The following is a 66,585-nucleotide window of genomic DNA, read 5'->3' on the forward strand; positions in this document are numbered from 1 at the left end:
GTTCCTGGGTGAGCGTATACCCATGACAAAGGCATTAAGAAAAACTATATAAAAATATAATTCTTGGTACTGATGGTCTCCTTTGCTGTTACATGTCATTCATGATCAACAGAGGAAAAATCTGACTTTTTCAAAAATATTCCAAAGTTCCTGGTAGCACATTTAAAGTTTAACACTAAAAGTATCCTGCGTTACACTGTTTAAATTGCTGCAGTAACAGAGCTGCATCTAACAAAAGTATAAGGGAAGAAATAAAGAGGAGGAAAAGGGAGACAGAGAGAGGTAGAAGGAAGTGTAATGGCTTACAGAGAGACATTCAGAATACACAGGGAAGTCCAAACTACAGAGCAGAGTAAAGGGGGTAGAGCACAGGGCTGAGACACCAGCTCCATGTAGCCTACACAGCATCACTAAATACAACCAACTATGGGAGTTGATTTGTCATGTCTAACTGCACGAGTGACACATTCCACAGGTCAATACATTCACAATATAGTTTCACCGTTCATTCAGCGTAGACTTTTGAAAAGTTGAAATAATGAATCCACAAATATAAAAAAAAAATTAAAATATATATTATGTAGCCTACATAATGATATGTAATTGTATGTAGTTTGATTATACCGTTGTATTATTATTAGGCTAATATAAAAACTACATTTTAATATAAATAAAACTGTAATCAGACAGTGTGTGTCTTGCCTTATGCCTTTTGTCCTCATGCTGAAAACCAGTGGTAACACTTTACAATAAGGTACCCACAATTGTAGTAACTACTACAACATTATGCATTACCTACCAAACAGTTTTTTTTCTTGTAGGCTAGTAACTACTACATAAAATAAAATATGTAGGCCTAGTAGGTAATGTACATCTAGTTCTAGTTACTATTGTGGGTACCTTCTTGTAAAGTGTTCAGGGGATCAATGTGTCTTTTCTTCCCTTCTTGTAACAGGGTGTTATTGCAGCTGTCAAACAATGCAGACAGCCTTTCCCATAATCCTCTTTGCTCTGCTTCTCTATTTGTTGTTTGCAAAAAAAACAAAACAATAGGGAGAGGAGTTGAGCCTTGTTGAAACCATGGTAACAGCACAAGTACACCCAAGGTGACATTATAATTCTGCCAAAATAATAAAGATGTAATATCGGGAGCAGGACCAGTGGCAACCTGTTACCGTAGCAACTAGAACAAGATCATTAATCATACCAGAGGCTGTGACAATGAACCGATCAATGCTGGTCCATTTTCTTTTTACTATGAACTATGTTATGGCCATAAAGGGATCTCAACTCAGCTATCTTCAAGTAGGCTAGATTGGCTTTTTGGTCAGATCTGATTGGTTGGTTAGAGGCAGTGATCATAGGCACTAGAAGAGATGAGACATGTTTGATTGTGCTTAAAACAAGGAAGCAAACCCAAATGGGAATCAGTGAGTTTAAAGGAAAGTCTCAAAAATCTCTACTCAACCAGCCCTTGAGCAAGGCACTAGTGGGAACCGGGAAGACAGGCGAGGTTGTGCTGGGTAGCTGCAAATGGGAATAGAAGTAACACAGCAAGGTGGTTCAGAAAAAAACACACACTGTGATCATTGTTATTATGCTACATGGGCAAAGGTATACATTGTAAATACACATATGTGATTGTTAATATTGCATTAATATGCTATCAGCCCCAAGGAAGTCTGACAAAAAAGCAAAGCCATTTCTTTTTTTGACCTGCACTGGTGTTATTGTCATGTTTTAAACAGGAAAAGGCATGAGCTTGGCAACATGGTGCCTGGAACATAGTATTGTATGCCACAACTTATTTAACTTCACTTGAACTTAGGAACCTTTTCCAAATTATAAGCAAACAAATCTACAACTCACATAAAATAATAATATGCCAAACACAAGTCCCTGCAAAAAGTTAAGTTTAGAAGTTACTAGGGTTGTGCACATTCTAGTTATTACCAGGTTTGCAAAAGAACAGCATATATACAGCCTCTGGTGGTGACTGGTGCAACATTGAATAGAACATGTTGAACATCTAGTTTGAAGGATCAGAGTAAAAACCACCATTGATTAGGCATACTTATCTGATCATATGACAATGTGTCATATCGTTAGCCTCATAGCATAATTGCCTAAATCATATTTACTCTACTCTACTTTTACTCTACATCTACTCTACATTTACTTTTCGTTAGCCTAATAGCATTTTTTTTTTTATCCCGGTAAAGGGTTTTTACTGGGAGTTTTTTCTCAGCCGAGCTAAGGGTGTAAGGGCAGGGTGTCATATTGTATGAAATGTAAAGCCCACTGAGACAAATGTATTTGTGATTTTGGGCTATACAAATAAAACTGATTTGATAATTGCCTAAGTCATATTTTAAGGGTTATAGAGTAGGGTAAAGTAGATGTAGAATAGAGTAGATGCTATGCTATGAGGCTAACGATTAACTTTTTTTTAGGTGGGAAAACACAAAAGAACAATTATCATATCTTAACTGTCCTTCAGCAGTAAGGGTTAACAGCATGGACAGTTAATACATCCAATTTTAGAGTGATAATTCCAGTGGACCATTGCTGAACAGACATATTAAACTCAGTGAGTTGTTAGTTTGCATGTTTTGACATGGTCCACGCTATGGAGGTTAGCAAAAACAAAAGTACAGTATGTAAAGGAGAGACAACCCCATTTTGTTCAACAGTGTGACATCACTATTTGACCTTACGCACAGCTGCTCTCTTACCCTTCAATCTTCTGCTCGAACATGACTGATTTGACCCATAACAGAAGATGTAGATGTTAAAAGCAGTGACACTGGAACATAAAGCAACATGTATCACCACAGGATCCAAGGTTTCATTTCAGTTTATTCCGTTACGTCGTCCCAATCACAAAGGTTGATTTGTACATTCATTACCATTATGAACAGTATAAAACCTCCTGGACATGCACATCTTTATGTGTGAGTGTACAGTATGTTATAATTGATTAATGCTATATTTACAAATTCAATAAAACAGCTAAACATAATACAAATATATTACATGCAGTATACATTTATGAACAAAAATCAAAAAAAGCGCTTTTCTTCCACAATGAATCACTTAGAAGATGTCATCCATCATTGGCCAGCAATGTCCCACATTCAAAACAGGCTTACTTAGTCTTTATATACACACACTTCATAGGCCACAACTCTACATTTTGTTTTTACTGATAATAATCCAACAATACATTTCAAGTAAGTCCAGCTATCACAACTGTACTCTCCCTCACCACAGAGTCCTTAAGGAATCCACCGGACCAACAACACAACCAACCAATCCTATGTTGGAAACCACTGAATTAACCAAAAAGGACTTTTCCAACATTTAATATTACTTTACAAACTTCTATTTGTGCGCAATATAATTTATAACATAATGCTGCATGGGGCAGTGGAGGAACCAACATAGAAAAAAAGGGGGACAAAGAGAGTATTGAATAATTGGACAGGACACTAATTCAAGAAGAAAAAGAAAAAAAAAATGGTGAGTGTTAAGGTTTTGGATGCTATGTACCTTTTTCACCTGAGATTAGAATCGAGTGAGACGTAGTGGCACTTATAAAGGCTTAAAGCACGGATTAATGCTGACATGGAAGTAACACCGTGACACATACATAATTGACATATGTACAGGGCTGGGTATCCTTTGAAGTTTTTGATACTGGCTACTTATCAGACTTAGTAAAAAATATCAAAACTGTATATTTTCAATACAACTCTATGTCTGTATTACTGAGGTTTGATACCCAGCCCTACATAGAACACACATTTGTGTTATGTGTATTAAAAGAAAACCAGAACTATACCATAAACTAGAGTTGATTATTAAAATATTCCAATGCAGTCGGCCACATAGTACAGTGTAAGGCAACTACAAGCGGGAAAATAATAGTGCTTCTTTCAAAAAGGAATAGGCTATTTCCTGCAGTTCAGTTGAGGTTGTCAAAAAGTCAACATTGTCATTGCAAAACAATCCTCACCTTTGATTTCAGCCTCAGTGTTAATGCTATGGACAGATTGTAACATGCACTACCATCTAGTGAATACCATGTGCAGGGAACTTAAAGAATTGCTTTGTTTTGGATCTTCTATTCTATTATTTAGAATAAAGCTTTACTATTGAATGATATAACCATGGACCTATTATAAGGATATAACATGCATCAGCAAGCATGTATCTGCTAAGCACTGACGCAACACTGGCTAGAAGTTAAAGGGTTCTAACACCCTTAAACATGGTCCTACACCACTGCATGGTGACCAGTGCAGAAAAAGGATGAAAAATATTCAGACAGACAGACTGTAATTCTGACTGGACACCAGCTCCCAAGCTATAGAGAAAGTACCGGTTCACTAATGCACACACACAAGTTTATACCATTAAAGTCACCACTCTATTGAATAATTTAGTAACAATTGTTCCCACTTGGTCTAAAATGGAAATAAACAGCAAACATTACGATATGAGCACAAAACCTCAACAGGTACCATTTAAAAAAAAAAAAAAAAGTACTAATAATGTGCAAGTCTGCATGGAAGCCTCCACTCTTCTCTACGGAGTGGAGAAAAAGGCAAGTCTGTTTGTTTCCTGATAGGTTTTTTTCTTTCATCATCTGAGCAACAATGTTTAAATCTGTAGAGCAAGACCTCAGATTAGATGACAGGGCATGACATGACAAGTGTGAAATTGGACTGTCAGTGTAGATGGATGCGTCCATAGACTAACTGAATATCAGGGCATACATAACTCATGATGCTTTGACACTGTATATCTACACTTCTACCACAGGGTTCAGGAGAACACATTGTAACTGTTAGTTAGCATGTAGTGGCTTTTAGCTTCACACGGTTGTGTGTGATTTGCTAGCTGAGCGTTACGGATTTTTTTTTGAGTGTGCAAGGCAAGGAGTGTGAACTTTTCCATGTCGCAAACAGACAGCAACTACCCCCTTCATATAGCATATGGCTTTTTTTGGTGAATATATCATAGAATAATAATAACTCATTGTGCAGGGAAGCTGCTGTAAATAGATGCCTCGGTTCCTCCCAACTCCGCTTCCTCTATGAACTAAATAAGTGTTTTTATCATTCTCAGTGGGCTCTACCTCTCAAAGTCAAGGCTTCAAAGAGAAATCTCTACATCAGTGTTCATTCTAAAGTGGATTATCCACTAAAGAGAACTCGTCCATGTTAGCTTTGTGGAGATAAAAGGATTCTAAACTACTACATTCAGCAGGATATATTTGAATGAACAAAGTATTGGTGATTGGTTTCTCCTACAGACCAATACAAAATAATGCATCGTGTGAGACCAAACCTTCCTTTGTTTCAACATATTTGATCTGCATTGCTGCTCTTTCTAAAAGGACTAAAGGAATAATATAGCAATGCATGAGCAGGTTTCGTTCATATCATTTCTGTCCAGTGTGAAAATGTCTTACTGTTGCATCATTGCAATTGAACGTGCCAAATGTATTGAAGCTTCTCTGACGGGAACGTTTTCATCTGTGAATCAGAGGTGTGTCACAAGCGTACGCTGTGGTACAACAACCCATATCCACATGGATAATGGTTAAGCTCAGTCTCTCAGCTTAGAACTCTGTTTGCAGAGACACAAATTGAATGCCAGAGTTAAATCCATCTATATTGGGACTATACCAGACATGTGCAATCCATCAGTCTGTCTCAGTGGCTACCCACGGGTAAGTGTGTGTGTATGGGTGTGGGTGTGTGTGTGTGTGTGTGTGTGTGTCCGTCAGCACCAGGGTTCGCGTTGGGCTCTGCCTCTTGCCAGGCTGTCTGCCCTCTGCCAGGCACTACTCATCAGAGCCAGGGCCTCACTACAGCGCTTCTGTACCGACGGGTCCAACATTTCTCTGTGGGGAAGGTCCACCTGTACAGGGAGGGACATTCATGAGTGGAAGACATTGCTGGATGTAATATGCTATAATAATTAAATGCTTATATTTTGGGACAGGATATTTTGCAATATTACTTATTCTTTCCCCTTAAAAGGTAAGCGATTTATTTATGTTAATATAATTGTTAAATTGCTCTTTATTCATACAGTGGTCACTTATATAGTGTGCGCGTTTCATAAAGCCGATCTCTCAGTCAACCGCTCTGCATGTAATCGTCAAATAAACTTTTCGGGGATCCCACTACCGATAACCAATCAGAAGAGAAAACGCTACAAACCGGCACCCGTCTCACTGCCGGTGCACGCACAGAGAGCGACAGATGGGTGAATGTTTATGCGCCTACAATGGTGGAGGAGGTAAAAATCCTTCCCAATGTCTGTTTTGATGGTTTTTATCATGTTTTATCACACTTATGGATCTGAGATGATGCTAGATAACTTGCTGCTTGAAGACCGCAGTGCATTAATGTGGTGATGTGGGGACGAGGGAGGGGACTGCTAACTGCCGGAAGTAAGCTAAACTGACCATTTCGCTTACTGAACCTTACAACCAGTGATGACTTCTTCCCACCTGGAAAATGTCCTTCCATGTGTTGTCCAGCACCTCCAGCAGTCGATCCCTCTCTTCACAGCCACTGAAGTACAGGACCCACGGAGGGAGGAACTGGCTCCGGTCTGCTGCAAACTCCTATGGAGGGAGAGAGTGGGGACAAGCACAGAATGAATGCTTCAATTAAAAAGATAAGACTCAAGAAAATAATACCAGAATGATATACTGGTAAATATGGTGCACGCACAAGTCAAACACAGTTTCGTATAAGCAAAACTAAAGACGCTACCCTCATCTTGGTTGTGGAATGGGGGAACCATATTTCAGAAGATGTAACTAATTGATGACTCAGTAACGTCACATGTTCTTCTGATCTTATTTGAGATTTTGCATCAACACCCATTTTTACCAAAATATGTTTCACATCAAAAACAGAAATATATTGTGGTGAAAGGCATTTCATGACAACATTTACATTTAGCAAGTGTTGAACTCATCAACAGACTTTTCTACTTTATGGAGAGACCTAACTCCTTGAACTGAATGCTACTTATACACAAGTTAAATTAGTATAACCTACTGTATTTGGTACGCACAGAAACAGTGCATTGTGTAAGTGTGTCTCGTGAGCTAATGAGGGCCCGGTCACAGTAGACTGGAAATACTTACATTTGCAAAACCAATTTTAAAGGTTAATGGGCATGGGTGTTACACATAGGTCATTTAAGTCCATATAAAAAGCAGATATTGAAGTATTTCCCAGAGCAAATAAAGCACACTCACAATGACACAGTACTCCTTGTGGGCCTCCTTGGTGACAGCCGTGATGTCAGAGATATCGGCGCTGCCTAGCGAGCGGAAGAAGCTGGTCTGACAGTCCTGATGGCAGGTCAGCAGCTTCCTGTCTGTCACCACCAGACAACAGGGGATACACGGGGCGGGGGCTAGACCCTGAGGGATGACCTGCAGGTAGGGGGGGGGGGGGGGGGGGGGGCACAGTTCCCATCATGAATGTAAGCTCATGTAAACAGGGCTTACATTCATCCAGATTGACATTTTGAAGAGCCACTCCAGCCAGCACACTGCAGGCTAGGGGTGTGAACGTTTACAAAAATGTCTAACCGTGTACACGACGGAATTTTTTTCGTGTACACGGTTAACCGTGACGTCATTGTCTTCGCGCGCGCGTGTGTGTGTGTGCACGCACGCACACACACACACACACACACGCGCGCGCGCGTTCGTTCGCCTGTAAACACACAGTTGAAATGAACTACACTCATTTACACACCTCTTATAATAGGTCCATGGCACCGAGTCGAGTGAGTCGAGCACCGGCACGGCGACTCCCCGTGTGTGTGTGTGTGTGTGTGTGTGCGCCGATACACACACTCACCGAGGGACAGACCGATTCGGCAGACTAGCTTTTATCATCCCCAATTAGTTTAGGCCTACTAGTGATGTAAAATCAAAAAATGTGTGTCTCCAGAACATATTTAAAAACCTTGAAAAAAAGAAAATTTTAAATTTGAAGATTTTTTTTTTTAACGGTTTTCGTTTATCGATTTTTCCTAAACGGTTATGATTTACTAAACGGTTACACGTTTACACGTGTACACGTGCACACCCCTACTGCAGGCCTAAAGAGATGGGGAAGTTGGTTCATCGTCATTTTGTTATTGGAAGCTGTGGAAGTAAGCCAAACCCACATGACTGATGAAAGAATTCTCCCACTTAAGATTCAAATGAAACGCAACAATGCGTGGGATACGACAATGAGTGCATTGTGTTGTACAAGCAGCAATGCTCCGTTTGTTTTAAAGCTATATTGTGTAACTTTTCCCTATAAACAAATGTCAGTTACTGTACATTCAAGCCATGGCCAAATGAATAGACAGAAACGTAATAAAGCCTATCAGCTCCACAAAACTCTCTCTGTATTTCTCAGTATGGCAGCATTTACAAAGTGGTGTCAGCCCTAACACAGGCTTGGGGCCGCTTAAAAAATCCCACAAAAGGGCCCAAGAAATGTTTCAGTTGTTGATTCTACTGCTAAGAAAAAAACCTGGATGTACAGCAGAAGGTATAAAATCAATGTGCGATCTCCGAAGGCTTACTTCATGTAGAATCCCTGACAGTGTTGTTGTAATTTCTCTGAATTCCTTATGGGGGGGGGGCACAGAAGTTATGCACTCTAGCTTTAACTCAGCATGTTTTAATTATTATTGTTTGAGGTCAAAGTACATCAATACTTTTTTTAATTTATACTGCATGAATTTGAACACACATATACAAGGAATTTATATTTATATTCATGTATATTTATATACATTTGTATTGACTATAGAGCTGTTAAGCGGAAGTGGCGGAATTACGGGGCATGGGACCTCTCGGCTGAAAAACAATGAATGGGAGTCTATGGAAAGTAATCTACTATTTTCTGGTCATTAAATGCCTTGGATTACATATATGTTTTGTATGGGTCTAAATGATAATTTTTCATGTGAAGAGTTTGACGGTATGTTGTATGATTATTCGTCTAACGGCTTTTGAAAAAATGTTACGAGAACAACTACAAGTTTTGTCGCCTCTGTGACGTCACCTCAACACATTCCCTCCACTTCTCGACTGACAGTGCTAATGCTAATGCTAATGGCTGGCGTGGACAACGCCAACAATCTCCCCACTCGAGAAATTGAAACTCTCCACATGTCCACTTGTGTAGTGGTTTTCGCCACGCTGAAGACTTTTGTCTTGTCATTGAAAGAAGGCGGTAAAGTGCATTAAAGACACAGCCATGTTTCTGAGCTAAGCGGGTGCGAGTGGTGGTGACGTATATCATAAGTGTCAAGAGCAGCGAAGAGCTGTAGTCCACAAAAGCGCTCTGCACAAAACCTGACCGTATCCAGCTTCTACTCGCTAAATTGTTCCATTCTTTGCACGAAAAAATACCATCTAAATCCATACAAAACATATGTGTAATCGAAGGCATTTCATGACTGGGACCAGAAAATAATACATTTCTTTCCATTGACTACCGTTGTAATTTTTCGAGCCGAGAGGTCCCATGTCCCGGAAGTAAGCCACTTCCGCTTAACAGCTCTATAGAAAGCTTGTGTGGGCTTATGAACAGACAGACTGTGTGACACAATGCATCTATTGAAACACTGAGTTACATCCAATCATGATGTCAAACAAAGCTTTGCCTGACACATGGAGCACTGCCTCAGTACACACACTCCTTACCCCTTTGGAGACAGACTGGCAGAGCAGTGTCATCCACTCAGCCATGTCCTGCTCTGTGGTTGCACTGAGCTCCAGTGGAGGGCGCTCTGTCAGGATGACCTGGAAGGCATGGAGCCGCTCTGTGCTGTTGGAGCGCCGGCAGCCTCCACAGTGCTCTCCTCTGTGGACAAAGGAAACAGAGGCTAGCATAATCTTTTTCATAGTTTACTGCTTATAGGTGTTTGTTCACTTAAAGCCTCTGGAAACCTAGTCAAAAGGTGGGTGTCTCAATAAGCTTTTACACAAATCTGATTAAAAATAAATGTTCATAAATATTATAAAAATTAAGTTAATTTTTTTTTTTAACTGTCTAGAGTAGACTGTTTGACAGGACTGTGTGGGCGTGGCCGTATCAAACGCTCTCCATGGCAACAGTCTTTGTTTTTTATAGAATATTCTATCAAAGAACTGCTGTGATTGGTTCAAAATAAGGTTTGGTTTCTCTGATGACAAGTCAAAATGTGTGCTGTGTAGCAAGGTCCATCTTTGATCCAGTTGACTCGTACCCCATAGTAACTGACAGCAGTGGAACTCCGTCTGTCCTTTCAGAGTACAGGTAAAGAATCCCATTGCTGCAAGAAGAAAGCACAACTATTACTATCACATTCATGTATTCTTAATATCATAATCAACACAGTAAGGTTTTACTGTTGCCCTATGTTTTATATTAGAGATTGTGCACTCAGGCTGTGTTGTCAGTTAGGCTGCTTGGACAGAGCTCAGGCTGTCACTATGTTTGGTGACAGAGGATGGTGATTTTTATTTTTCATTCTGAGTGGTAAGTAGTGGATCGGGGATTACTATAAATGTGATCAATAGTTCTTCTCACTCAACACAATATAGTTTTTCAAGATTACAAAATGAGAGACGTCAGTCTTACATGTGACACATACGATAATAGTAAGTGACATGAAAGCTTGTCAGTGTATATGTGAAGTAAAGAGACCTTCCCACCTTGTAAATAATGTTTGATGGTTGTGTAGAGGAAATTGAATATGAAAACCCAGGAAATGTATGTATAAAAGGCTACGACTGGCCCCGTACCTGAGAACCATGTAGCAGCTTTTCCACAGCTCTTTCCCCAGATAAGTGGTCCCAGCCCGGTACTGAACGTCACCCTCCTTGGTGCTGGTTGGTCCTCCAGACCTTGATGGGCCACCCTGGGGGGACAGAACCATGTCCATTGGATCCTCCCAGTGGACCAGTGAATACAGTTTGATAGACACTTGAGGGACCTGGAGGGAGAAGACAAAGGAAAGCATTCAGATACCACCATTTTGAAAGGCAGCCAAATAATCTATCCATTCACCTTACTGGTGGATGACAAAATAGACATTACTGAGAGGTTAGTGTGTACATTGCAATTTCCTTTTCCAAAACACAAGTAAGTGGTTTAGATTTCTGAATTGTGTCCAAGGAAGCATTTTTTTCCCATTCATATACAATAAAAAAATGTTCTTAGGGACTTGCGTTAGAGGCATTTTTCACATTATATTATTTGTGCATGGTGATACAATGCACTAAAAACTGCACTGCATAAATATGCAATTTACATATGTGCAGAAACACAATTTTATATATAGTTGTTTACTATGTTAGTTTTAAATCCATCTAGAAAGGAACTTTTTATGTATTTGTTAGTGTAACAGTTTGACGCACACAAGCTAAAAGACTCTGCGAAACATCTCTGTTCTTTTAATGGCGTCACTACTACAGTCAACGGTGGATTCTAGAGATTCTACAGTATGTGTTGGAGTTGAACATTTACCTCACAGTTAGATTCCTGGGAGACAAACTTAGTGAGAGCCAGTCTTTCCATTGTAGCGTCGGTGAGAACAGAGGGGTAAGGAGGCTCACGACAACCCTTCACCATGGCTGACTTGAGAACAGACAGGAACAAGCTACAAGTAAAAAAAGGATGGTTTGGATTAGCTCAGAAGATAAGGCTAACAATCACCCATTTAGTGAGATATCCTGTATGTCTAAAGGAGGTGGCATGCATGACACAGAGAAGATTTTCCCATAACTTGCTTTGAAAATAGACTTGCTATGCAATCTTGGTATGTGATCCAAAGAATCTAGATACATGAGGCATTCAAGGTCCACTCACACAGTCAGAGAGGCGTCCGCTGTGTCCAGCATGAACTTTCTCCTTCTGTTTGTGCAAACCACCGTCACCATCTGTTGATCTAGGCCCACCTGAAGACAAACAGAATGACAGCTTATGTATCACACACAAAACTAAGCAAGTCAACATGGTTCACAAATATCATGCAATCAACTCTCGGTGGATCACAGCACAACAAAATAAGACTTTAAAAAGCTCCATAGGATGACCAAAGGATGACACTGTGAAACGGTTTATAGGAACAGTAGCACAAGCCCCATACAAATGAGAGAAACTGACAAACCCTTATTATGAAGGACACTTACTGAAATATAGTCCAGATCATTATAGGAAACAGCTTCTTCTACTGTGTAGGGCTTCTCTGCTGCACCTGTGGAATAGTAAGACATGGTAATGCAATACATGTAATACCTACTAACTTTTCAAAGTGTTCTCTACTTTCTGGAATACTATACAGATCTGATGGGACAATTAGAATGGTAGAAACATGATACCCTAACTGTAAGGACATTCAAGGTGCAGTGTGCATTAAAAGGTGTATTTTGTCTGCATCTAGTGGTGAAAAATCTGTATTGCAACACACTGTTGAACTTGATACCCTTCGTTATCGGAGAATTTACAGATGCTACGGTGGGATTCAAGGACAAAAAGCTATTTACGATAGATGGCAATCATGGCATCATCCACCACTGCCTCAAGTCTTTCCACAATATCTAGTGATGAGGTTAAGATGCTACTGTAGAAACATGGCGGTGTGTCCCGCTCGTATGCAGATACAAAATGTTCATTCTAAAGTAATAAAAATATGTATATATAATTTCAAGCAATAAACATACTAAGTCTGTTTTTTGAAACATCAATGCTCATTTCTTCAGTGTTAAAAAATGTAATGTGGCTTACAATAGCTTACTACCATATAAAGCCAATGCATTGTGAATTGTCAGCCACTTACCCTTCCTCAGTAGGTATATGTAACAGTCAGTCAGTAGCAGGTAGAGCGGTTGGAGGTCTCCCTCCATATGGCCTGTACTCATCCTCAGCATCTGAAACACATCAACTGTGTCAAGTGTCTGCAGCCTACATATTCATCCGTTGTGCACTTTACAGTAGTGACGGGTTTGGCAGCTGGATAGTGGAGCGTAGCGGAGTCACTACAAATCTAGCAGATGGCAGACTTTATAGACTAGATATATTTGGACATATACAGTCCCTTGGCAGCTGTTAGTTTTCAACATTTGCACAAACCGTGCAGTTTGGTCAGATTTGTCACATGTGAAAAATAAAATCCCAGAAAAGTTTGTTGCAAAGCATGAATAGTCTTTCTTAAAACACCTCTGGTAATACCCGACACATACATTACTACAGTGTAAAAGCAGTTTGAAATTGGCCCAGTGGCCCTTACAACACTTCCACTGGGCAACAGTCCCCAAACCACTTCTTCATTGTCACAACAAGTATGGCTCAATCAATAAGCTAAACTGGCTAAAAGATGTGTGAAAGAGAATCACTTTCCAAAAGGATTTCATTCCGTCAACCTCTACTATCTAAACAAAGAAAAAGGAGTGTTTGTCATCACCTTGAATAACTGCTCTTCGTTCTCTCTGAACACGTGAATCATGAGAAGCAGCAGGTGATTGTTGTCCACCCTGAAACACACACAGATGGACACCATTAGACACATACTGAACAACATTAACAGCACCTGATTATTGTAGAAGCCCCCTTACGTAAACTCTGCCGGGTGAGACCTCTCAGAGGGACTGATCTTCCCGGATAGCTTGTCCTTCTCCTCTCCTCCTTCCGTCTGTTCCTCCCCATCTCTCAGGGCGAGTTCCTCTCCTTCCTCTGCCTCTCCTTCATCTTCAAGGCCAGCTGGAGGAGCCTGTGGCCGGCTATGCTCTGCAGGGTCATAGTGGCCACCACTCGGGGCAGGAGAGTCTGGACTGTATTCAATTCAATTGAAAAATGTGTTTATTTCGTACAAGAAAAATAAAAACATTAAAAGACAATGACGAAACAAGCGGACAGGCATGTTAAAGAAATATTTACTAACAATGAAAAGCACAAATGAACTTGCCAATATTTGCTTTTCAAGTTCCAAAAAAAAAAGGTGTGAGGAGAAGAATAACGTTTAATATCACCCTTATTGATTTTAATCTATACTTTCATTAATATCTTTTATCTTTAATCTATAGAATGGATAATATAACAATCCTTTTCACCTGTGGCCGGTAAAGAAGCATAGGTCCGTGGAGGCCTGGAGGAAGGTGGGGCTTGTGGGGGAGAGACCATTTTCTCCTGGGACGGGGTCAGGCGGCTCGCCCCCTGAACCCTCTCGAAAGGGCTGCTGGGTGGGGAGATCCAGGCCTGGCTCAGAGGCTTGATTCTTTTCCCCCTGCCCCTCCTGTGTGTTCTCCCATGCCTGCTCCCTATCCAGAGCCCCGTTGAGCCGGTCCATGACATCACTGAGGGGTTGTCCCACCGTATCCATGGAGGTGTCCGTCATCTCTGGCAGCCGTAGCAGGCCCTCTGCTGCGTCCTCGTCCCCTTCCTCGACCACCTCAGAGCCCACCCTGCTTCTCCTGCGCTCCCCGTCAGAGTCCCCCTGAGTTAGAGTGCAGTTTAGAGAGTCCATGTCTTCAGAGGAGAGCAGGCCGTCTGTCTCCCCGTGCTCCGAGGACACAGAGTTCTGGATGCTGCTGCTGGAGTCTGTGGAGCCCTTCCCTCGACGCTTCTTGGCGGGTTTCCTCCGCCGGGCCATCCTGAGAGGGGACCAGAGGGAGGGGTTAGCTGGGTTTAACTTGATCCAATAGAATTTGATCAACAATGCAGTAGGGGTAGGCGATGAATAGAATATACGCAATGTATGGGGAGATGTTCCACAAGGGATGTACGTGTATTAAATGACTTCATCGCGACCATGACATGCACATTGTCCCTTAATGTATTTGATCCTAGCTCTCTCCTGTGGCTTTCTGCCTCACAGACCCGCATGTATAGGCAACACATTCACTCCCCAGCCCATTCAAAATCTCCAGGGTGTGTGTATGTGTCACATAGTCTGCAGCGCAGGCTATAGGTGTGTTTACCACTTCATGAAAAAGTTTTTACGAGTTGGGACCTGTACTTAAGTAGAAAAAGCCTAATAAGAAGTAACATGAAAAGTGGTTTGGCTATCACCTGAAGGATGATACACAAACTATAAAATATGCACAAAACCGTTGCCACATGCAAGTTTGAAATTGTTGAAATTGAAAGCACTGATAAGTTGTTTCATGTAATGTAACGTTCATGCAGACAACACATTAAGCTTGTGTACCTGATGACCTCCAGCTCATTGTTGGCGTTCTCGATGTCCTCTCCACTGGTGATGGTGTAGTGATAGTTGCGGGTGGCCACATGAACCGGCGTGACGTCCGCTGAAGTGTTGGTGTCTGAGTCCTGGTTGAAGGGGTTGTGTCTGGAGGTGGGGCTGTGTGGAGGAGATGCCTTCAGCTCCACAGGACCGGCAGAAAGCACCACCGTGTCACTGATGACCGTCTGGGGGTCGGAGCCACTGGATCGCGGGCAGCTGGCCTGGTCGGTCAGGTCACCCTCTACCAGGAAAAGCAAAACCAAGTTGCAGTAAACAGTAAAAGCACATTTTGTTCTACGGATGTTTGAAATACACACAATTTTTGGTATTGCTTTTGGTCTCTCACTATGTGATTATCATTGGAAGTAATACAACGTTTTACCATAGATTGTAATAGAGTATAATTGTTTCTATTCATGAATATTCCTGAAGATTTTTTGAGTCATCCTCAATGGAAAAGTTGACCAATGAGACAATATTTATAAAAACTTTGTGTATTTCTCCATCAACATCGCACACAAAACAAATGTTAGGCGCTGCATTGCTCTTTGTAGTTCTTTGGCAGAGTCAAGAGAGGCACACAACGTGATGCTTTGCAGACACATCAGGTAGGTAACACAGGCAGCAGCTTTAGCAGGGCACAGGCCTAGGTCAAGCATTACTATGGCATTGAGAGAAGGGTAACACTAAACACATATCTGAATAATAACAGATTAACAACAGAATTTGATCCGTTTGTGTACTTATCGGGATTGATCATGAGTGGACTGGACATGATATGTTTTTCTGATTTAAATTTAGACCATGACATGGGTAGCCAGCCATGACACAACAGACAACAGATGCTGTAGTAGTCGAAATACTAGAGCAACGTTGACCGTCAGTGGCTATTGAGTATTACCTCACCACGCTACAGTTAAAGCTGAACCTAGGCCAGTGCATATCACACAGGAAGAAAAAAAGAGGTTACAAAAACACCGCGCCAGACAAACAGGCAACACAATGACATGAAAGGCAGACTGGGCAGAGTGAGAGCCAGTTACACCAGGCATTTATCTGGGCTGTGGTCAATAATAAAGCAGAGAAGCGTTAGGATCCATTCCCCGGATGAGTAACACATGCAGTAACATGACAGACAACATTATACCCACCAAATACTACAATCCCAAGTAGACCAACCAACCAGCATTGCTTTGTTTTCAAACATACCAGACAATGTATAATGCATGACACCTTGTATGTTGCATGTGTGTTTAACTGTTTAATTCCTAAAAATTATCATTAACACAAAATCCTAAAATTGTGCATGGCTTTGAGTCCGTTCAAGCCTTGTGTTTGATGTGTAGGCTTAGGAGAGGGTCAACATTATCTTCTGCTATAATAGTCTTTCTAGAGGTTTCTTTTTAACCATAATAAATTAATCTAGCTATTGGCTTCCTATTTAATGTTCATCATATGCAGTAACCATAGTAACGTAACTTAATCTATATTACTGGCTAAAGTCATCATGTGCCAAACAACAAACGTTTCAAAACCAGTTTTAACCCACGGCCCTTTGATCATTCTTGTTTTCATGTCTTCAGTCTTTTTGCTGTAGCTTATGTATTAACATTTCTACCCAGCATGCATTGAGCACAAACTTGTGGGGATGGCCATGCCACATAGGAGGGGGAGGGAGGGAGGAGGGTTGAGGGGAAGGGAGGATGGAATGGCAGGGTAGGGTAGGACAGGGGTTGACCAAAATCCCACCTTCCCAGTCTGCACTTGGCAATGACTGCAGCACGGGGAAGATGTCACCGAAATCATAATCTAAAGAAAAAAAGGAGGGATAATGTTCAACATTAGAGAAAGAGGTGGAGAGAGAGAGAGAGAGAGAGAGAGAGAGAGAGAGAGAGAGAGAGAGAGAGAGAGAGAGAGAGAGAGGAGAGAATGAGACAACAGAAAAATAACATGACTTGTGGTGTACAGAGCAAAATGAATGGATGGAGGAAGTGGGATCTAAAAGAGGGAAACTGACTCAGTGACTTTGTGGAGAACGGTGGGGGAAAGCATATCGCCCTGATGAGAACATTGTGTAACTGTCAGCCCCTCTGCACACAGACTGATCTGTATGATAGAATGCACTTTGCCATCCGGGAGTCACAAGAGTGTGTGCAAGGATCAATCCAAACCTCTGGAACATGCCGTTAGCTTGACATCACTGTCTGAATTTGCACCAAAGCGCGTATGAGTGTGTACTTGCACTCCAGCATGGTCTCATTAACTCACATACACAACATCAATAAATCATATGACAATGAGTCACATTAAGATTAGTCCATAGTGTCCAGATTAGAGGCGTTTCAAGACACAGCAGCACTTAGAGAAATTAAACTTGATATATGATGGGGAGTGACCGCGATTCCTGGCCAATACAGATTCAGAATTAAAAAGACACAATAGCTCAAAATGATTAACAAACTAGTTGGTATTCCTCTTCTAAAACGAGCCAATTAGTAGTGATAAAGTAAAGAAGGGGATCATATGAAACAGGTCTTTATGTAGACCCAAAGGCTCCAACTTCTCCCAGTTCAATGTTTAACCCTAATACTGTATCCTCATCAGCTTTGAATCAGGACCATGAGTATTTGAATCAAGGAGCTTGTGAATAAAAAGTTGAGTCAAACTAAGAAGGCTCATGTCAGATACTGTATATCTAATCAACATTGAGGTGAATGTAGTGTGTGGTTTTTTGAAAGGGCTTGGTTGATATCAGGGCCTTACCTTCACTGGAGGGGGCTATGGCACTGTCGTCCCACTCCAGGTTAGTGGAGGTGAGGGAGGTGAAGGAGTGCAGGGACAAGCTGTCCGAGCTGGGCAGCCTCTCCTCAAAGTCCAGCAGGTTGTGGGGTTTGTAGTAGTCTGGCATGTAGGGGGCCACGTCCAGGTAGGGCACGTCCTGACAGGGCAGGAGACAGTGTTAACGTTACAGACATGCAGCTGACTTTGAGCGGTTCAAAATTATATTGATATCAGTGTTTCCCCTGTAATTTTGAATGGACATGTATTTGTGAAATAAAAATATATACAGCTCCGGAAAAAAATTAAGAGAGCACTCCAAATATTCAATGTCTCTTGTTTTACTCTTTATAGATATATATATCTTTATAATATAAACTACCGACAACATTTCTACCAAATTCACAATAAAACTATTTTCATTTAGAGCATTTTCAATAAGTAAGGTAGAGATAAAGATTTAAGAAAAAATCTAGACTGGTCTCTTCATTTTTTTCCGGGGCTGTATATCAAAAGACAGACAGTTGTAAAATCATTTTTAGTTGTAAAAAGAAACTTGTGTAAAAAAACGATTGCCGTTGAACCAAACATAAACGTAGGGGAAAGACTGGATCTTGTAGTAATATATTTGCTAACCAGCTCCAGATTGAAACGGATGAACTCCAGGCCAGACACCAGCGTGAGGAAGAGCGTGAGGTGGTCGTCACTGCACACCAGCGCGTTCCTTTAGTGGAGAAGAAAATCAAGAGTTCAATTCATGAGACATTTATTCATTCCTGAAACACAGTACAACTTCCACATGTAACAAAATGTATCAATTTGTGAATTCAGGTCATCAAGATCAGGGTGAGAGGATGACTTACTTGAAATAATACTTCTGCAGTAAGGCTTGGTTCTCCTGGAAGAGGCGTAGATAGCTCTCTAAAGAGCTCTCACTCAGGGCCAGGTATAACCATGCACGGCCTACACAGACAAGAATGGGAGTTATTTGGTATGCTATTAAATGATACCTAATCCCCTCCCAAGTAGTGTCTGTCTGTCTGTCTGTCTGTCTGTCTGTGTGTGTTTGAGAATTGGAGGGAGAGAGAGAGAGAGAGCTTTGAATTTGAATTGAGAGAGAGAGAGAGAGAGCTGTCTCACTTCGACCGAGGTTGGTTGCTATGTGCTGCAGCTGGTCTATCTGGCGGACGGCCTCTCTCCTGGTGAAGTGAAGGACCAGGACCCAGTATCCTGAGGAGATGTCCTGGAGCCTGCAGTCAATAACAACACATCAGGCATAGGGCCACAAGGGGCAGGCAGAGAGTACAGTCATGATGCTCTAACTACACTTTCACAGACATCTGACAGTCATATACTACCAAGGATCCACATAGATCACTCATTGAAGATTTTGAGTCTCAAAGCTGTTACTAACGGCTGGGACTCTCATCTCTTATAAAAATCAAAGCCGAATACTTTTCCGTTTCCATTTTTTAACCTGCAATTTTTATTTTTTATTTGCTTCTTTTTATTGTCTTTTAAATGCAATTTCTTTTCATTTTAAACAATTAGTGTGCCTGTTTTTATTATCTCCGAAATACAAATTAGAATGTGTAATCTTGATGTATCGTATGCCCCTGTGAAGCACTTTGAATTGCATCGTTTCTGAAATTGTGGCAATAAATAGTCTTGCCTTGCCTGGCTACTCTTCCACTGTGCACTTTCCCTCTCTTTCAGGTAAATCAGTTTTCCTTTAGTGAGTTGTATAGTGAAGCGTCTCTTACCCATAAAGCAGAGCGTGGTCCAGGTGCTCACACAGGCGTTGCAGGACCCGGTCGTGGTTCCGGATGGCTGGAGTCTCATCTTCACAGGCCGCAAAGTAGCTCTGCAACTACAGAAGGAAAAAAGCATTTATAGGACGTGTATGTATTGCTGAAGAAAGGGACAGTTCAACACCAAATCCAGTCATAAAGTTGCAACGTTTTCGAAAGAAATTATTGTATTTGAAAATGTGTCATAAAGACAAAGCCTTTCTGGAATAATATTATTAAGATTTTTTTTTTATTAAACAGTTTAGTGGGATTCATTAAGACTGACTGGCGTAGAGGTATGTATGGATGAATATATATATATTTTTTTGTATTTAGCATATACCTGACACCAGCTACGGTTTAAGTTTGGTTGCAATTTACTGGACTGCAAAGTATAACATCAACTGGGCTCTGATCAACTGTTCAACCAATCATGCAAGTTGAGTTGCTCTACGAGGAAGTAGTAAGGTGCAAGAATTATGAAAGCACTGCCAACCGTCAAGTGTGAACTTGCTTCAATGTGAACTAACCAAGCGATGGAACAATGTTTGGCTGTAATGACTTTCTAACCTGATGACCAGGTAATCTTCCTGTTCTGGCTCAGTCAGATCTCCAGCACACTAATAGAACAATAGCTACAGTATAGCCTGGTGCTACCAGACCACCGTACTTCATTTCATTTGTATAGAAGGTCTGGGATCGCTCAATTGACAAACGTTAGTGAACTTGAAGGCGGGTGTCTGTTGAAGTTTAAAACTATTGGATCTGCCCAGTGCCACTTTGGATCTGCCAACCAATCGCATAACGTTCGGTCGTGACGTATGTCATGCGCCGGCTTCTGAGCCACTCCCTCTGTTCGCTGATTCTGTTCTGCCAAAAATCTGGCAGAGAAAACCCACTAATATACCGCACACCCAGACTGACTACTGAAGGGAAATGAAAATTGAGCGGAAGTATGTAGGCGGGCGGTGCCAGGCTAGCTACAGTAGGACCAGACACTGAGAATTAAGAGTGTTCACATGGAGTAACCATTGATGATCCAAGGTTAAGGACAATGACTCTACAGTGCAACATATAGTCAATGGAAGCCAGGAATTTAGCTCCAAGTAGAGAAAAGCCTCTGCCCTAAATCCTTCTGAGCATGTGTGTTGCTGCTTTGCTCCAGTGCTTGAGTACTCTTTGTGTTTTAAAATGGTACTGCTGAAGACCAGACGGAGGGCAAGTTACCCACGGAAGAAGCATTCAGACGTGAAGCTGGCTGCATCACAGGTCAGACAGTCCTGATCCCCATGTGCCTGCTGAAGTCTGTTAGTTTTCATTCCTTATAGTAGGAAGGCTGCTTCTGATTGGTTCATGTAGTCGCCAATCTAGAGTAACAAATGTGAAGCTTGCCAGATAAGGCTGGTCTGGTTGGTCGCTTAAGCCAGTCATGAGATTTTGATTTGAACGATTTGCAACCAAGTATGTTTTGGTCCTTTTAAATTGGGGGGGACTATGTAATAAAAGGGGCTACAAAATCCTCAATTGTTCATCTAATGTGAATGTAGTCTTTTATAGTAAGTGTATTAATGTAAACCCAATGTGCTGCTGGTGTTTTGAGCAAAGGCAGTAAAACACTCTGAATACCTCAGTGTAGCTTTTTTATTAATGGAATGGGATCATCTACAAATGTTCTACAGTTGGTGCAGGTGATGCAAAGTGTTCCATTGCTGTATATCCTGCAGCAGTAGCATGCACCCTCTTGAGCTTAACCCTAACTGTCGTATTGACACACTGAGGTCTGACCCACCAAAGTGTAGGTCAGAGAGAGAGAGAGAGAGTAGCTTTGAGGATTGTGACCCAAAGAAAGTGAATTTGTATCCTGTGACTATCTTCACATGACTAAGGCAATGTTTGTCTGAGGCAAACACTTCACACTTCCTTGGTGGCTTGAGGCACACTATTTCATGAGCTCTTTGATGGTCATTATAAGACATAAATACACAGGGGCAAAAAAACTTATAAGACAAATGTGGACAAGGAAAGTAAGGCACAGTAGCATACTGCATTAAGGGATCGGTGAACTAACTGAGAAAGACAGAGAAAGCCCATGCAAAAAACTCTAATGTTTTGGAGATACGTTACAATACAAACATGTTGGGAGAGGAGGAAGAAGTTGCAATGCTGTCAGTCTGGTTATTTTGCAACAGCATAGCTGTGCCAAAATCTATACTATTTCCTAATTTAAAATGTAATTTAGAAAGACATATCTATTTAGCCTATCCTCATCTTGTGTCTGTCTGGTGCTATGTATGATGGCAGGTTGTGCTGTAAACACAGGGGCTGGCTGGGTGCAACTACTATTCACCATGATCAAAGAGAGAAACTAGAACATATCAAACAAAAGCTAGAGCTTGTAGTGAAGAGTCCACATGGTATTTGCTTGTATCGGTAAAGGCCAGGCCTTTCCATGACAGCGAGCTAGTATTGTCCCCCCAAGACTTGAAAGTTGCCCTCTTTGGCAAACAAAAGATGACCTAATGTTATAGCTCCAGGCAATCAGGCATGTGAAAATGCTTAAAACATTATGGGACGATATAGAAAGTGTGCTGGCCAACCAGACAACGCTTACCTTTTTGACAGACAGGGAGATGTTTTCCAGTATGCGATCCTTAACTTTGAGTTGATCCATCACTGGTCTGTTGGCAGCTCACAGCAGACTGTCAGCTGACTCCCAAAGCAGGGCGCTTGTTTTGCTAAAGCTAACGCCGCCCGCCTAAGTTAGCTAACATTATCTTGCCCTGAAATGCGATTGGCAGCTAAACTAACGATAAAGCGTAGGTTGTTAATTGTATGCAGTAAATGATGACAGCACCGCTAGTTCTCACCCATTATGTTAGTGCCTGGAAAACAGTGCAATGAGCTAACCTCTGTCAACAGCTCCTGCTAGCCAAGCAGTGTTTGCCTAGCTTCGCGTTAGCAGCAGCTGCATTAGCCACTAGACTTTTTTTCTAGCTACACTCACACAGGCTGGGGGTTGAGACTGAAGCTAACTATGGATAGGTTTAACAGCTATTTAATTTATCATATTCGCCTTCTCATGACAGCTATTGTGAATTACTCTAAATTACCTTTTCGCGTAGCTGTTTATAGCTAATTACTTCAAAGTCACATAATGCTCTGTTACTTTTTGTGCTACTAACCTACTGAGTCAGTGGGTTACGTCACCAATAGCGCCTCCGCCCCTTTAGCGCGTGGGATAGCTACAGGGACCTGACTGCGCTCGGAATTTTTAGAATTAAACGTTTTTAAACACTTTACAATAAGGTTACATTAATTAACTGTTGGTTTATGCTTAGCAAATGCATACTGAACATTTACTCATCATTTACTATTAATAAATGCTTAGGAAAAGATAAGACTCATTAAAAAAGCATTAACTGTTGTGTTAGTTAACTAAGGGTGTATTCACACATGGAAAGTCCGTTAGTTCACTTGCTTTGGTCCAGACCAAATAGAATTTGGATTTTTTTGTTTGGTGTGGTCCACTTTCATATTGCCCCTTTTGCAAGTGAACCAGCATTACGAAGCAAAACCACACGTGATCTAAGGTCATTCATTCATTGGACAGACATTCTGGGGTGGAGAGAAGCAGGAAGAACGAAGTAAAAACTGCGAATTTATCATTGATATAATATGGAGTTAAAAATAATAAAAATGCCTACATCTAGCCTATAAATAAAGAAGAAAAAAATCTAATTATTGTTGTTTCATATGTTTATAATATGTAGCCCTATGACAATGCCACGTTATGTGGCTTCTATATGAAGGTATATGTGGTGCATAAGTCTTTAGCACATGTAACTGCAGATTTCGAATGCGTAAACTGAAGTCACAAATGTGTAACAGTAGATTTGAAGTCGTAAATATTTGTTTTGCATGTGTACTCCAAAGTCACAAATGTGTAACAGTAAATTTGAAGTCGTAAATATTTTTTCTACCATTGTGGACACAAAATAGGGGCTACGAGTTCACAAATCGTTGTTACGGGTGCACAGATCCTATCCTGTGCATCGCAACTTCAAAGAGTCATGCGATTGACACTTTTGCTACAATCATTGCAGCACAGTTGGTGCAAAACACATTTGCACACCCGTGTTTCATAATGTGAGAACATGCCCAAAATTTGTGCATTCGTAAACCCAAATGTGAACTAACGCATCAGAAGTTGCACATCTGTGAAAAATGTCCTCACAAATAAAATTATATCGAGCACAGCATTTTAATGAGCGAGCACAAATCCATCGATACAACTGCTCGAATCTGTTCCTACAAGTCTAAACTGAGGGTTTTCTCTGCTCGAATCTGCTCCTGCAAGTCTCAGCAGTGGGTTTTTTGCAGGTAGATTTGCACCACGTCCAGCTGCTATGTTTGGTGCAAAAGTATTTCGTACCTGTAGAACAGAGTTGTATCCGTAGAAGGTGGGCGGGACAACATTGTCGTATCATCCAATGAAAACGCCGGTTGGGACCTGTGACGTCAGCATTTAAACAGACTGAGGGAAAGCCTGTTTCCGTCGTCTCCCTCATATGTCCATGGCTGGTCCATGGTCGTCTCTTTTCACCAGAAAATGTAGGAAATGTAATAATAAGGGAATTGAATAAGAGGGAACTACAGCGGAGCCTTATGCCAGTAGTGAAAGTCATAAACAAGTTTACTTTAGCAGATATAAGGGCCAACGTCGACGTCAGTTAACGTCTGCTGTGTGATTGGCACTGGTGTAACTGTTTAAACCTGCTGTTTTTCTCTTTAAAACCTTTACATTTTAATAAAAGTAGTTTTATTAAATAGAGAATGAATTTCCATTATATATTTTTTTAACCTTTATTTATACAGGTATATCCCATTGAGTCCGAAGACTCTTTTGCAAGGGAGACCTGTTCCCATTTACACGTTACCATTCACACACATTCATACACCGATAGCAGGTTAACTATCGACAATAGTTTATTGTCCCGCAGCCGCTGTCAAGGCTCCTGGCTGTTAAAACTATCTATGGTTAAAAGTTAAAACACACCACACGCAGGGGGTGAGGAGGACGTTGCAGGCATTGAGGACCAAAGTAAATAAAGTAGGCCTACATATCTTGCTGCAGAGTATTCAGCATGTATCTAAATCCAGAAATATGCTTATAAATCATATACATAGGGCCGGTTTCGCAGACATGGATTAAGCCTAGTTTTGGACTAAATTGTACTTTCAATGGACAATCTCCATTCAAAATTCCATTTAGTCCAGGACTAGTCTTAATCCATGTCTGTGAAACTGGCCCTTAGTCTTCTAAATGTAGTAAGCTTAATTAATTTAAACGTGTGAATAGTGAAGTGAATAAGTAACCTACTCTACAAGGCAATAGAAAAGTATAGAGGACACATTAAAACTGAATTGGAATAATTGTTCCTCTATCTCACATTTTCCATGTGAAATTATCACTACTTGTATCACAAACTGATAATTAGATGATCAGGTTTAACTGTGTGCTTATCCCCAGACAGTTCTGCTATACACCTTACCTCATGTGACGTGTCCAGAAGAACAGGGTACAAAGCTTCATATAACCTCATTTCAGTGATTACTTTAATTAATCACAATCACAAAGTGTCACACCATAACATTTTATGCAGTTTAGAACATGTTAATTCAGATCACGTGCTGCATTAATAAGTAGGTCTGCATGCTGCTAAAGCAAGACTAATAAATGCCCTATATCAATTATATTTATGATTTGCAGTTATCACATCAAAGCACAATCAGTACAAATGTATAGTAAAAGCTTACCCCACAAACAAATCACAAGATTTGGACTTTTTAAAATATTTGTGGATTTACTAAACATACACATACGGTCAAAATGAAAAATACAAATCAACCAGTTTAAAACTATAATGCACTCACAATTGCATACCTCCAAGTAAAGTTTTGTATGGCGTTATTTTATTAAGAGAAAATGAACAAAATACCCAAAATGCGAGGTTAAACACTTTTGTACTTAACCAGATGAAGGAACAAATTAAGAAGGATGTTGCTGAATACTTGGAACAGAACGATAATGGTGAAGTTTCCCCTCCAATATTATGGGATGCATGTAAAGCTGTGCTTCGGGGGAAAATAATTGGATATAGTGCTCACCTGAAGAGAGTGAGGCAAAAAGAGTTAGTTCAGTTGGAAGCGGAATTAAAACAATTAGAACAAAATCACAAAGACACAAATGATCAAAAAATTAGAGAGCTACTTAGGAAGAAAAAGAATGAAATAAATGAGATTTATACAAAAGACATACAAAAAAAGTTAATTTTTACGAAACAGAAATATTATGAAGGGGGCGGCAAAGCCAGTAAATTATTAGCTTATAGGCTGAAAAAACAGCAAGCAGAGAATTCAATTCATAAAATAAAAAATCCTATTACTAATTCCATACATTACAAATTAAAAGAAATACAAGATTGTTTTGAGAAATACTATAAAAAACTATACTCCCAACCTCAAATTGACGGAGAGAAAATGGAAGATTTCTTTCAGAAGATTAATCTGCCTAAATTGAATGATGAACAAAGTAGGAATCTTGTAGCTAAAATAACAGAGAAAGAAATTCGTTCAGCTATATCACATCTTAAACCAAATAAGGCTCCAGGTCCGGACGGGTTTCCTTCCGAATGGTACAGAGTCATGGAGGGTTCTTTGCTTCCGGTGTTGCAGTCCACCTTTAACTGGGTTCTTAAAGAGAACAGTATACCCCCCTCTTGGAGGGAGGCGGTAATATCTTTAATTCCGAAGGAGGGGAAGGATAAGTCTGAATGTGGTAATTTTAGACCAGTAAGCGTGTTGAACCAGGATTATAAAATCTTTACCCATATACTAACCAAACGAATAGAGGGATTGTTGCCACAAATTATTAGCCTTGACCAGACGGGATTTATTCGTGAAAGACAGACTCAAGATAGCATCAGAAGGACATTACATGTAATTAACCATATAACGGAATATAATTTAGAAGCAGTATTAGTGGGGCTAGATGCAGAAAAAGCTTTTGATTGTGTAAATTGGTCTTTTTTGTATAGGGTTTTGGACAAATTTGGATTCCATGGTACCTTTATTAAAACAATACGAGCTCTCTACGATAGCCCAAGGGCGAGAATTAAAATAAATGGGGCTGTATCCAGCCCCTTTCCATTAGAACGAGGAACAAGACAGGGCTGCCCAATTAGCCCCCTCTTGTTTGCAATCTTTATCGAGCCCCTGAGCCAATGGATCATTCAGGATGACAATATTAAAGGAATCACTATGAATGGGGGAGAACAAATTATTTCGTTATTCGCTGATGATGTATTGGTGTATTTAACCGACCCCGAGCAATCTCTATCGCGGTTATTTGAACTCTTGGAACAATATGGATCCTTTTCTGGATATAAGCTGAATGTTCCAAAAACACAAATTCTCAGTTTTAATTATAACCCCTCTGTAAATGTGAAAAATAAGTATAATTTGAAATGGGATTCGGATTTTATTAGATACTTGGGGGTGAACATTCCAATAGATTTGACAAAATTATTCTCACTGAACTATCTCCCCCTGAACAAAAAGATTAGAGAAGACATAAGGAGATGGGACCTTATACCTTTTCTTAATTTCGGATCACGCGTGGAATCTGTCAAAATGGTTATTTTGCCTAAATTGTTGTACCTCTTTCAATCCCTTCCACTAGATATACCTGACCAACAATTTCAGGAGTGGGACAAGCATATTTCTAGGTTCATTTGGCAGGGACGAAGACCAAGAATCAGATACCAGAGTTTACAATTGGCAAAAAACAAGGGCGGAGTCGCTCTCCCATGCTTAAAAGATTACTATACTGCTGCTCAATTGCGGCCATTAATATGCTGGTGCAACCCGGAATACTGTGCTAGATGGAAGGAGATTGAAGTTGCTATATCAGATGGATTCCCAATCCAAGCTGCAATTGGGGATAAGGGCTTATTGAACAATTTAAAGGAATTGGGGAACCCATGGATATGTTTGTCACTTAAGATGTGGAACAAGGTAATAGCTCAAAATAACCTGAAGGATTCGGTAAAGGTATTGAGATGGTGCGCATTTGATCCAGATTTTTTGCCTAAAAGATGGGACGCGAGATTTAAGAGATGGAGCTTGCAAGGTTTAACAGCATATTGCACATTTTTGCATAAAGGGACTATGAATAGTTTTCAAAACCTGAAGAGGCAGTTTGGCTTGGATAAGGATGATTTTTACAGATTCCTTCAGGTCCGGCATTATATTAACCAAATACAGAAGGGGTGTACACAAGTAGGCTGGGATAATATTCTGTTAAAAGTGTTTATAGATGCTTATTCTGCTGGCTCTATCCAGAAACTTATCTCAAGAATCTACAAGGGGTTACAACAAACAAAATGTAGTTCACTGTATGTAAAACAAAAATGGGAACGTGAAGGAAACATTGTTATAAAGGAAGAAGATTGGGAAAACTTATGTGAGACACAGTGGAAAACTTCCAGCTCAACTGTATGGCGAGAGTTTTGCTGGAAAACCCTTATAAGGTTTTTCATTACTCCAGCTCAAAAGAAGCACTACACAAATTCTTCGGCGTGCTGGCGACAGTGTGGGTGCCTCGAAGCAAATCATTTTCACATATTTTGGTCCTGTACTTCATTGATTCCATTTTGGCAGGAGGTTTATAAAGTTGTGCGAAGCATTTTTCAGACGGACATTCAATTTAATTTTGAGTCTTTATATTTGGGTGCCTTAACATCAGAAAATGTCTCTTTTAATGTCAAATATTTATTTCGGATCCTAAGTGCTGCTAGTAGAAAAGCTATTACTAGAAGATGGTTAAAACCAGGAAAGCCTACTGTGGAGGAATGGATTGATATTATCTATGATATTTTTAAAATGGAAAGGATTACTTTTGCTTTGAGACTGCAACAGGAAACTTTTTTGAAAAGATGGGAAAGATGGATAACGTATGTCACACCAATACGACCTTCATTTGTCTAAAGTGGATTTGTGTGTCCGGTTTGTTTTCTTTTATTTTCCCTCTGTAGAGGGCTTAATGTGTCACTGAGGTTTACCCCAACATGTTTGTTTATTTTATTTTGTTCTTGTTCTTATCTTACTATAAAAAAAAATTGTATGTGTGTAATACAGTATGTATAAAGCCTTAATAGGTCCTTGCTCACTTTTGTACTTCTTACTGGGCCTTTGATACTTTTATGTGGTTATAAATGTACATTTATAGAAGACATAGTGAGAAGTATGATATGTATTATTATTGACTGAAATGTATGGACCTGGAAAATAACAATAAAAAAAAGAATTTCAAAAAAAAAAAAAAAAAAAAAAAAAATACCCAAAATGCTCTGGCATGTGCCGGAACAAGACTTTATAAAACAAAACATAAAACTAGTAACTTAGTCCTTGGTCTGTAGCCCAACTGTTTACCATATTTAATCAAAATCTCCCCTACCTTTTTAATATGTCAAACAAATAAACATGACTGAGTATGTCACCTCATTTACTGCAATCAATATGATTATGAATTGAGTATGATCTGACTTTGTCTAGATTTATAATAATCACAATCTAAAAATTGAAAACAAATTGTGTGTAGAGTGTAGAGTCAGACTGATGTGCTGTGACTGCCAGGTGAGTTCCACGCTGCTCCATCTTCGGAGATCTTCTCAAGGCAGCAGGAGCAGTGAAGTCTTCAGTTATCTGGAGTGTCCTTCCCTCAGCAATGCATACACTGGGGACGGAAACAATTGTTAGATCCCATTAGTGATGTTATAGTAAACACATGACGGATAATAGTTAGGACTGACTGTAGCTGCTCACTGTACAATGGCTTCTCCCTGACAGGATGGAAATCCCAGACACTTGTGCAGGCCTTGTGCAGGACAGCCAAGATGAGTCTGTGGAAAAGCAGATTGTGCCATTCAGATGTTAAGATAATGTTAAGATTTATAAAATAAATAAAATACATGTAGGTTCGAGTTGATGAAGAACACAAAGCTAAAAACTAATCAATATAGTTTATTATAACAGCCCTGCAATTCATTCTCTTCGTGGGGGGTATCTTGTCATTAGTGACTTTTAAAATTAGTTGTAAATGTTTTTTTTCAGGCTGGAAAAACAGATATAAAATATGATTTAAACACGATGGAGCTGCACAATTAAAAAAAAATCCTTTGCATAATGGGACGCTTGTCTACCTGTTTTTATTCAGAAACAGCAACATGATGTTGAGACGGGCTGAGCAGAATAGTATACTGCTCACATGTGTTTATTTGGATCTTCATAGCCACTATTAAGACAGAAAACGCTCTATATGAGGTCGACACATGCTAACATTACATCCTGATGTAAAACTAGTAGGCTATGTATGAAGGTGCCGATGTCCCAGAAAAGCAGACATACAGACACGCTGATTATTATTATAGCAACAAGACTCCAGTATTCAGCTGACTCATATTTCCCTGGCTAGCGCCGGGATTATTTTAACTGATTAACGGAAGGATTCATTGGTCAGCCTTCTTATTTTACGTTAACAGTTAATTATTAACATCCTTAGAAGTGACCAAATGCCTTAAAAAACGGTACATCCTTTAAAAGAATATGCTAACGAACATTAGCTGTTATACCCATTATGACTTGTTAGCTAGTGGTTAGCTATGCTGCCTGCAATACATTATAACCACACGTTGCTTCTCATCATTGAACGTATTATACCGACCAACTTTGAAGTTTAAAAACATAAGAAAACCAGACTTACAGTTCATAGTTTCCGTGGGATGGCTCCGTGTCCTGTAGGCTCTAGCTAAACCCTAGGTCTGTGTCCGACCGTGTGTCCGTGACCGTCAGTCCAGACACTGCTGCGGCTCCGGACAGAGATTGTGAAGCAGCTCAATTGTTTATTAAACCACCGCAGGTCCTGGTGTTTAATGGGTATCCCCTCCTCAACGTCACCGTGTCACATAATAAGCCTCCTGTCCTGTTTAAAATGATCGGGAAACCACCTCAAAGCTAGCTAACGCGGCTTATTTACTGTTACAGACACCTTGGACTACTTTTCCTCAAAGGCTGGAGTACATATAATGTAATTCTCCATTACTTAAAAAATGCAATGTAAAACTACAGAAAAAGAGTTCAATTCACTACTACCTACTACTTCGCATTAGTTTGATAGTTGTTGTTGCTCATTTAGTCATTTCCTACAATTTCTGGTGAAAAGGGACGAAGGAAAAAGGCTTTTCCTCCGTTTGTTCACATGCTGATGTCACGGGTCCCAACCGGCGCTTTCATTGGATGATGCGACAATGTTGTCCCGCCCACCTTCTACGGATACAAATCTGTTCTACGCATACGAAACACTTTTGCACCACATTTACCACCTGGGCGTGGTGCAAATCTACCTGCAAAAAAACCCACAGCCGAGACTTGCAGGAGCAGATTCGAGCAGAGAAAACCCTCAGCTGAGACTTGTAGGAACAGATTTGAGCAGTTGTATCATCGATTTGTGCTCGCTCATTAAAATGCTGTGCTCGATATCATTTTATTTGAGAGGACATTTTTCACAGATGTGCAACTTCTGATGCGTTAGTTCACATTTGGGTTTACGAATGCACAAATTGGGGGCATGTTCTCACATTATAAAACACGGGTGTGCAAATGTGTTTTGCACCAACTGTGCTGCAATGATTGTAGCAAAAGTGTCAAGCGCATGACTCTTTGAAGTTGCGATGCACAGGATAGGATTTGTGCACCCGTAACAACGATTTGTGAACTCGTAGCCCCTATTTTGTGTCCACAATGGTAGAAAAAATATTTACGACTTCAAATTTACTGTTACACATTTGTGACTTTGGAGTACACATGCAAAACAAATATTTACGACTTCAAATCTACTGTTACACATTTGTGACTTCAGTTTACGCATTCGAAATCTGCAGTTACATGTGCTAAAGACTTATGCACCACATATACCTTCATACTTCTAGCCTACGATGTGAAACATAATTTTTACTGTATTTTTGCTGCTGGACGCGCGACTCGCGTGAAGAATAGGCTCAAACTGAAACACAGCTGATTAAGCTGTGTATCAGCTGGGTGTCAGTTCGGCGCAGTTCAGCACCAAACTGACACGGGGACAGTATTGACGGTCCCGTTGGGAAGAACAATAAAAACACACACTTCATGCAAAGCGCAGCGTGAACCTGTTGGCACTGTAGGCTACGGGAGACGCTCCTCTCCATCTGATCGCTGATCCGCACGCATCATTATCAAATGTAATATTTTCGCTCGGGGCTCCCGGTCAAACCACAACTAATCTTCCTAACAATGGCGACAACAACACTTTCCCATAATGTGAAGCTGATGGCGATTTATTAAAAAAGAAAAGAAAGAAAAGGCGCAGTGCTTCCTGCAATTGGGTCGGATCGAGTCCGGCCAAATTCACACCACAAACGAACTGCAGCAGAGTGCGTTTTGAAGCGCATCAAGACTACCTCTTCAGCTGGGTCTCGGAGCGTTTGTTTGGTCCGCCCCCGAGTGCGATTGCTGTATTCACACCTGTCTGAAAGATGCGCACCGAAGGTGGAAGTGCACCTGAGTTCGTTTCAACCGAACTAAACACAGCATGTGTGAATACACCCTAAGTTAATGCCTAACCAAACATTACCTAACCGTTAATAACTAACTAAGCATTAAAAGTAAGTTAATGCTTAATAAGAATTAACTTACCATTAATAGCAATTACTAAGCATTTATTAACAGTTCATTAATGTACCCTTATTGTAAAGTGTTAACATTTTTTTGCTCCGCATTAAAATTAAAATAATAAAATAAAACACAATAAATTGTAAACAATTTAAATATATTGAATCATTAGAACAAACTATTCAAATCGGCGTTAGTGCAAGACTGTTTTAATTTACTTCTTGAAATCTGCCTTTGAAATTGGTTCACAATGTCCACGTCACTCAATCATGCAGAGGAAGTAAAGGCATGGGTTGCGTTCCGAATCGCATACTCTTTCTTTTTTCTATTCTACATACTACATCCGACGATAAAAAGAATCTAGTTAGGATGCAGTATGCATACTATTGGGACATACTTTTCTCTCTTATTTCATCATAACATTGCGCCTTGATCTTGCCTCTTGCTTTTATATCCGTCGCATCCCCGTTTGTTTTCATATGGAGGCTTCGTCGATGTTACGTCACTTCACGTGCGCACTGGATTGTGGGTCAGAATTGCCCAAATAGGATGCACTTTTCAACACTAACAATCTTGGCCGCATGAAGTAGGACATCCGGGTACTTCTAACCATCCTAAATCTGGCCACAAGAATCGGGACATCCTAAATCTTTTTTCTACATACTATATAGTAGAAAGTATGCGATTCGGAACGCAACCATAGTTTAAAGTTGGACCCTTCATTGACAATAGAAGACGATTAAGGCTTATGGTAAGTGACATGTTGTATAATCAAAATTGGTTTAAGCTCATGTAGCAGAAAATAAGTAATAGGCTACTCAAATCAATATAGATATCACAAAAGGGACAGCAATTTCAACAGTGTGGAATGTCAATATTTTATTGTTAAGTTGACACCAACTTTATGGAAACGCGTTAAATTCTTATCAAAAAACAAATGAACAGTTGGCATATTCAGTGCACGTAGTAATAATAACCACAATGACATTTCCTAATTAACAAAATGTGGGTCAAATTTTGGTAAGGATTTCTTTCATGTTCCAAGGCAAGTGCTTTATTATCAAATGTAAATTTATACAAACTCAGACTGACTTTAGGACATTTTTTTTTTTACAGGCCTTGTATTGATTTTCAGTGTACAAAAAAAAAAAAAAAAAAACCCAACCACTGCATTTTATTAGTCAACATCAGCAGCCATTTTGCTCTCCAGACCCCGATTAGTTGAGTGCCCCAATAACCGAACAAACACTGTATTTTTTTTTAAATACAGTCCCAGGTCCCTGCTAGAAGATTCAAGACATTCGATTCCAACTCTTCACTCCACAGGTTCAATTCTATGATCTCCTTTATCCCCTCTTATGTTGTTTCTCTGCATTAGTCTGACTTCTCCTTGTCTTTCATGTGCAGGAAGACTATGCTGAAGACAAAGAGGCCTGCCATCATGGAGAAGCAACTGGCGTAGTAAGGGTAGGCTGAGGGGATGAAGCGCTCGTACTGAGTGTGCTGCAGTGGACGCACAGACACCTGGGAAGAAGAGAAGACAATGGTAGAAGAAGTTAGCCCAGAAGACTTTTATGTTTCCCCATTTAACCTGTCATTTTTATTTTATAATTCAATCGTTTTATTTCTATTCATATTTGTGTTCCACTGTTCTAATGTGTATACTTGCATTTTAATCTTGATGTATTTCATGCCCCTGTAAAGCACTTTTGAGTGGCCTTGTGTCTAGATTGTGCTATATAAATAAACTTGCCTTGCCTTGCCTTGCAGAGGAGCATGGGTGTTAAATGTCTTCCAAGCCACAGTGCCCAGAAGCTAAACCTTGAAATCATATATCAAGGTTTTGGGAAGGTGGTTGTACTAGTACTCCCTAGATAACCTTCTGTAGCCCAGTGATACCAGCCTCATCTTGTGATCGTGACATTTGTAACTCTCCCGCAGATCAGTCTGGCCTTTCTCCAATCTCCGTGGGGAGACAGTCCAAAAACAACGTGACAATCAGGACCCACGTTCATACCTAACGCTTCCTTTCTATAGTGGAAGGCCGCTTCCGATTGGTTCATGTAGTCGTCGATCAAGCTTTGCGAGATCGGCCATATCTCATTAGCTTATTCACTGATCCATGTCCGCTTCAGTGATCACAAAAAACAATCAGCAGGCTGCCTTCCACTAATGGATGAGGCGAACGGAGACTGGAGAAAGTGTGAAGCTTGTGAGATCAGGCCTGTCTCGCAGGACTGGTATTTCTCTGCTTTCATTTTCATTTGCATGAAGGTCTCTGTAAAGTCACCAGACCAGTATGTTGAAGTGAAGTAAACCTGATGGACTTGCCTGTGTGGAGGAGTAGAGGTGTGTGTATCCCAGTCGGTTGTAGTCCACCTTGAACTGGAAGACGCCGTACACGTCGGGCAGTGTGAACTGCACGCTATATTCACCTCCTGGAAGCAAAAGAGACAACACAGCATGTTTAGTGGCTACATTTTGTGACTGTAAATGTGCATACAATCCAATCCCCGAAATCCCAAGAGTGCACTACATTTGTGTTGTAAGCACACATTAAAATGAACCAATTAGTAGTGTTCTGCATCCACAGCGACGTACCATTTTTCTTGAGATACGTCCTGACGAACGGATCGATCCTCACAAACTCAAGCTGAATATCTTCTCCGTCGAAGGGGACCCAGCGGCCCTCAGTCAGCTGCTCGATGACGATGCTGTACACCTGTGAGAAGGTTTGACACACATTCAGATACACAACAAAACATTGAAATACACAGCCTTTATTCGGACTGAGACAAATATTTTCAATGCGGTGATTGTTCCCTAAAGTCCCTGAAACCTTGAACTCACCACCAGGTCTGTGATGGTGTATGCTGCAGGGGGGGAGAGCTCTCCCACGGGATGATGGGTAACGGCCCCCACCCTGAGGACTCCAGCCTCCTTGAAGACCCAGCGTGACAGAGCCTCAGCCAGCTCCATGTTCCCTGTCTGCTCGAACCTAACAGACCAGGATGAGACAAGGACTGCGTCAGTGGGGGGTTTTCCTTGGCATGTTCCATTTTTATTTTTATTTTTTTAAAGCTTTATTTGATAGTACAGAGTTGAAATGGGGAGACAGAGGCCCTGTTTCCACCTGGCATTAATATGTGGTTCTGAGGAATCCGATCGTTATATGTAAATGTAATATGCTTGTTCACACCTGGCCTTAACAATGCGTCTTCTATGCGCGTTTGCGATCCGGATTCGAATTCCCCGCGCTGTATGGAAATCAGCTCGTACATCATTTCCGCTTATACACTCCATCTTCAATGTTTTCTGTTGTCTGTTTACCTGCAACGGTGCGCTTTTATGACGTAAATTGTCGCGTGAATGAGTACGCGTTTCCGCCCAGTCACTCGCCGCAGTTGAGTGGGCGGGGCCTAATGTGTATGAGATGCGCATACGCGTTTCCACTGTTAATGGGTATGTGGATAAGTGGTCTCAAACCACCTCCGAATGTGGATCATTTCAATGCGCATTCAATGCGCATTGAGCGTGTTTCCACCTGTAGTTAGCGCGATCGGATCCTAAAAAACACATATTAATGCCAGGTGGAAACAGGACCACAGAGAGAGGGGGGGATGACCTGCAGTAAAGGTCAACGGGTCGGATTTGAACCCGCGACCACTGCAACGAAGGCCGAAGCCAATATGATACGAGCTCTATCCACTACACCACCGGAGCGCCCCAACATGTTCCATTTTTATAATACTGCTAATTGGCTTAACATATCTGCATTCAGCAACCGACCCCAAAATATCAGAGTTGGCCTTTGAAGGAAGGATATTTTCCTATATACCAACAACAGCTGCACAGATAAATGCTCAGTCATTACAGACTTACACATTACATGTTAACTACATAGGTCTCTAGTATACTTAAAGGTGGAGTCAGCGATTCAGGAAGCCTACTACATCTGGTTGAGGTTTTTAAGTGTTGAAATCAGCATGCTAATTGGGAGATTCTGACCCACAAATCCAGTGCGCTCCGGAAGTGCACCACAAGTACGGACAGGTAGCAGATTTTGACAAAAAAATTTGATTCCGACAACAAACGGTTCTCAAGAAATCCCCGATTCCACCTCTAATAATTTTTCAAATGCAATGTAAGACTACTTTCATTTGACAAATTAGCTTGAGTTATAAAAGTAAAGCATGGACCTGTCTTATACGATGCAGAGCTACAACTCCTCATCCAGCATCCAAAGTTTAAAAAGTTAACCAAAACGTTATGGGAGCCAGAAAAATCAATAATGAGATTTGATTTGCTGACTGGTAGCTGTAATATGTGATGGTGAGTTGAGGCTACCTCTGGGAGCCTGGTGTGGCCTTCTGCACAGCTGAGTTAAAGAAGGCATCGCTGAAGAAGTCCAGGGAGCCGCTGAAAACCACTCTGGCGTTATTCCTGGCCTGGAGGCCGGCAATCAGCAGGGTGTTCTTACCAACAGCATGGGGGTACTGGGGAGGGAAGAGACTCATTATTACTAAAAAAATTATTTTTTTAAATCTCATGTTTTTTTTCTAATCCTGTGACGCTCCACAGTGACACTTGAGCTACTTTTGCATGAAAACGGTTTCGCTTAAAAAACAGCAATGTTTTTCCTTTACGTTTCTTAAACTGGTTTTAAACAACATTGTTTTGAACACATTCCACATACACACAAGTCCCCAACATGAACCTAAAATGGCTGTAATATAGCCTACATGCCAGACCAGTAGTTGCCTGTGAAGCTTTCTAGTAGATAGGCATTACGTTACAATAACGCACATGTTAATAATATGTCTTGTTGAGTGCAGTAATCTACTCTTTGTTGGAGGAGCGTTAATAAATGATGTCATAGTTGTATTGAGGGATCTCACCTGAGAGATGGGTCTGTCAGGGAAATAGGTGTAGGCCGTAGAAGAGCCGGTGAGGATGTCCAGGACCAGAGGGTTCTCTGGGTCTGCCACCATGCTGGAAGGGGAGGAGAGGGAAGGGGGCAGGTCAGTCAAATCTTATAGAGGCTGGTTGCATATGGATAAAGAGTGTGCTATGGAACAGTATAGAATCAAGGAAGATACAGAATGATTGTGAGAAAAGTTAACCAAACGAGGTGCTGCTCAAAGTAAAAAGAAGTCATGTATTTAATTATATATAATAATAATTAACAAAATAACAAATGAATGTCAACCAAATTTAAAAAGTGACAGTGGTTAAAGTGGTGAAGTGGAGTAAAGAACTTAGAAACTAATATACATTCCCTGTCTACTGTGCGTATTTGTCTTACTGTAAAATCTAAAGAAAATGATCAAAACGTAATATTATCCGTCAGTCTGCCCCTGGGCAGCTGTGGCTACTATAGTAGTTTACCACCACCGGTATGACTGTGTGTGAACGAATTGAACCAGGAACCCTGTAAAGCGTCTTTGAGTGCCTAGGCAATAAAGCGCTATATAAAACCTATCAATTATTATTATTATTATTAGGCAGCTATTTATTCATGCCAGACCTCAGCAGCACCGTCCCAATCTCAGTAGAATATGGTCATTTCATTTACATGGGAGTATAGTGGGAAAATCAAGACATTGAAAAATCATTTTCAGTGGCACTTACCCGACACCCTTGAATAAAACAGGTTTGTCTGTGGGGTTGCCCACGATGGTTGGGGCTTTCAGCAGGTTGGCTGGATCGGCAACAATCAGGGTGTGCTGGAGGAGAGAGGGATCACTGGTAAATAAAGAGTGATTGTAAAGACGGGAGATGCAGTGTGTGTGTGTGTGTGTGTGAGTGTGCGTGTCTGTGTGCGTGTGTGTGTGTGTGTGTGTTATACCTCTCCAGGGTCAGACACATCAAAGTTGTGATGGTCGATGACGGCTGTCTTTTCCTCATCCACCTCCACGCCACACTCACTACCCAGCTCCCTCAAAGCGTCACCTGTGGAACAAGGAGATTAACATAAAATAGAGGATCATCATATCATGGCATTTAAAGAAAATATATATTACAGCAATGATTGAGGTTCATAAGCTTGTCCATCCATGGAAACAGGCAAGGGCCGGTTCCCAGGTAGTGTATAACCCGGTTGAAAAACTACATTTTTCAACTTTCAAAAAAGGTATTAGCTGTTTTGTAATGTATTTAGGAAATGCATGTCAGAAAAGCGCTATATAATTTGAATATATTATTATTTATTTGTATTGATTCATGTGAATTGTGATATTGTTGTGTGATATGAAAGTTGTATATTAAAGTCATTTCTGTTGCCGTTATTCAGTATTTGAGTCTAGATTAAAAGAGAATTTGACATCCTGTACCAGAACATTAATAGATTTTAATAAATTCAATTGAAAAGATGTTGGAAAATCATCAACTGACCAATGTCTGAACTGGCAGCGACCAGGACGTTGCCTCCACCGTCGATGAAGGATGTGATGGTCTCCACGTTGATGTTCCCTCCAAAGTCTGTAGCAGAGCAGGAAAGCAATGACATGTTAAAGATTGATTCCACAACAAGGCAAACACAAGGCCTTGTAAGCTTGTTATAAAGTGAGTGTGACATTTACCCTCAACTGACGGTGAAAAGATGACCAAATGTTCATACAGGAACTGGCCATATTTGATCAGAGACAGGGAGGGATCATCAGCCGTCTTGAATGTGAGGTCAAAGCCACGATCTGAAAAGGAGAGACACGTTATGATGGGGCACTGAATCACTTGTTACACTTGGTGTAGTATATAGAGCCGCGCATGTATACTGCTGAAATGTGTTGTACTTGTTGTGATCATAGATAGTATAAGTGGTTGTGATGCGTCACTGCAATAATAAGGTAAAGTTCCACAGCATTTTGAACTCTCTACTGTAACTACCTTGCTATGAGGATTGTAAGCACTGACATCCTGGATCATGAATAATTCACCAGAGTAATACCTCTCCTCTGGATGATAACGACAAGAGTAAAGTTGCACCACCGGTAATGTACAAAACATTTAAAATAGTTATAAAAAGGTTGTTTGCCTACAGATTTGCATTCTATGCTAGTATATTACTTGGCTATTAACCCTAATAATAATAATTTAATCAGGAAAACGTGTTTAAATGCTGTAGAAAACCGTGTGCATATGTAATATAGGTTATTCGAATGGTATCTGGCCCAACTGAATCTTTGGTTTGAGATGACTGCTAACTTTATTATGAAATATATGATTGTTTTAATCAAAACTTATCTATTTGACGTATAAGTATTCCAAAATGAAGTGTGGTGCTGCATCGATTCAGTGCAATGTACATTATCATGAAGAACACAGCCGTAATATAGTTAGAACAACGTTAAACTGCCAGAGGCTTGAATGCAGCTAAGATGACGTTAGCAGCCGAGCAGTGCATCATGAATCTCAGGTATACAAGCTCCACTCCCAGAGACTCTACTGAATATTAGCCGACAGACACCCATTAGTAACAGAAGCAAGTCTCTAACATCATATGTAATAGGTCCATGCATATAAGGAACTATTTCTTGATATAAAACCACGGATCTCGTACTGACCTGCCAGACTGCGGAAGAAGATTGAATGGGTGTCTTTGATGTTGAGGTTGTCCAGCAGAACCAACGTCCTACCGTCAGCCACAGCGCAATGCAACATGGCGGATAACGAAAGGAAGAAAATAACATTGTTGTCGAGCAGTCTGAACCTCCGCTGGCTCGCCATTTCGCTCCTTTTCTTGGACAATGATGAAGAACCGGACCGGTGGTGCACGTCTGCTGTCAACGGCGCCATTTTGCTGCAGAAGTCGACGTCAGCGTTAGCAGTCGAATTAACTTTGACCCACGACATCCAGCCAATCACAGAGAGGAACGCGTCGCCCTGACTGCCTATCCGCCAATGGGATGAGAGCTTTATTATAAGACTGACAACCACGGAAGTCCGGGGACTGAAAATTAAAATCTATACTATCATCACTAAATCATTGCCAACATAAATACTTCCATAACTTTATCATGAGTACCGAAGTAGCCTACCTACAAATCTTAAAATTTACATGTTAACAGATGCAGTATTGCTGGTAATTATACATCCAAAAACAACCATTGCATGTGTTAGAAAAAAGGTATGCGAATGTGTACACTGTCTGTACTTTCCAAACTAATGATATTCTATGGTTTCCATTGTAAACTTGAATGGACAGCACAACACATCCCACTTTGTAATGATTCTTTATTGATGAGATTATGACCTCCTGTGCGTCTTAAGCAATGCAACTGATGAATGAGTGTAGCATCTTGCGGGTGTTAATATTAACAGTCAAAATAATAACATGAATAACAATGGTGAAAGTGTTTTTCATCACCAGACAAGACATACTTCGTTTTAATCGATTATCAGAAGTATTAAGACTTTTTTTAGAGGACACAAAACAAACCATTCAAAGCACCATACATGCACAGCGCTAACAATGTTTGCCAGTACATGAAAACACAACATCAGATGATAATGACTCTTATTAAAAATCTTCAGTAGCCCCTCATTGCCAATGTAGTTCATCCTTGCATCAAGTGCTTTTTCATGAAAATACTTTCAACTCAGTACAATAAAATATTCGGACAGCTTAAGGAAAATATACACATATCTCACCAGAGATAAATGGAAAAATAACACAAAAGGGTCTTTCTTTATAGAAGGTAAGACAGAATTGTGATCAAAATTGTTTTTATACAAAGCACAATGCATACTTCTGCATTTCAGTCTAAAAAATAAACTATACAAAGTAGTATAACCATCTTCTAAGCAATATTTGCCTATAACAATCACTGTCTCTCACCTGGTTAGCAACAGCACAAACATGATTTAGGAGCATACGACCTAAGATACAATTGTTTTAAAAGGTGTTTGTATGTTATGAATCCAGTTTTAGATTGATTTGTAACATCTTGGCAGGTTCGTCGTCGACTCAGTTCATCTCTTGTATTTCACTCTCCCGTATAAATTAGGATTTCTCTCTCGCAAGCACTATCTCAGTCACTCTTCCCCCCCACTTACGCCTGACACGCCCTCACACTCCATTTGTTCTTCTTTCTCCTGTTCTGCCTCTTCTACAGTCTCCTCCTTTTCCTCAGTGTGCAGCTCGGTGTGTGTTTCCACCTCTCCGTCCTCTTGAATCACCGTCACGTTCCCTTCTTCTTGCTCTTGTGTGTCCTCCTCCTCCACTATCTCTCCATCCTGGGCACTGAAGACCAGCTCTCCCTCCTGGATGACCTGCTCCGTGGCGGGTTGCCATGTGGTGGCAGAAACCCCCTCTTCGGTGGTGGTGGTTGTTGTGGTGGTAGTGTACTGGTAGAAGTCTGAATCGGCCTGAAACATGACCAAGGCCTGGGCCGTGTGGATGCGTACATGCTGGGCTAGGGAGCTGGCATCCAGGAATTTATCGCCACACGAATCGCAGGCGTAAAGGATCTGGGTGTTGGGGTCTGAGAACAGGAAAGAGAAGAGTGGATAAACAAAGTGACATGGGTTGTACTGTGTGTGTTCCCTTTAACGTGACACATTTCACGCTGGAAGAAATGACGACCCCCCTGTGTCTTTCAGGGATCTGTGGCTGAAACTCAACACAGATGTACATAACAACCTGATCAGTTAAGATGGAAACTATGCAATAAAAAATGATCCTACTAATTTAGCCTTCACATTTTTCCGATTAAGGGCCATGCAATACAATCATATTTGTGTTTTTATACAAGTCCATTAATGGTAATCACTTCTGGATTTACTGAACATATACAACATCATGTCACTTTTAAATGGATGTCTTTTTTTTAATAAAGCTCGTTATCACGCTATGCAACAGTAGTAGGATTCCATTTCAATGTATTTTAACGTTGCAAATTGAGAAAATAATTGTCTCATAGCATGTTTCTGAGGCTCCACCATACTTTTCTTATGATATGATATTATTCAAATATGTTTAAATTCATACTGAATTCATACTGTTTCCATCCATACTGTATAGTGAGTTCCTTGCAGTCTTACCTGCTTCTTGCACTTTCTCTACTGCCTTGGTGATCTCAGCTTTCAAAGCCTCCGTCTCGTCTGCAGACACTGAAGTAGCCACTGGAACCACTGTTAACAAACACATGGGCCGAGGTAAACTAACAATCATCACTGTGTGAGCCATTTCCCACTCATGCTTCTTTTAGCATTAGCTGCACCAGCCCAGGTCAGATTACCCCTTTAACATGTCCCTTCAAGTTCATATATTACGCTCATTTTCAGGTTCAATGATTTCAACAGTTTTTTCATGTTGTATTGTCAAAATAAATCTCTTCTTCTCAGTCTCTGTCTGAAGCGCTCTGAGTGCTTTTGAGCCCTGAGTGTCTTCAAGCCCTGCCTTCCAAATAGCTCAGTCTACTCTGACTGGCCCTGAATCAAATGCCTGTATCTAGGTGTGTGCTCATCACAGGTGGTTTTAGTGCTAAGTTAGATTGGTAATGACGGGGCTTCGCTTCTCCCGTTATGATGTCATACAGTGAGAGAAATCTGACTGGGGTTTTTGAACACAGGTTTTCAGGTGGAAGTAAAAAAGAGAGAGCTCCCCCCCATACTTTGGGAGTCTCTAGACACTCCGGGGGACCCAGATTGATGTCACATTTCTGTATAATAAGTGATCACTAAACTTTGCCTTCATGTGGCTGCCTCACCTGTCAGCTGAGTCACAGCGCTGGCTGCCAGTGCCTCGGTAGCCAGGGTGACGATGTCCTCTGTGGTTACGGTCACTATGTTGATCTCTCCGTCAGAGCTGCAGGCCCCAGCACAGCCATCCAGCCCCTGGTCTGCACTGCCCCCCGCCACCACCAGGCGCTTCATGCCCGCCGCGCCCTGGTGCACCGTCTTGACGTGGGAGCGCAGGTTGTCCACACGGTTAAACCCTCTGCCGCATTTATCACACAGGAAAGGCTTCTCCCCTACAGAGAGCAGGGCAGAGACAAGCAGAGAAGTGATCAAATTAAGTTGTAAAGCCTCTGGAGACCTGGTCAAAAATAGTAAAAAAAAACCTACATATGATATCAAAGTTGAGTGTGGCAATACACTTTTATAAAACCGAAAATAAATGTTCATAAATATTACAAAACTTAGTTTAAAAAAATATGCTTTTATAACTGTCTGTGTGGGCGTGGCTGTATCAAACGGTCTCCATGGCAACAGTTATAATAGAACGTTTGCGCAGAGGACCACAACTATTAGTTCAAAATAATTACTGTGTAATAAGAAGCATAGCATAGACCGCTTCATTTGAAACTGAATTTCTGTCAAGTTTATCCAACTTAAATGATGATATCTTTCATTTGAATGGCTAAATATGCTTAACTCTTTTCAGATGCTTTACTATCATGCAACTAACTCCTCCAATGCCACAGAAGGATGTTTTGTGGATTTGGGTTTACAGGGTCTTTAAGTAAAGGAAAGTTAAGGAAACTATAAACTCTGCTGGTTTGCTGATTTGGTCATAACTGTGTCCTTACCTGTGTGAATGATGATGTGCTTGGACAAGTCTCCCACATTAACAAACGCTTTGTTGCACATCTGACACTTGTGTGGCCGGACGTTGTCGTGATGCCGAATGTGATTGGCTAGTTGACTGGACTGTACAAACCTGTCCAGAGAGAGAGAGAAACAATATAAAACACTCACCCATTTTAAAAGGGCCAGTTCACAAACATTTAAAAACAATTATTCAAAATGTACAAACGATTTTTTCTCTCTCACTTTTTACGTGGAAGTTTCTGTTTGAAATTTCACACCAGTATATTACTTTTAGAATGGTAGACCAAAATGAATAAGAACTGCTAGGCCATTCATGTGGTCTGTGACTCCCACTATTCCCTGTGCATGGTTCTCTGTTCTCTCTGCACATATTTCCAAATCTCTTTGTTGGGAGAATCTCAGGTTATACACTCCTCTCGTCAGTTTGAAAAGTGAGCCTTCTGTTGCAGCATTGATTTACTGACCTCTTGCCACAGCGGTCACACACATAGGGCTTCTCTCCGGTGTGCTGGCGGACGTGAGCGATGAGCGAGCTGGCCTGGGTGAAGGCCTTGCCACAGATAGAACAGACGCACGGCTTCTCTCCTGATCGAAGGGGGAACACCAAAGTCTCGTCATGGTGGGGATGTAGGCATATGATTTGTGTGGGGTTTCAGGTTGACAAATTTGAAAAATGTTGGGTCAGGGTTTTAAGTTACTCGATTTTCCTTTTACAAAAGATTATGAAATAATATTAAAAAACAAAAAAACAGTGGAGATTTGATTTTTGTTTTCTAAATTAAGAAAGTTGAACATTTTAATTTAATTAAAATGGTTTTCTCTTTATAAGGGTCAAAAATAAGTGAACTAAACGTTAAGATTTTTTTTTTGTATTCAAATTATTAGTATTTTTGAAATATATATCCCTTTGTGAAATGGAAACCAAATGACCACTAGATACACAGACCATGTTAGGCCTAGATATTGATTCCAGAGTCTTGAATGTCATGTATGGGAGTTACCTGTGTGGATGCGTTCATGCCTCTGTAGGGCTCCCGGGTCGCTGAAAGCTCTCTGACAGTGCATACAGATGTACGGCTTCTCCCCACTGTGAACCCGCAGGTGTCTCTTTAGATTTCCTACAAAGCAAGATCACCATTCCACAACGGTTAGGCCAAATACAGCTGCAAAATTATGCTTCAGGGCAAATGGTCAAAAACACAGTCTGACTAATAGGTGTCACTGTGTACTTTTTGGCTTTCTTTTACATAAAATTGAAATGTCTGGAACGGTTGATACATAACATGCTCAATACAATCTTCTGACCTGAAGTGGTAAACTGTTTGCCACATTCCTTGCACTTGAGAGGCCCGTCTGTGATGTGGATTTTTAAGTGAGCCTTTAGGTTCCCCATCTTAAGAAAAACACAAAGTCCGGCAATGAGTTAAACACAATCAACATTAAATGCCCAGTAACATTTCACTTGAAATAATACTGTGTGTATATGTGGCTGACTACCAAACTCGGCACAAAATAACATTTGTCTAAGAAACCTGCATTCAGAGCATTATGTTTGTAGTACTTGTTGCAAAGCCTGTGTAAACCTGGTCGAAAATATTAAAAATCAATATATGATATCAAAGTTGTTCGTCTCAATAAGATAGCACAAAATTCTGATCGAAAAACAGGTTAGTCCAAAATACATAATATGTGATAAATACCAGCGCTTAGCCTGCCTCGCGTTAACCGAATTTCTGTAAGGTTGATCAAACTTAAATGACAACATCTTTAATAATGGATTGATAAGTATGCCTCACTCTTTTCAGATGCTTTACTATCATGCAACTAACCCCCCACATTACATAGTTAGAAGGATTTTTCTGGATTTGGAGTTTACAGGTGGCTTTAAAGATAAGGGACGCCGTTACAGCTGCTGTTTTCCCCACAGAATGAGTCAAACTTTTGAACAGCCATAATTCACCTGGTTGAAGCGCTTGTCGCAGTGCGGACACTTGTTGCCCTTGTCTGCGTCGTGGGTCTCCAGGTGTCTCATCTTGGCGGTGGGGTCGGAGAAGGCCTTGTCACAGAAGTCACAGTGGTAGGGCTTCTCCCCGCTGTGCACCAGCTGGTGGCGCTTCAGGTTGCCCGAGGTGGTGAACAGTTTGCCGCACACCTCGCAGCTGTAGCGCGCCTCGCCCGTGTGCCTCTTACGGTGCAGGTTGAGCAGGCTGATCTGACGGTAGCTCTTCCCACAGGTGGAGCAGCAGTACGGCTTCAGAGGGCTGGGGGGGGGGGGGGAGGGGGACAGGCAACGACAACAGCTTAAAGACCCACTTCACCGGTGGAAATATGAAGGTGTATTGAACTCTGAGATTCCTATGTAGTATAAATGTGCAGAAATCTGAGAAATCGGTTCATCCTAGCCTGAGAAAAGGAGTGTTTTTTGGTCTCACTGTCTAACCCAACATTTTCCCATGTGTGAAATCACACGTGCCGGTACAGTGAATGTTCTTTTAAATCACTTCTTAAAACACATTTTTATAGACTCACTTTTATGTTGCTATGCCCTCTTTTTATTCTCTTCCTCAATGTCTTTTTACCCGAGCACCTATCAATATTGTTTGGTTTATTGCATTTGGTGCCCAGTTTCTCTGTTTCACCATCATGTGTATATATGAGTATGTGTATTTATCTTATTGTATATGTGTTTTTGATCAGTATGTATTTATTTGATTTGTACTTGCTCCTATGTTTCTTATGTCAAAGCACTTTGTAAAGCATTGTTTTTAAAAGGTGCAATACAAATAAAGCTATTCATTATTATTAATGTGTTAAACACCTGTGTGTTTTCTCGTGGGCTTTACAGGCGGCGGGGTCAGAGAAAGCCTTGTTGCAGTCCCGACAGCTGAATGGCTTCTCTCCGGTGTGAATACGCATGTGCCTCTTGAAATTACCGGTGTGGGTGAATTTCTTCCCACAGTCCTGGAATGAAGAAAAAATATGTTAGAATTGTTTTTCAAAGAAGACTCAAAGACCTTTTCAGTCTGGCTTTTAAACGAACATTATACAATTCAACCGCGTTAAGTTTGCCCCCTTGTGTTTCCTCACTTCCTGTTTTATTGTTCTACTGATCCATGCTTTCACTGTCTGTGTTACCTAGTTATGTTTTATTAAGTGTTTCAATCTCTGTCATTTGATGCTCTGTGAATGGTGGTAGGGGGGGGGGGGCTATTGTTCCTTGGATTTAAATGGAGTGCCTTCACTGTGTATGAAAAGTGCTCAATAAATTGAGTTTGATTTGATGAAAAGTGAAGTCTAGCCAACATACAAACCAACTAGATTTACATTTAAGCATCCCGGCATTTGCATCATGCAAAACCAGCTCAGTGTGCCTGAGACTGTGACGAGCAGTGCTATTCAACCAGTTGCTGCGAAGAGGACTGAGCCTCTATGGAGGGGGGGGGGGGGTGGCAACAGCTTTGAGTAAACAGTTGAAACTAACTTCCATGGCTCAAATGTCCGAACAAAGTATATTTCACTCCCCCTGCACCTCCACGCTGACATTTCCTCACCTCACACTTGTGTGTCACGGAGCTGTAGGGCTTGGACTCAGAGCGACTGCCCATAGACGCAGACTGACCGTGTCTGTCTTCTGCCTCGCTGCTGGAATCTAGTTCTTCCATCTCTCCCTCTTCCATCTCTCCATCTTCCATCTCTGTCTCTTCCTCCTCAATCCCTTCTTCTTCTTCTTCTTCTTGATCCTCTTCCTCCTCCTCCACGTCTTCATCAGCCTCTCTATCATCTACATTCTCCACACAGTCTTCTTCTGGTCCCCTGGCCTCTTCCTCTGCCGGCTCTGACACCTTCTTACCAAGTTTTGTACTAGATGGGCGTTCGTCCTCCGAGTCATTTTCTACAAGGGGGGATAACACAGAAAAATTACACACTCCCTGCATTCCAATACCAATACTTCCCTACCATTTAGAATGCCAGAAAAAAAGATTTAGGATGTCCCAATACATGCATTTCAATTGTAGTATGCTGAAAATAGATAAATGCCCCACTAACTCCAATAGCATTTTGGAGTATTCGTCTTTATTCTTGACATGTCTTGACATAATGAAAAAAAAATCTTCCTTATCTGATTTTTTTTCTCTCCTGTGGGCTGTGGCCCTAAAACTCTTGTGTACTTTAGTATGTAGTGTAGTAAAAAGAAAAAGTATGTTATTTGGAATGCAAGGACTGTCCAAAAGCCTTGTCTGGGAATGGCAGGGTTCAACATAACTTTTTTTTCCTACTGGCCAATCAACTTGCCCTGCATATGATTTTACTGGCCCCGGGCCATCGGGCTATACGTTATGTCGAACCCTGAATGGGAATAGCTATTGTCACAAAGTATATTCAAGAATTTTGAAAAGCAACTTAAAAAAAAATCTGTAACCCTGTCACTGGTACATGGGATTTAAAAGGTGGGAGTCAAGAGATTGTGGAGAAGGATTGTTGTCAAAGTCAGTGAATATCTGTGGGACAAACCAAACACATCCTATCTCACCGGCTGGAAAGTTTCGTCGCGGTCGTTTCCTGATTCTTCTCCCCCGAGAGCTCATGTAGGATGAGCCACCGGCAGCTGTCAACTGGGATTCTATAGACAAAAGGGAAAAATATCAAAAAGTCAAGTCAACGTTTTTTTATGCTCAGTTCTGATATATAAAAGACATACATCAGAATCCAAATGGCGTTTATCTCTGAGCCACAGTGCAATAGGAACGATAAAAGAATATAGAGTAGAATAAGATACAGATTAACATAAACAGTATTTACATTAGATACATTCTAAATACTAAGGAGTGCAAGGAATTTGTTGTACAATATAAAACAGTGTATATACAATAGAATAGAAAGTAAAAAGTAGATAAATTAAATTGAAATATCCAATATTATTTGGTCGAAAAAATACATTTACTGCATATCGAAAGTTGGTATAGACACGGTAATGCACCATTTGGCTCCTCTACACTGTAGATGGTGCAATCATGGCGAAATTCAAAAGAGAATTTATCAATATGTTCTTACTGGGCGTGTAGTCAGTGTCAGAGGGGTCGTCCTTAAAACCAGGGGCGCCTTGTGCAGCGCTTTCTTCCTCCTTCTTCACAGACACCTTCTTGTGAGCAGAGGGGGGGCTGCTTTTAGGGACTCTTGCCCGGCCTGAGAGGGCTTTGGCCGGGCTTGGCTGAGAGACAGTGGCCTGTGGTTCGGTAGAGGCGTCTTCCTCTAAAGGTTCCTGGTCGTGTGTGGGCTTGTTATCTTCTGTCGTGGTGCTGGGAGGACTCTCCTCTGACGGGGACACCACTTCTGCCAGCTCACTCTCCAGGCTTTCTTTCTGCTCTGCGTCACCTGGTCAGTGTCATACAAAATGAAAGGGTTTATTAAATACTGTTACTGGACATCAGGCACCGCATTTTAAAGTTGGACTGTGATGCATTTCTTTTTATGATCATATCACAGAATAAATACATTTTGCATCAGTCTACCAATAGAAAATGCCAGTTTAATTAAAGGTTTGACCTATAGTGCAGATGAAAGATGCTTTCTGTAATGACTGCTACCAGCTGTGGACAGTGGAAATATCTCTGTGTCACTGGTAACACTTACGGAGGAAAACTTTGCTTTAAATCGTATTAACACATTCAGTAACTAGCCTGTTTCAACACTAAGACACAGATGAATAAATTATTCAATTGAGGATAATATTTCCAACCCGTATTTGAATATTTATCGCAGCACTACATTGAAAAAGCCGACAAAGTTATGTGAAAGACTGGGACTTACCAACAGCGAAATCCAGTGTTATGAGGGACGGAGCTGGATTTGCCATCGACTGGTACGCAGAGCAGGCGTTTACAATTTCTTGCATCTGTAGAAAGTTGGCCACAGCCAGCACGTCTTCCACATTCTGTGGACTCAGAGTCAGCTTAGCTGTGTACATGAACTCCAGGACCTGACCTAAACCTGCAACCATAATCATCAATCCAAACAGGCGCGGTTATATAGAAGTATTGCAATATCATGCCAAGTCAGAGCACTAGGAGAGGTCAATGACCAACTCAAATTAAAAGGTGGAGTCAGCTATTCTGGAGAATGCTTGTTGTCAAAATCAGTGAATATCTCCTCCTGTTACTTACCTGTCGGGACTGTATGTGTGCTGGAGAAAACAAAATCCAGTGTTAATACACAGCCTATGCTCTGTTAACACTAACAGACCTGTTCCTAGCATCGCCTCCTTTATTATTATACCCTTTGTTTACATATCAGTTTACAGAGCCTAGGCTGTGTATTAACACAGGTTTTTTTTTTCAGTGCACACACAGTACGGACACAGTAGTGGATCATGAGGGGTTATTCACTGATTTTCCCCAGAATCTGACTCCACCTTTAATAAACCTCATTTTAAAGTACGCAGAGTTAAGTGTCAACAGGCTGACTGGAACCCACCTGCTGCATTGCTGATGTCCAGATGCACCACATCTTTCTGGTCCAGGAAGAGGGTGCGGAAGTATGCACTGCAGGCGGCCAGCACAGCTTTGTGGGCCTTGAAGTCCACCCCGTCCACTACGAAGGTGCAGTCACACAGCAGGCCCTGTTTGCGCTGGCGGTTCAACTGCTCCAGGACCTTCCCACTGTGCCAGGGGAACTCCATCCTCCTGAAGGCTCAGGGGGGGGTGGGGTCTGACTGCAACAAACACACAGCAGTGGAAAGCTTTAAAAAAACCACAACACACAACACCACCTTGGATAATGTTCCACTATGTTAAAACTGTAGGTAGGAACTTTTATGGAGATTTAAACTATTGATGTATCGTATCAATATAATATATCACTATTTAAGCACAGTGACATCATATAGTAATCATAATAGTTCATTCTGTATCCCAAAACTTATAGAAAGACAATAATGCAACTCCCTGCAACTCACTCACTGAATCCATGACTAAGGTCAGGTCGATGGGTAATCACACTGATGCATCCTTATAACCTATGAGGTTAAGTTTACTACTTTTAGTCATTTTGTGAAAAAGAGTGCCTGCTGTGTGCAGTAGGCTAATGTTAGTGAATGGCACTTATTTTCCTACAGGACACCACTAGTAAACCCCCGAAACAGAGACAAGATAAACTACATTTTAACAACGAGGAAGCAATACTTGGGAGTAGGTAGGCTAGCTATACCAAGCTGAAATAAAGAAATGGAGAGTGACACCACAATTTAGCTCCAGCTGATGGTCAGACGCACAACATTTAAAATAGCAGTGAATATATTTTTTGTGACAGCTCCTTTAGCTTCTGTAAAAGTTCAGACAGCTTAGTTTGACAGTGCAATACATCGATTACAATTCCTCCATCCTTGCAGCTTTGTTATCAGGGATTAATTTAGCGTGCCTGACATGTATGTAGCGAAGGGACAAGATGGCGGAGCGACGAGGCGGTCGGGTGGGCCTGTCTCTTCGCCCCTTGTTGTTTCCAGTTCGCTCGCTCTTGGACGCTTCGCAGAAACGCCATTTTAATAGAAACTTGCGCCTGAATTACCTCTAAGTTGTCGCCTGTTTGCCCCGGGTTCGTGCTGCTGCTCCGGGCGGTGTTATGGAGTGTTTGGCTCAGTTTAGGAAAAACAAACCCAATCGAGTTTTTCGGTGATCGATCGTGCCCTGCTTGCTCCTTCCAGCGCCATCTTCCTCTCGCTGATCGATTGATAGGGACCGGCCGGATGTTCCGCAGTAGCATCATGCGCAGTGTGAGCACGCGCTGTGCGGAGAATGGCCGCGTGGTGGCGACATAAGCACGAGCTATAGAATAAAGATAATCATGTTTTTCTGTGTGTGGCTGACACTGACACTGACACACACACACACACACACACACACACACACACACACACACACACACGACACCACAGCTACCAGCAGCAACACACACAAAGTTATTAAACTGATTTACACATTAGATGACAGCAGATGTAGGCTAAGTCGAAGCCTATAGCCGAGTCTTTGTGAATGGTAAATCCACCTAAACCGTAATAAACCTGTTAAAGCCATCTTGTAATTATTTATTAAAGCATTATAGGCCTACAGTATAACAAATGGGGATTGTGAGGAGGGGTCTGTGTCTTTTAAGAATAGACTAATGATACACTCCCAAATCACCACATAAAAAGCATCAATTTTATGGCTACTTACAGTGCATTGCAATAAGCTATAAATCATGTTGTAGTGTGTTTTTAATCAAGAGGCTTTCCTCAAGCACACTAAAACTGCCACAGCATGGCTCAGGTATAGTGGAGAACATTAGAGCCAGACAACAAAAGGCTCCTATTATTTTTGCTTGAAGGCCTCCTTTGAAATTCTTTCATGAAAGCAGAACAGATGCTGAAGACTGAATAGGAGCACCTTCTGTCCACTACAGTAGCCTTCTTGAATGCTGCTCTGCTATTGGTTTTGAGAGTAGTTTGTACACTGCTTACCCACCTCCACAGACTAGGCCTATATGTATTTTCTTTTATTTTGATGTGGATTTATGATCATAGATAGTATATAAAAGTTCATAATGAATAAAACAATGGTGTTGGCCAGGTCATAACAGGCCTACTTTCACAATGGAATTATTAAATGAAAACATGTAAGCTAATAAAACCAACTCTCTTCCCAAAATGAGACTACTCAATCAATATGGTTAACACATCATTACAAGATGTTTATTGTCAAAGCAGGATCATTTTATTCACACAAACAATAATATACAATAACTTAGAATTAACTTGGGAACCATTCATTTAAGAGGTGAGTCTTCATTTTTAGTACATAGTATTCGAGAGGAGTGAAGTTGTGTGTGTGTGTGTGTGTGTGTGTGTGTGTGTGTGTGTGTGTGTGTGTGTGTGTGTGTGTGTGTGTGTGTGTGTTGTGTGTGTGTGTGTGTGTGTCTGTCTGTCTGTCTGTCTGTGTCTGTCTGTCTGTCTGTGTTTGAGTGTGTGTCCATTTATGCTTTTTTATAGGCCTATATGTCAAAACCTCAGAGTCTCAATATGGTATATGTGCAGCTATGACCTACTGCTGGCGTGTATGGTGAACTAACTGAATATAAATGAGCAGCGACAGGCTTAGTTGTGTACACAGGGAGGGAGGCCGTGGCATGTTTAACAGAGCACAGAGCCAACTCTATGATTGTTTAGAGATTAGAAAGGTTTTAAGTGCAGAGGGGACACAGAGGAAGTATAGCACAGATACACAAATCAAAAGGGAGAGGTTTTTGTGAGGAGCATCTCTACTAGATCTTGATCTCGGTGCGGAAGGTCTGTGCCAGCTCGTGTTTGGCCGGGTGTCGCCGTGCCTTCACTGTCAGGGTCCCATCGGCGCCCAGTGATGATGTCACAGAGGTGGGGTCAACGTCCTCGGGCAGTTGGCACTTGTGCGTGAAAGTGTTCATCACCGAACCATCCTGGGCCAGCTGTCGAAATACGGAAAATATAAGTAATGACGTAATGAATTGTGACAGAAGATAGACGTTAATGCACTTATAAGAGCACCATATGAATAAGATTTGAAGTTAGTGTGTAACTTTTTCATATAAATGAATGTCGGTCACATTCAAGCCATCGGCAAATAAGTTGACACAAAGTTGATTAAGCCTATCAGCTCCACAAAACTCTGTCTGTATTTCTCAGTATGGCAGCGTTTATAAACTGGTGTCGCCCCTCCGACACTGGCGCAGGAGCTCAGAAAAACGCCAAGAAGCGCCCACGAAATGTTTCAGTTGTTGATTCAACCGTTAAGAAAAAACGTCCACGTACAGCAGAAGATATAAATTAATTTGCGATCACCAAAAGCTTGCCTCATGTAGATGCACCGACATCGTTTTATTTTCTCAGATTTCATCATTCCTCAAGTCACGCAGTCACGCACTATGGCTTTAATTCCCAAGACACTATCATTGGAAGATTAAAACATTTTTAACAGCTCTAGAAGAAGGCTTGCCCACCTTTTCTGCATGAACTTCAATCTGGTTGTTGGACGTGGTGACGATGACATCCTCAGGGGAGAAGTCTCGCACGTCAACTGTGAACTGGTAGGAATCCCCCAGAGCCTTGATATTCCCAGCTGTACCTGAACACACCAGATGAGAGAGGATGTTACGGTAAGACACAGAAGGAATGTTCTAATGACTTCATTTTTCACATTGTCATTTGTGTGTGTGTGTGTGTGTGTGTGTGTGTGTGTGTGTGTGTGTGTGGGGGGGCTTTTCCCCCTTGCTCTCTAAAGACGCAAACCTGACCTGGCTGTGTGTATTTCCTGTTAATCCAATTTAGCAAGACAACCCATTTGTAAGATCAGTGAACTCTTTGTGAGAATCAGTTTAAAAAACTTAAAAATCCTTTATCACAATTATCCAATTTTTTTTTTTGTTTCTTAGTATTGAGCAGCTTAGACCTAGCCTGGCACCGCCCGCCTACTACTTCCGCTCAATTTTCATTTCCCTTCAGTAGTCAGTCTGGGTGTGCGGTATATTCTTAGGTTTTCTCCGGACAGATTTCTGCCGGTCCGATCAGCGAACAGAAGGAGTGGCTCAGAAGCCGGCGCATGACATGGTTGGTTGGCAGATCCAGAGTGGCACTGGGCAGATCCAATAGTTTTAAACTTCAACAGACACCCGCCTTCAAGTGAGTTAACGTTTGTCAATTGAGCGATTCCAGACCTTCTATACAAATTAAATTAAGTACGATGGTCTGGTAGAACCAGGCTAGCTAGACCCACAATCTACTTGAAGAGAGCAATTGCTAATATTATTCTGACCAGTCAAAATATCTGCTGTCAAAATCTCCTATAACAATGTCAAATTGACTTCTATTGTCTGTAGATTAGAGTAAACGCCAACCAATAGAATCCTCAACAGGTGAACATGTTTTCTTAATGATTGATAACTTTCACACTGACAGCAACTCCAAATAACATGTCATATATCAGGCTGGGTACCCACAGTTTCTTTTTCCTTCGCCTCACTGAAAACATGAGATGGGAGGTTGCTCTTGCATTTACATTCCAAGTGTATCATATTCACATTCTTTGAATGACGGCACAGAGGTGATTACGGTCTAGCATTTTAAACTACATGCTAATTTGACCTGAGTCATATTAACTATTGGCTCTCCATTCTGTCTTTGAATCTCAACCCATACTATAGTTCTGAAGGTGGTTAATATTGTCTAAATGGTTTTCAATTCATGAGAGTCTGGACTAAAATACAGTTATAGGGTCTGCAATGGTCTCTTGAGCACAGGGTGTCCTTTTATACTTTGACAAATTCTGACTTCCAAATAAAAAAACATAGAACTCTAATAAACAACAACCTGTTTTAACTTTAATACATTGACCAGCTTTGTTCAGACTAAGAGGTAATATGCTATTGACCTTGGTGAGAGTATTTATTAGTAGATTTTTGTAATTTATGTCAGTAATTGGTTATGAGAATGATGAATTTTCTACGTTGTGGAACAACATTCATAATTTAGTCACTAACTTCACTGCTGAAGAGCAAATAAAAATCCAACAAGTGGCAAACATGTGCCTTAAAGCTGAGGGCAACAGTAGAATGGAGGGATAATTCTCCCTGGCTTTATTATACAGGATGAGTTACACCTTTTACATTTAACATAGTCATAGACAGATCGGTAATATTAAAAATAATCATTAGCACATAATTTAAATGACCAGTATGGTAAAACAGGCTATGGCAGCATCAAGCGCGATAATGATCATAACCGTCCGCTCAGTGACCAATGTCTGTCCCCTGTGGTTCTAAACTACTTGGCAACAGATGACATCACACATGTCACCAAATTGGAAATGATTGAGCGAGTGTGTGATAATAGCTCTGACTTCACATACGCAGGTTACTTTGATCCAGTGACATCATTCCAACTAAGTGTGTGTGTATTTAGTGTGTCACCAGGGGCAACCATCTGGTCATTCCTTATGCAAGCGTCATGATGGATACTCAGTGTGTGAAGTCATACTGCTGGCAATCGGTCCAGCATTCCCTGGCGCGCTTGTGTGTGTGTGTGTGTGCGTGTGTGTGTGTGTGTGTGTGTGTGTGTGTTTTTCTGTGTGTGTGTGTGTGTGTGTGTGCCTCTCTTTCCCTTCAGCTGCACCTATAGGACACACAGTTCTAAAAAGGGTACTTGTCTGCCCCTGACACATGCAGACCACATGGACTCTGAGTCCAATTAAAGTTCAGGTGTCAAACATTCACACGTCTGTGTGCGCCAGCAGTGAGACCATACCAGAACAATTCACACCAGCTCCACACATTATAGGAGCCAGAAGATAGAAGCTATGTGCAGTCAAATTAGCCCTGACCTCAATAAGTTGAATACGCATATATGAGGAGAACCTTTCTACAAAATGACTGCTCCAACTTAATGTGTGTCCTTGTCTTGTACATTATATTCTATTTTTATGTATTTTTCTTTCAACTTAAAGGTGCACTAAGGGATGGGGATTAGTTTATATTTGTAGAGCCTGCAGTTAGTTTACAAAACAGATTTTCTCTTCATGTATTAGTATTGAATATTTCTATCGTCATAAAACAGAACAAAATAATTTTTAGGAACATGGAGCTAAACTTACAACTAGAATATGTTAACAAAAAGGTGGGCCCTGCCTCTGTGCACATCAACAGAGAATTATTATGTTTACGGTAGAGCGTTTTTACTTCAAACAGTGCTCCAGAGAACCAATTATCCTTTAATAAATTATGAGAATATACCTTCGAAACTATTCACTTCTCTCGCACACCCAAAGTGACATAGTGCACCTTTAAGTTACCTCATCAAACAGCACCCTGGCTACAGAGTCCTTCTGTTGTCCCCCTTCTCTTATACTGTCACCTCAAACATGTTTTATAACCCCTGTATGTAGAAAAAAAACCCTCCACACTTTAAACAAATCCCCACTTCCCACCTCAGACATAAATCCATTTTACGGTCCAAAGCTGTCCCTTCAACCTCCTGTTGCTACTATATTTACACAGCGCTTTGGTTTACAAAACGAGTTACACTGTCCCCTATATATATATCAAATTGCTTCCAACTTACTGGAAAAGCCCAAGGCGTCACTCCCGGGCCTCATGAATGAGCCAAAGTCTTCTGTAAACAGGCCGCGGCTCTTCTCCATGTGTGGGTTACCAGAGGACGACGAAGAAGAAGTCTGGTGAAACTTACGCTCCGATCGATAGGCAGACGAGTTGGTCCCACTCATGGATGGCTGAGAGTGTCAAAGGAGGCAGAGGAGGAGAGAGAGTGTAGGGGTGGGTGGGAAGAGAGGGAGGTGGGTCTCTTCTTTGTGGGCTGCCCTGGGGAGTCTTCCAGAGGGGTTTAAAATGTCAACAATAACACAAGCAGGTCTTCCTTTATTTTCTATATCCTTTCTATGTGCGTACAGTTCCCTTGTTATCACTCTCTCCACACAGTGTCTCCTGGTCCTCTTATATACTGTATGGGGTCCCAGGCATGATGGGGGCGGGGGGGGGGACGTGTGTCAGAGCTCATTTGGAAAAATGTAGTTCTATATTTATCATGAGCCGCATACAGCGATGGAGAATAGGCTAAGGGGTCTGTGGTTGGAAAAGTTCTGGGCAATTGAAGAGCCCTGAGGTTAAGAGCAGGAGAGAGAGATAGAGAGAGGGAGAGAGAGAGAGAGAGAGAGAGAGAGAGGGAGAGAGAGAGAGGTAGGGAGGGGGGGTGCAACAGTTGTCATTTCAGACACACTATCCCTGAAATAGCTTCCCCTCTCCTCTCTTTAATTCCCCCCGACTGTCTCTTCTGCTTCATTCAGTGCCATACCTTTGTCCTGAAATCAGATCCTCACGTGCTGGTTCTGACATTAAAGGTGGAGTCAGCGATTCTAAGGGAATGTTTGTTCTTAAAATATTTTTTGGGAAAAATCAGTGAATATATCTCCTCATGGGCTGTAACCTGTACTGTATACTTGCTGTGTCTCAATTCAGGGGTCGCAGCCTTCGAAGGCTGCATTTGAAGACCGATTGCGTCATAGCGGCGCGCAAAGGCTGTCCCATTTCCCCCTTCATATGCGGCCGAGAAATGCAGCCTTCGTTTCAAGGATCTGAAGGGTCCAACAGATGTATCCTTCGCGGCCCAACGTATCCCAAGATTGAGTCCGTTTTTATCAGAGATGGCATAAAATAAAATAAAAAATAACAAAACAGCAACGTGTTGCTCCATCTTCTTAACTTTTATATTCCTTTCTTTTTTTCTTGTCTTTTCTTTTGTTTTTATTGACCTTCTTTCTTCTTGTACTTTTTTTCTTTTCGTCTGGTAGGCAACTTCTTTTTCTTTTTTCCTCCATTGACAAGGCTGTCTCCGTTGGCAGCAACCAGGGTTGCTGGGCAGCACAGGAGCGGCGAGTCGTCACACAAGGTAACGGCTTGTTACGCAAACCGGAAATGTGCGTGGCATTCATAGACTGCGTCCTTAGAAGGATGCAACCCCTGAATTGAGACACAGCATATGCGTTGAAAAAGAAAATCCGGTGTTAGTACACAGCCTAGGCTCCATAAACGGGCATGTTGCTAGCTAAAATTCTCTTTGTTTACATACCGGTTTACAGAGCCTATGGCTGTGTATTTACACTGGGGGTTTCTCTCGAGTGCACACACACACACACACACAGTATGAACAGGTAGCAGATCGTGAGATGATATTCACTGATTTTGACGGAAATGTATTTTGTCAACAAGCCTTCTCCAGAATAGCTGACTCCATCTAAATGACACAATGTCCTGTGTTTTCCGCCCCGTTCATTATGCGAACAGCAGGGTTAACTGGTAAATTTAACTTTTGCTGTGGTCTATCTGCAAAACAGAACATTCCTCTTCCTTGATAATGAAAGATTTGAGTGCCGTCTTCCAAACCGTTAAGTGTCGAGGCCAAAGCCGTTTCAAACTCAAACAACGTATCCGCAGCCATCTTTGTTATTTATCATCACAGCTTCTGGCGAATGCACAGCTCTGTCGTCATCCGGTTACGTTCGCCCCAGAGCCCCATTCATAGGGCTCTGGACCGCCCATATCAGATAGAACCATTTGATTGGCAACTCCGAATTCTCTGACATAGTTAATGAGCTTCAATGGATCGTGCCCAGACCAACTGGCCAGTGGCAGGTCTGGAAGTAAAGAAGAGGAACTTGGCGCCTCTTATCTCAGAGGATAAGTTGGGAGCAAAACAACGATGGAAAGAATGTTCTCCAAAACAAAGCCGTCAGCAGAGGGCAGGGGACTTAGTAGTGACATTGCTTTGTGGCTATTAATATCTGCATGGGAAAGCACAGGCCATCATGATTAGCAAAACACCCACTGATATACTCTGTTAGATAGTCCATTAAAATCCATGTATGGGTTCATTAACGATACCTGTTTGACTTGTGCTTTAAAAAGGTTGCAGTCTTTTGTTTTGAAGGCGTGTTTGGAAGGTTACCCCGGCATTACAGATGACTCCATACACAGCAATGTGTTCCCAGTCTTATCAGTGTACGGCTCTAAGCCCCCCCGCTGATGGTCTAAATCCAGCCCGGCAACTCACCAGCTCCCTGCCTACGAAGCACACAGAGACGCCTCCCCTGACAGCAGTTATACCTGTCTGATGGCTGGTGCTGGCCTTATATTCTTATGTATTTATATGTGAGTGTGTCTGCAGATTGTTTTATGAAATGTCAGTTATTTAGTAATTGTTTTTCTTAATTTTTTTCTTATGTTTTGGGCGTTTTTTTCACATAAGGCCAAACTGACCTCTTTTTATTAAGGAAATAAAAATAATTTACCAAAATCTCTGTGTCGAGAGATTAAAATTAAAAAAATTGAATTCCTTTTTTTTTCCATTTTAACTGTGGGTTAAAATTGGCTCTTCTGGGTTTTCAAAGAACACCCAAGTTATTATAATTATAAAATTTGCAAATCGGTCTTTGGTTGAACCAAAAACCTGTAAGCATTATGTAGCACTAGACAAGGGATCAAATCAAATCAGACCCCAGAGAAATTCACAGTCAATCAATCTGTCTTGTTTTAATTGTAAACTATGGCAGACTAGAATAATAATGGTAAAACTGTAGGTATAGCTGTATTCAATCAGCACCAGTGTTGATATATAACCCTCAATTAGGCATCTCTTGAGCCCTGGCTGACCAGACTGCTGAGAAATGACGTGGTGAGAGTGAAAGAGGGGTGTGTGTGTGTGCACTGGGGGAATGGTATGAGCAATGCTGGGCAAGATGACAAGAGTTGGACCAAGATGAGATGGTGTCAGATGATAGGAGAGAGAGAGAGAGAGAGAGAGAGAGAGAGAGAGAGAGAGAGAGAGAGAGAGAGAGAGAGAGAGAGACACTGAAGACGAATTCACAGAGAAAAAAAAGGTTTTGAGGCGTTGGAAAACACAGTATAGAGCCAACAGTGATGTTTGCTGCATTCAAGTCACCTGGGAATTTCCAATGTCCAAACAGAACAACATTGTGACTTTGTGAAATGAAGTTGAAATGAAATTTAAAAAGTACGGTTTGGAATGAGAAGAAAGATAGGGGAGCAGGCCAAGAGCATTCACGTGAATACAACGAATTACAAAGAAGAATGACAACAGAGTGACCGGACAAAATGTAAGGGAGGGAAATACGATAGGCTACAGTAATCCATGTGTTCTCATCTGTGACATTGTGTCACCTCTATACACCTGTGTTTGTGTGTGCATTCCAATCATACACACACACACACACACACACACACACACACACACACACACACACACACACACACACACACACACACACGCTCCATCAACTGGCTTCACTGACTTTCCTATTGAAAATCCACTGCTATAATAAGCCACAGTGCTGCTGGAAAAACCCATTTGTGAAACATTATGCATTCAATTTCATTTAAAGCTGTAGTGCGTAACTTTTTCCAAATAAATGGTCGGTTAAATTCAAGCAATCACCAAACACGTTGACCCAAAGTCGATTAAGCCTATAAGCTCCACAAAACTCTCTCTGTATTTCTCAGTATGGCAGTGTTTTGCAAACTGGTCATTTATCGCCTTCACAAACTTGTATACACAACCACAACATACTCAAATTGACGTCAAAATGAGTATGAGTGGGATGTTAGTAGGCCGTTTCGAACACAGCCATTATCACCTTAGGTTTAAGTGGCAGTTGTGGAAGCAAATATTGCCAGTTGACACATCCAGCAGAAATAGAGCAATCATTGCATTTATTTGGAGATGTGTCTGGCTAGCTGATGACCTTGTTAAGTGTGACTGTCTAATGCTGAGGGATTGGGCTTAAACAGTGGATTTATCTGAGCCATTCCACTAAAAACAGCTGCCTTCTGCTGAAAATTGTTTTTTCATGAGAGCTGCATTTCTGGTGGAAATGATATATTGGATGTATACTGGCAATACCGAGTACAATTTAACATCAGGCACATGTATATCAGTCGCTCCTAAATTAAAATATTCCATAACACATTCTTATTAGAAAATCATTTCTACATGATACAAGACTGAACTGCAATATACAACAGCAGCATGTTCAGTTTGAGGTAGGCTAATCTGAATGGCAAATTATCGTTTCAAAGTTTAATTTATAAAATAAATCTTCAGGTTTTCTAAAATATTGCTTTATATTTCCCTCTCAGCTCAATGAAATGTTCTTCCCAAATCACTTTAGTGTTAAATCACTTCTTGTCAATGTTGTATCTTGAAAATGAAAATGACTCATTCATTTGAATAAAAGAACAAGGACATTTGACTTGGTTTATGGTAATGTGTTCATATTGACTGTAGGGATATGGAAGCTGTGTTAGATCCTTTCATGTGATTGGCCTGATGATTGTTGTTGCCTCTCAGTAAAGTGAAATAACCTCATGTCTGGCTCTGTAGTCACTTCGCTGCTCTGTTCCCATGGAAACACCTTTTAGTCCAGAGAAAACCAGTTTGTATGTACATTTCCAGCGTGTGTGTGTGTGTGTGTGTGTGTGTGTGTGTGTGTGTGTGTGTGTGTGTGTGTGTGTGTATGTGTGTGTGTGTGACTGACATTCAAAACATGCAGATTTGAAATCTATTTAATAAAGCTTGATGTGAAGGGGGGAGGTGTTAACTGAGGCCGATAAACATTTACCAAGCACTGATTTAAAGTCTCTCTCTTTCTCTCTCTCCCTCTCTCTCTCTCTCTCTCTCTCTCTCTCTCTCTCTCTCTCTCTCTTTATTTCCCTTTCTTTCTCTCCCTTTGTTTGTATGTGTGTGTGTGTGTGTGTGTGTGTGTGTGTGTGTGTGTGTGTGTGTGTGTGTGTGTGTGTGTGTGTGTGTGTGTGTGTGTGTGTGTGTGTGTGTGTGTGTGTGTGTGTGTTCCAGGATCTGAGCAATCGTTAACTTGACCTGGAGCAGGCCACTTAAAATCAAATATTAAACCTTGATTTTTCGACCATGTTTTAGTGACATTTAGATTATTAAATTAGTTTGACATTTGAAGTGCCAATTACTGAGCTAAATAGATGGAAGTTCATATTCATCCGAGCTATTGATTGATTGTCTTTAATTCGAACATGCAAGCAATAAAAAAAACAAGTTTGAATATTAATAGATGAATAAATAAAAAACAAACAAAAAGCAAAAAAGAAATAGACTTTTAAAAAATCAGACACTTTCTACATGCTGGAAAGGGGGTAGGAGGAAGTAAAAAAACTTATCCAGTCCTACCCCTTAACAGATCAATTTGGCTTGGATAGATTATGTTATTAACATGTCAGTATAATAAAAAAAGCTATAATAATGCATACATGCATACCGAATAATCTTGTGTGTGTGATATATATATATATATATATATATATATATATATATATATATATATATTAGTGGTGGGCCGATAACGGCGTTAACGGCTGCGTTAACGCCAGGCTCTTATCGGGCGATAAAAAAAATATCGCCGTTAATCTCTTAATTCCACCTCCTGTTCGGCTCAGGGGAGATGCTGTTCGCCGTCGGGGTGAACCCCCTTCCGCACGTGAAGGCTCGCTTCACGTGCGGGAAAGCTATAGTGTGAGCGGCCACAGCTTGTATTTTGGTCATATCTAACACTGGACTGCAGGCCTATATAAAAGTGTTGTACCTTTGCTTTCTTTGGGTTAAAAAAAACTCCATCAACTCAGTATCCGTCTAGTCCAAAAAAACTCTGTCAGCTGCTGCTGCAGACGGTGTGCAGACGTGCTCGGAGAATCGGCATCGGCGCATCAACAGTCATTCAATGCAGCGGCAGTAATCATACAACCGAACGGTGTAGAAAGTCCCGTCAGTTAAAAATAGTGATCCAGATTTTAAATCCATGTTAAAATCGGAAGGATATAAAGCTAGTTAGCTTAAAAAAAGTAGCAAACATGTCAACTGTGATGTGTTCAGGCCGGCTCAGTAATATGATTGATGTGTTCAAATGCAACACAAAAAAAAAGAAATTTGAGATTTTGGCGAAACTTGTTTTCCCAGCAAGATAAAATAGATAGTAAAGATGGAATGGAATTATGACCTGTTTAATGTCCTATCTAGAGCTATGATCATATCAGCAATTAAAGCAATAATACAAGTTCTATTTCAACAAAATAATAGAAAATTATCAATTTTGATATCAATAAAGACTTGGATCGTTAAGGAGTCTTGAAAATGGTATCAATATCAATACAAATTAACTCTCCTGTCATCTGAGAGAAATTAAGATGATTTAATTTTTTTAACCGTTAGTATTTACCGGTTAAAAATATTATCGGTTGACTGGTTTACCATGGACATCCCTTATACTGTATAAATGTATATCATACATTGTATGTTTTTTTTTGTGTTATCCCAGTTAAGTTTATTATTAATTTTTTATCATTTAATATTACTTTTAATAGTTCCGGGACGTTGGAGCAATAACCTGGTGTTTTGACACTTCAGTGTGCACTGTGAATTTGAAGTAATGTTCAGTTTTTGAATAAAGATGCAGCATTTACAAATGTTTATTTTTTTTATCCGATTCATCGATTAATCGAAAAAATAATCGACCGATTAATCAATTATTGAAATAATCGTTAGTTGCAGCCCTAAACAATTCATCGTTACCTCTTATGGCCTACAGTTCAAAGTTCATGTTTAACTGAATAAACAGTTTGTAAACACAAGTACATCTTGTTGAACATTATTTATTTTCATCACCAATTATCATAGTAGAACAGCTTCCTCAAGCAGTTTGTGATGCATGTTGGAAACAGGAGATGAGCCCCTGGTCTGATGCGCCACCTGGCTTGAGAAACACGTTCTCAAAGACTTACTTTGAGTCATTATTTAGGAGCACACACATATTATGAATGAATTCAAATGAGACATTTTAATCTAGATTAATCTAGATTAATTTCAAAATTAATCTAGATTAATCTAGATTAAAAAAATTAATCTATGCCCACCTCTAATATATATATATATATATATATATATATTAGAGGTGGGCATAGATTAATTTTTTTAATCTAGATTAATCTAGATTAATTTTGGAATTAATCTAGATTAATCTAGATTAAAATGGCTCATTTGAATTCATTCATAATATGTGTGTGCTCCCTAAATAATGACTCAAAGTAAGTCTTTGAGAACGTGTTTCTCAAGCCAGGTGGCTTTCATTTCGTCATCAGAACGAGTGTCTAATTATTGCGAACAAATAATATTCTAACAATTTAATCAGATATAAGGCTAAAAATCACAACATTGCACTGTTTTTTGTGCTTAAAAAAAACGAAAAAACGAATTTGTTGGGTAGGCTATAGGCTATAACAGAAAATAAAGCCATTACTTTTGTGCTTCAAGTGAAACATTAAATATAATTTTTACATAAATAATAAAGTCCTTATAAACTTTTCAAGAAGCTGGACTAGAGTGAATATTGGACAGGCTTTATAGGTCCATGGCTTTTACCTGTGGGACAGCGCTTCACCTAACAGCTGGCTGCAACACCAACCTACAGTCTATTGTGCGACGGAGAGCTAGTTATCATTAGCATCAGCGTTAGCCGACATCACGGCAACAGCTGAATAATGTAACACATTACACAAGTTACACTACATGAAAACAACGGGCTGTAGACGCTAGAGTTATAATTTCGTGTAGGAAACATTGTTGAGACTGGAATTTCGTACCACAGCGGCCGTTCCATAATACAGCACTCCCTTTAGCAATGGCTGAATATAAGACCTCCCTCTGCTGTGTATCTGCGGGAGCGAGTGGCATTAATAACTTAAAAACAGTAAACGTTTAACATGATTACGGGCGTTTAGATGCTTTAATCATATGCCGAATTTATAAACAGACCATATTATTAACAATAAATTAAGTTATGTACATGTCAGAGTTACGTACATGGATACATTCATAAGTAAACATTGAATAGACAGATTTGTGAAGGGGGTTTGGCGCTGAGTGTTACATTAGCGATCCTGCAGCCAGGTGGTGTGTGTCGTGGGCAAGTGATGGAGAGAGAGAGCGGCGGGTGTGTGAGAGAAGCTTCGCTCCTGCAATAAAGGCTCCTCAAGTGTCAACAACGGCCCCCGGCTATTATTACCCGACCAGAGAACACACGGAAGGGGGTTCACCCTGACGGCGAACAGCCATCGGCCCTGGAGGGAACCATCTCCCCTGAGCCGAACAGGAGGTGGAATAAGAGATTAACGGCGATATTTTTTTTATCGCCGATAAGAGTTTTGCGTTAACGCAGCACGTTAACGCCGATAACGGCCCACCACTAATATATATATATATATATATATATATATATATATATATATATATATATATATAATTTATATTACATTATAAATACCCATACATGTATATTGTAAGTTACTATATATATAAATATTATAAATATAAATACAAATACCATGTATATTACACAACTACAGTCTACATGTGTCCATGTTACAGAGGCTTTTCTAAATTTCTGTACTTTGTGAAGCTGATGTCTTTATATTTGTTTTTGAAATGTCTTATGTTTTGGCTTTTCTGTACTTCCACACTTAACTTATTCCACAATTTAACTCCGTAGATGCTGATACAAAAGCTCTTTTTCGTTGTGCGTGTGTGGTGGACCTTGAAGTTCAGCTGTCCCCTTAACTTATAACGTCCCTCCCTTTCAGAAAACATTGCCTGTTTGTTTTTTGGTAGCATATCATTTCTGGCTTTGAAGATTGTTTGGGCAGTTTTGAATTCGACCAGATCAGGAAATCAGCTATCAAAAATGTTAATCACACTGAATCATTATAATCATCATAATAAACGTTTTACCGTTCACTTCCTTGTCCAAACACACAGACGATCATAATC

At 40.8% G+C, this 66,585-nt stretch overlaps 4 protein-coding genes and 1 long non-coding RNA gene across 5 annotated transcripts; all 5 read right to left on the reverse strand.

Moving 5' to 3' along the window:
* Positions 1 to 2,857: 2,857 nt before the first annotated feature.
* plekhm2 (pleckstrin homology domain containing, family M (with RUN domain) member 2) lies at positions 2,858 to 23,011 on the reverse strand. The gene is made up of 21 exons (XM_080030416.1): positions 22,456 to 23,011; positions 19,818 to 19,924; positions 19,195 to 19,304; positions 18,918 to 19,017; positions 18,691 to 18,778; positions 18,040 to 18,214; positions 17,026 to 17,085; positions 15,241 to 15,517; positions 14,144 to 14,683; positions 13,649 to 13,864; positions 13,498 to 13,567; positions 12,874 to 12,964; positions 12,227 to 12,291; positions 11,904 to 11,992; positions 11,562 to 11,694; positions 10,838 to 11,028; positions 10,300 to 10,365; positions 9,755 to 9,914; positions 7,292 to 7,471; positions 6,530 to 6,646; positions 2,858 to 5,931 (listed from the first exon to the last, which is right to left on the reverse strand). Exons 1-21 carry the CDS (start codon positions 22,513 to 22,515, stop codon positions 5,794 to 5,796), a joined length of 3,033 nt encoding a protein of 1,010 aa, XP_079886542.1. The 5' UTR covers positions 22,516 to 23,011; the 3' UTR covers positions 2,858 to 5,793.
* Positions 23,012 to 29,077: 6,066 nt separating this feature from the next.
* Positions 29,078 to 31,111, reverse strand: LOC307253396. Its single transcript, XR_013844960.1, has 3 exons — positions 30,667 to 31,111; positions 29,730 to 29,806; positions 29,078 to 29,640 (listed from the first exon to the last, which is right to left on the reverse strand). It is a non-coding gene; the product is annotated as an uncharacterized lncRNA (long non-coding RNA).
* A 2,362-nt stretch (positions 31,112 to 33,473) lies between these two features.
* Positions 33,474 to 40,407, reverse strand: ddost (dolichyl-diphosphooligosaccharide--protein glycosyltransferase subunit (non-catalytic)). Its single transcript, XM_080031535.1, has 11 exons — positions 40,172 to 40,407; positions 39,191 to 39,301; positions 39,003 to 39,089; positions 38,458 to 38,561; positions 38,241 to 38,335; positions 37,508 to 37,601; positions 36,957 to 37,105; positions 35,460 to 35,607; positions 35,211 to 35,331; positions 34,941 to 35,047; positions 33,474 to 34,133 (listed from the first exon to the last, which is right to left on the reverse strand). The coding sequence occupies exons 1-11, from the start codon at positions 40,401 to 40,403 to the stop codon at positions 33,984 to 33,986; spliced, it is 1,398 nt and encodes a 465-aa protein (XP_079887661.1). The 5' UTR covers positions 40,404 to 40,407; the 3' UTR covers positions 33,474 to 33,983.
* Positions 40,408 to 40,870: 463 nt separating this feature from the next.
* On the reverse strand, positions 40,871 to 51,863 carry zbtb17 (zinc finger and BTB domain containing 17). The gene is made up of 15 exons (XM_080030384.1): positions 51,723 to 51,863; positions 50,634 to 50,871; positions 49,971 to 50,150; positions 49,215 to 49,535; positions 48,694 to 48,783; positions 47,714 to 48,054; positions 46,981 to 47,123; positions 46,123 to 46,423; positions 45,468 to 45,555; positions 45,164 to 45,280; positions 44,627 to 44,747; positions 44,141 to 44,271; positions 43,319 to 43,582; positions 42,651 to 42,740; positions 40,871 to 42,091 (listed from the first exon to the last, which is right to left on the reverse strand). Exons 2-15 carry the CDS (start codon positions 50,836 to 50,838, stop codon positions 41,643 to 41,645), a joined length of 2,841 nt encoding a protein of 946 aa, XP_079886510.1. The 5' UTR covers positions 50,839 to 50,871; positions 51,723 to 51,863; the 3' UTR covers positions 40,871 to 41,642.
* Positions 51,864 to 52,900: 1,037 nt separating this feature from the next.
* Positions 52,901 to 57,622, reverse strand: hspb7 (heat shock protein family, member 7 (cardiovascular)). The gene is made up of 3 exons (XM_080030368.1): positions 57,277 to 57,622; positions 54,165 to 54,289; positions 52,901 to 53,633 (listed from the first exon to the last, which is right to left on the reverse strand). The coding sequence occupies exons 1-3, from the start codon at positions 57,437 to 57,439 to the stop codon at positions 53,454 to 53,456; spliced, it is 468 nt and encodes a 155-aa protein (XP_079886494.1). The 5' UTR covers positions 57,440 to 57,622; the 3' UTR covers positions 52,901 to 53,453.
* Between the last annotated feature and the right edge of the window lie 8,963 nt (positions 57,623 to 66,585).

The sequence above is a fragment of the Ammodytes marinus genome, assembly GCF_949987685.1.
Source record: "Ammodytes marinus genome assembly, chromosome: 7".
NCBI lineage: Eukaryota > Metazoa > Chordata > Actinopteri > Uranoscopiformes > Ammodytidae > Ammodytes > Ammodytes marinus.

Excerpts from the sequence above, each read along its gene's own strand:
- hspb7 (XM_080030368.1), bottom strand. The coding sequence starts at position 57,439 with ATGAGTGGGACCAACTCGTCTGCCTATCGATCGGAGCGTAAGTTTCAC. Across the intron at positions 54,290-57,276 it reads TGACGCCTTGGGCTTTTCCA|GTACAGCTGGGAATATCAAG; the intron begins GTAAGTTGGAAG and ends TGGTGTGTTCAG. Across the intron at positions 53,634-54,164 it reads TTGAAGTTCATGCAGAAAAG|CTGGCCCAGGATGGTTCGGT; the intron begins GTGGGCAAGCCT and ends GTATTTCGACAG.
- zbtb17 (XM_080030384.1), bottom strand. The coding sequence starts at position 50,838 with ATGGAGTTCCCCTGGCACAGTGGGAAGGTCCTGGAGCAGTTGAACCGC. Across the intron at positions 47,124-47,713 it reads CCGTGACACACAAGTGTGAG|GACTGTGGGAAGAAATTCAC; the intron begins GTGAGGAAATGT and ends TCTTCATTCCAG. Across the intron at positions 42,741-43,318 it reads CGCTGTGACTCAGCTGACAG|TGGTTCCAGTGGCTACTTCA; the intron begins GTGAGGCAGCCA and ends GTTTGTTAACAG.
- ddost (XM_080031535.1), bottom strand. The coding sequence starts at position 40,403 with ATGGCGCCGTTGACAGCAGACGTGCACCACCGGTCCGGTTCTTCATCA. Across the intron at positions 39,090-39,190 it reads CTTTTCACCGTCAGTTGAGG|ACTTTGGAGGGAACATCAAC; the intron begins GTAAATGTCACA and ends GCTCTGCTACAG. Across the intron at positions 35,608-36,956 it reads GCCACACCAGGCTCCCAGAG|GTTCGAGCAGACAGGGAACA; the intron begins GTAGCCTCAACT and ends CTGGTCTGTTAG.
- plekhm2 (XM_080030416.1), bottom strand. The coding sequence starts at position 22,515 with ATGGATCAACTCAAAGTTAAGGATCGCATACTGGAAAACATCTCCCTG. Across the intron at positions 18,215-18,690 it reads TCCGTTTCAATCTGGAGCTG|GACGTGCCCTACCTGGACGT; the intron begins GTTAGCAAATAT and ends CTGCCCTGTCAG. Across the intron at positions 17,086-18,039 it reads CATAGCCCCCTCCAGTGAAG|ATTATGATTTCGGTGACATC; the intron begins GTAAGGCCCTGA and ends TTTTTTCTTTAG.